The sequence below is a fragment of the Salvelinus alpinus genome, chromosome 3 (genome assembly GCF_045679555.1).
Source record: "Salvelinus alpinus chromosome 3, SLU_Salpinus.1, whole genome shotgun sequence".
NCBI classification, from domain to species: domain Eukaryota; kingdom Metazoa; phylum Chordata; class Actinopteri; order Salmoniformes; family Salmonidae; genus Salvelinus; species Salvelinus alpinus.
The window spans coordinates 27,876,382-27,937,329 of record NC_092088.1 but is presented as its reverse complement, the minus strand read 5'-3'; the positions used below and the strand labels follow the sequence as shown (position 1 = coordinate 27,937,329).

The window sequence follows — 60,948 nt, the reverse complement described above, 5'->3', positions numbered from 1 at the left end:
CTGTCTGCGTTGCTCCGCCACATGGAAGTGTGTGACCCCCACCTCCATGGGTTCAGGCTCTGATCGAGTGTTCACTGAGGGAGGGAGAGAAGCGAGGAGAGTACTGACGCTCCTGAAGTAGGTTATCCAGACGGATGGCCATCACAATGAGTGCGTCCAAGGAGAGGTTCTCGACCTCTTCTGAATAGCATATGAAGTGCCGGCTCGTTCCATCCGCTGGATACTGCAGGGCTCTACAGTGCAAGTATTTCACTCGCATTTGCCCCTAAAAATTGATCTGTGCGAACCGGAAAAATTATTTACGAGCACAGTGTGCGATTTAAAGATTACAACCTACCGTAATCTATTTTTCCCCCGCTGCTAATTGTTTAAAAACTACAAGTCCCACATTCCACAAGCGGCATGTGCCAACCACAGTAGAGTTTTCTGTGATGACGCAGTCCAGTCAGAGAGAGAAAGGTGAACAACACTGGAAAATAGTATCGGTATAGGCTATAAGTTAACGTGCAGACATCGCTAAAAATGAAGCCCATTCAATTTTATTTTAAGCGAAAAAGAGACGAGGAGAAAGAGGAATCCGGCAAGGGGGATTCGCAAGGTTCAACTAATGAAGCCTCTTCACAAGGTTTACCTGAGGTTGCTAACGTTGACATGGCGGCTAACGTTAGGGATGCTGAGAACAACATTAGCGACGCTACCGTGACCCCCGCTGTCACTTCAACGTCCACTGTAGCCGGTGGAGGGAGAACATATAAATTCAATGCGAATTGGCTCAAAATGTTCCCATAGCTAGAGTTCGAAAACAACGTCATGTTCTGCAAATGTTGTAGAGGGCAGAAACAGGCGGACAACTCGTCCTTCGTGCCAGGAAACCCGCATCTGAAAAGAGATAGCGTAGCGAAACATAACATCTCGCGGCGGCATATCCAGTGCAGAGATCTGTACCTGTTGAGACAGGAGAAACCATCAGGCACGGTGTCAGCAGCCTTGAGGAGGCAAGTGCTGCTGTCTGAGGAGGAGAAGAGGAGGCAGCTGAAAATAAAGATAAACATTGCATACTTCATTGCATACTTCCTTGCGATTCCTTGCGAATCATAAAATTTGGGCCGCTTATCAGACTCCACCACAAAAACGGAGTTGACATTAATCCCACATACGACAATGATGTAAGATGTACAGAGATGATCGGTCACATTGCTGACATAATGAGAGAGAGCCTGTCAGCGAAGCTGAAAGCCGCAAAGTATATTGCCGTTCTAATAGACGGAGACACTGATATATCCAACACCGAATGCGAGATTGTCTACGTACGCTTGTTGGAGGATGGGAAGCCAGTCAATCTCCTGGTCGGACAACAGACCTTTGACCACTCTCATGCCATTGGTAAATTGTTCCTCTTTATTGTAACGGCAGTCTTCCCTCTCTTCACGAGAAGAGAGAGTGTAGCAGGGATCGGACCAACACGCAGCGTAGCCAGTGCTCAACATGTTTAATTACGACAAATAAACGTGAACACTTACAAAACAAAATAACAAATGTGGCAAACTGATACAGTCCTTTCTGGTGCAGACAAAACACAAAGACAGGAAACAACCACCCACAAATCCCCAACACAAAACAAGCCACCTATATATGATTCTCAATCAGGGACAACGATTGACAGCTGCCTCTGATTGAGAACCATATTAGGCCGAACACAGAAACAGACAAACTAGACACACAACATAGAATGCCCACCCAGCTCACGTCCTGACCAACACTAAAACAAGCAAAACACACAAGAACTATGGTCAAAACGTGACAGTACCCCCCTCCTGAGGTGCGGACTCCGAAAACTCAAGGGGAGGGTCTGGGTGGGCATCTGTCCGCGGTGGCGGCTCCGGCGCAGGACGAGGCCACCACTCCACCATTGTCTTTGTCCCCCTCCTTAGCGTCCTTTGAGTGGCGACCCTCGCCCCCGACCTTGGCCTAGGAATCCTCACCAAGGTCCCCACTAAATTGAGGAGACAGCTCAGGACAGAGAGGTAGCTCAGGACAGAGAGGTAGCTCAGGACAGAGAGGTAGCTCAGGACAGAGAGGTAGCTCAAGACAGAGAGGTAGCTCCGGACTGAAGGGCAGCTCCGGACTGAAGGGCAGCTCCGGACTGAAGGGCAGCTCCGGACAGAGAGGCAGCTCATGACTGGAGGGCAGCTCATGACTGGAGGGCGGCTCATGACTGGAGGGCGGCTCATGACTGGAAGGCGGCTCATGACTGGAGGGCGGCTCATGACTGGAGGGCGGCTCATGTCTGGAGGGCGGCTCATGTCTGGAGGGCGGCTCATGACTGGAGGGCGGCTCATGACTGGAGTGCGGCTCATGACTGGAGGGCGGCTCATGACTGGAGGGCGGCTCATGACTGGAGGGCGGCTCATGACTGGAGGGCGGCTCATGACTGGCGGGCGGCTCATGACTGGCTGGCGGCTCTGGCAGCTCCTGACTGGCTGGCGGCCCCTGACTGGCTGACGGCTCTGGCGGCTCCTGACTGGCTGGCGGCTCTGGCGGCTCCTGACTGGCTGGCGGCTCTGGCGGCTCCTGACTGGCTGGCGGCTCTGGCGGCTCCTGACTGGCTGGCGGCTCCTGACAGACGGACGGCTCTGGCGGCTCCTGACTGACGGACGGCTCTGGCGGCTCCTGACTGACGGACGGCTCTGGCGGCTCCTGACTGACGGACGGCTCTGGCGGCTCCTGACTGACGGACGGCTCTGGCGGCTCCTGACTGACGGACGGCTCTGGCGGCTCCTGACTGACGGGGGGCTCTAGCGGCTCCTGACTGACGGGCGGCTCTAACGGCTCGGGACAGACGGGCGGCTCAGATGGCGCTGGGCAGACGGATGGCTTTGACGGCGCTGGGCAGACGGCGCTGGGCAGGCAGGCAGCTCAGACGGCGCTGGGCAGGCAGGCAGCTCAGACGGCGCTGGGCAGGCAGGCAGCTCAGACGGCGCTGGGCAGGCAGGCAGCTCAGACGGCGCTGGGCAGGCAGGCAGCTCAGACGGCGCTGGGCAGGCAGGCAGCTCAGACGGCGCTGGGCAGGCAGGCAGCTCAGACGGCGCTGGGCAGGCAGGCAGCTCAGACGGCGCTGGGCAGGCAGGCAACTCTGGCCTGCTGAGGCGCACAGTAGGCCTGGTGCGTGGTAGGCACTGGTGGTACTGGGCTGGGGCGGGAAGGTGGCGCCGGATATACCGGACCGTGAAGGCGTACAGGAGCTCTTAAGCACCGAGCCTGCCCAACCTTACCTGGTTTAATGCTCCCCGTAGCCAGGCCAGTCCGGCGAGGTGGAATAGCCCGCACTGGGCTGTGCTGGCGAACCGGGGACACCATACGTAAGGCTGGTGCCATGTACACCGGCCCGAGGAGACGCACTGGAGACCAGATGTGTTGAGCTGGCTTCATTGCACCTGGCTCGATGCCCACTCTAGCCCGGCCGATACGTGGAGCTGGAATGTACCGCACTAAGCACACGTACAGGAGACTCCGCGCGCTCTTCCGCACAACACGGTGTCTGCCAGTACTCTCGCTCTCCACGGTAAGCCCGGGAAGTTGGGGCAGGTCTCCTACCTGACTTCGCCACACTCCCCTCTAGCCCCCCCTCCAAGAAATTTTTGGGAGAGCCTCTCGGGCTTCCAGCCGCTCTGCCTTGCTAGCGCCTCATAATGCCGCCTCTCCGCTTTTGCTGCCTCCAGCTCCGCTTTGGGGCGGCGACACTCCTCTGGCTCTGCCCAGGGTCCTTTACCGTCCAGAATTTCCTCCCATGTCCATTCCTCCTGGTACCGCTGCTGCTGTCGCTGCTGCCCGTTGCTACGCTGCTTGGTCCGAATTTGGTGGGTGGTTCTGTAACGGCAGCCTTCCCTCTCTTCACGAGAAGAGAGAGTGTAGCAGGGATCGGACCAACACGCAGCGTAGCCAGTGCTCAACATGTTTAATTACGACAAATAAACGTGAACACTTACAAAACAAAATAACACATTTGGCAAACCGATACAGTCCTTTCTGGTGCAGACAAAACACAAAGACAGGAAACAACCACCCACAAATCCCCAACACAAAACAAGCCACCTATATATGATTCTCAATCAGGGACAACGATTGACAGCTGCCTCTGATTGAGAACCATATTAGGCCGAACACAGAAACAGACAAACTAGACACACAACATAGAATGCCCACCCAGCTCACGTCCTGACCAATACTAAAACAAGCAAAACACACAAGAACTATGGTCAGAACGTGACATTTATAGGCTTTATTCTTGTGTAAAGTTGAATCATTATTCATAATGGAGATAATTTAGTTTGTCAGAAATACTTTTGTATAATAGTTTTTTTGTGTTGTCATTCGAGGTGTTTTGGATGCCACCAAGGCCGCATTTCGTGCTGTTTGCCCAGAGGAGGATGGAGGGTCATGGATGAAGAAGTGCATCTCCTTCGGGGCAGATGGTGCCTCCATAAACATGGGCCACCGTGGGGTAATGATTGCCCACCTGCAGAGAGAGTCAGGGGGACATATAATCCCAATCCACAGTATGCCACATAGGTTTGTAACCAGAAAATTCTCTATGATTTAGTTTTATTTGCTAGCAGAGAAGTTTAAACAATACTGTGTGTGTGTGTCTGTGTGCGAGCACTAAGTGCTGGAATGATAAATACCACAGAATTATTGTTTTCTGTTGGCACAAGAGACAGGGGGGGAAGGAGACAGTGAATTGTTTGGAAGATTCTGTTCTGACTTTCACAGACTAGAGCTGGCAATACTGACCATCCAGAAGAAAGAGCCAAAGGCGTCTGTCGTGTACGATCTTCTGAATCTGATATGGAAGACGTATCACTTCAGCGGAAAATCCAAACGAGAGCTCTATGTTCTCGGACAAGAGCTCGGTGTGGATATTTGAACACCGTCTAGCGTCAAGAGAACTCGGTGGATCCCCATGTCCACAGAGCCCTCAAAGTGTTCCTACGGCATGGACAAGACAAGGACCTTGCCACTGACGAAGGCCAGTACTCCGTTGTTCTGCAGCACATGGAGCATCTGGCCGTAGCATCAACAACAGTGGAAGTTCAAGGGCGGGCAAAGAAGGTCAGTTTTACACAGGAAATGTAATACCACACTAGTTTTAAAAAATAGGTTAAAGACTCAAATTAACTTTAAGAATCAAGTAATTGACAGATGACCGTTTATTTACTCACTACTTTACAGGTAAAGCTGGAAATGGAGAATGCACTCTTTTGTGTATTCTGCCATTTTCTTTCAGACATGTTTAAAGAGCTATCCTCACTTAGCCTCACCCTGCAAAGGAATGACCTGATCCTCCCCTAAGCCACATCAGAGTTGAGGAAGACAGTGACCAGACTGGACGCACTAAAGCTTAGGGCAAAGGCAGGAGGCATGCTGGAAAAGATCCAGACCATGCTTGCTCAGCAGCAGGGTGATGAAAGGAGATTCCAGGTGTGTTAGGATGAGAGCTTGTTAGGATGTAAGATTAATCAATGATTAAAATCGATGATTAAGACAGATTCTCAGTGTGAGAATCAATGTATTCCTTGCCCAATAGAACGATTTGAGGATAAGGAGGGAAATGCAGTGGAGAAGTCTTTACATTTTTTTTATGGGAGACAGACAAATGGCCAGACATTTCATTGTGTGTTGGTGTGTGTGTCTCTGTGTGTGTGTGTTATTTCTGTTAAAGGTAATAACACTGAAGGGGGATCTGAAAGGCTTCATGGACCTGACCAATCCCCAGCTGAAGCAGCACATTGAGGCGGCCATCAACATCGGCGTGGATGATTTCAAAGCCAGGTTTGGTGGTTTGCTGAAGGATGAGGGTGTCCAGATCCCAGTGGAGTCTTTCAGAGTGCTAAACCCTGACACATGGCCAGAAGACCAGGCCAGCCTTCTCACCTTTGGCGATGATGGTGTGGCAGACCTGATGAGGCATTTCAAGGAGCCTCTAGAGAGCTAAGAATGTATTTGACACTGCATTGCCATATGAGACAATGTTATGTTTGCATATTTGCAAACTCACTTGCTCTGTTCAATCCTGCAGATCGGGGTGCAACACAGCTGTAATCCAGGATGAGTGGCAGGGGCTGAAAATCCTGGTCAGCCTTAATTTCAAGGACCTACAGTGGCTTGTTGGAGACCATGTTGACAACGGACCCCTACAGGCACGATTACAAGGTAGACTAACAGTCCTGAGTGGTTATGTATGGTATCCTATGGTTGGTTTTGATAAGTTAATGGTAATTCGACAAGAAGCTGCCTTGGGGTCTCCACCACCGAAGTCCTGATGAGGATCAGCCTGGAGGGGCCTTCTGTCGAGGAGTTCGATCCCACTCCTGCTGTGGATCGCTGGCTGACCTCTAACCGTGCCAGACGGCCAACATACAAAAGCAGCTGGACAACTGATATACACGCACACACACACGCACACACGCACACACTCACACCCGCAGTATAAATATGTATGTAATAAATTGTTTGTTCATAATTTTGGTTCAATTTTTCACTGTGCTCCTAAATTTCTTTGTGTGCTCCTACATTTTTTCATTTAGGAGCACATGTACTCCTTGGGAAAAAAGTTAGCGTAGAGCCCTGTGCTGCTACTGTCCGGAAGGTGAGCGCGTACTCAGCGGCCGTCTGGTTCCCCTGCAGTAATTGGAGTAGGCGCTCACCCCCCTCTCTGCCCTACGGGTGATCAAAGATGCATTTGAACAGAGCCATGAACCCCTCATATGAATCTAGCTCCTCTCCCCTCTCTGCCCTACGGGTGATCAAAGATGCATTTGAACAGAGCCATGAACCCCTCATATGAATCTAGCTCCTCTCCCAGACAGCAGTGGCCCATTCCAACACCCGCCCAATCAGCAGAGAAATAACCGTGGGAAACTTGGACCTCTCGGTAGTGGGGGCTCCCATCTGGTGCGTGAAGTAGAGGGAGCACTGAAGTAGGAAGCTACGGCATTTAGATGGGGTTCCGTAATATTTATCCGGGAGGCAACAAACCACTTCCATAGCCATCCCCAGTTGTGCCAGCTTGTCATGGTGATGACGAGCAGGGGCTCGTCGACCATCTGGGAGATATTTTGTTTTCCTGCTGCCTCCATTGTTGGAGTCCGTATTCTGTAACGGGAAACAACAGCTGGAAAATGAGTCGGAAGCACAGTAGCATTTTAATAATGCATCCAATAATGTTACAGCACAGTGTAGAATTTGCCAAGACAAAATCTCATATAAAGCCGGTTCTAAGCACAACCTACACCGGCATATACAAACTGTGCACCCAACTGTGAAGCTAGCTGTAGCGGAGCTTCGAGAAACTAGCGGGCCTGCTAGTGATAGTGGTGGAGCCAGCACCTCCACACGTGGCAGATGTATCCACTCAATCAAGTAGGCCTACTCCGCGACCCACAGCAACGCAGTCTTCTATGGACCAGTTTATGCCAAAGTCTATGTCTGTAGCAAAACAAGGCCAAATTGATATTGCATTGGCTAAAATGATTGCCACCGATTTCCAGCCATTTTCGATCGTAGAGTACAGAGATTTTAGAAATTATAGCAATAGTCTAAATCCAATGTACACAATTCCAAGCAGGAAAACACTTTCAAAATCACTTATTCCACAACTGTACGAGAGCTCACAGGCTTCAGTGCGGTAAAGAGTCCAAAAAGCTACTGCAGTTTGCCTTACCACTGACTGCTGGACATCAAGGGTAACCACTTCTTACATATCGGTTACATGTCACTTTATTGAAGATTTTTTGATGTCTAGCTGTCTTCTGAACTGCTTTTAGTTCAGTGACAGACACACCTCAGAGAACTTGGCAGAGGAACTGTTGAGAGTGGCCAGAGAATGGCAAGTAGGTGGAAAAGTGGTCTGTTGTGTTAGCGACAATGCAGCTAACATAACCAAAGCCATGAAAATGTTAAAATGGACCCATCATCCATGTCTTGCCCACACAATCAACCTGATTATAAGAGATGCTCTGAAGGCAATGAAGCCCACTGTGGACAAAGTGAAAGCAGCTGTGCAATACTTCCACAGGAGCACAGTAGGTGCTGAAAAATTAAAGTCTACACAACGCCAGATGGGGATGCCTGAGCTGAGGCCTAAACAAAACTGCACTACAAGGTGGAATTCTAAATTTTATATGTTGAAGCGGTTTCTTGAGTCAAAGGATGCCATCATCTCTACCCTGGCCATTGTCAATGCACCTGTTGATGCTCTGACCCAAGAGGAATGGGAGGTGGTGGAGGAGGTGTGCAGTCCTGGAACGCTTCGAGCAGGTCACTGTGGAGATCAGTGGAGAGAGGTACAGTAAGCAGTTATTACTACATCATTATTTAATCCAGTATTATATATGTATATGAGCAGTAGATGAGAATGTAGTATCAGTAGACAAAACATGAACCTGAACTAATAAGTTACTGTTCTCTCTTTTCAGCTATGTGACAGCCTTAAAAATGATACTCCTGTGTAAGGGTCTGCAGCGAATCACAGCCAGCCGCCAGAGAGAAGCAAATGTAACCACAGGACATGTGACAGAGTTGATGGACACCCTATGTTCATCAATGGACAGAAAGTTCCACAGAATGGAATATAATCACGTGCTATCAGAAACCGCTGCACTTGACCCCAGGTTTAAGAAGTTAGCCTTCAGTGATGCCAGAGCGATTGATGAGGCTCTTCAAATAATAACCTCAGCAGCAGGGAGGGACAGCCCCAGCAGTCAGCTGGCTCAGGTACCAGGGCAACAGGAAGAAGAGGGAGGGACAGCCCCAGCAGTCAGCTGGCTCAGGCACCAGGGCAACAGGAAAAAGAGGGAGGGACAGCCCCAGCAGTCAGCTGGCTCAGGCACCAGGGCAACAGGAAGAAGAGGGATCAGATGGAGCAGAAGCACCAGCAGTAGTGCCACAAACGTCTGCTGTTTGAATGCTGTTTGAAGAGAGAGCAACTGGGGATGCAGCACAAAGGAATCCCTCAGCAGATGCCATAATGGAGGTCCGATCCTATTTGGAGGAGCCCCTACTCCAAAGATCTGCAGATCCTCTGAGCTGGTGGAAGAACAAGGCCTCTGTTTACCCACGGCATATTAAAGTCATAACAGGGAGACTCTGCATAGTGGCCACATCCATTCCATCAATGAGGGTCTTCTCGAAAATGGGACAAATAATTGCTGAGAGAAGAAACCGCATCAGCCCCTCGAAAGTGAGGCAGCTTGCATTTCTGAATGCAAATCTCTCATAAAAGCAAAATATGGTCAGCATTGCTGTGTGCTGCTGATTATAACATGGCAATAAAGAAGAGAGAAAAGAGGGACCAGTTTAAAGTGGGATGCCGCAGTTTTGCATCATTGTTTATTTTTTTTCTTTGATATGGTGCAATATTGTATTATTATGTTGTTCAGATTGTATTCGTTTTAAATTGTTACATTTATATGCACTTTATATACATTTATATACCTACGTTTATATACATTAAAAAAGTTATACTTTAAATGCAAATGTGTAATAGCATCCTTATTTTTTACATTTATTTCAATTTGTGGGATGCGTGTAACGTTCGTCGTCTGGAGGAGAAGAAGAGGACCAAGATGCAGCGTGGTATGTGTCCATAATGTTTTAATAATAAAACTGAACACTGAAACAAAAGAATAAACCGACAAACGAACAGTCCTGAAAGGTGAAACACAAAAACACTAAACAGGAAATAACCACCCACAAAACACAACAGAAAACAGGCTACCTAAATATGGTTCCCAATCAGGGACAATGACTAACACCTGCCTCTGATTGAGAACCATATCAGGCCAAACGAGAAACCCAACATAGAAACACAAAACATAGATAACCCACCCAACTCACGTCCTGACCAACTAAAACAAAGAAATAACACAAGAACTAGGGTCAGAACGTGACAATGCGTCAGTTTTGCAAATTGTTATTTATTTTTCTTTGATATGGTGCAATATTCTATTATGCTTTTCAGATTGCATTTGTTTTGAATTTTCTTCTTCGCTATGATCAGCTTGTCAAAAACTGACGGGTACAAACTTGAAACCACTAATCATGACAATGGGGTGACAACAGTTGTGATTGTCCATTCCATATTGTCCATTTTACTTTGACCTGTCCTGTTTTTAGGATATGTTGTTAACATAACAATGCATTTTTTATTTGATTGGTCGCAATTTAGGTTAGGCTATTTGATTGGAGAAACCTGCATGATTTAAAAAGTATCCGTCTCATTACTGTCACACCCTGATCTGTTTCACCTGTCCTTGTGATTGTCTCCACCCCCTCCAGGTGTCACTTATTTTCCCCAATGTATTTATCCCTGTGTTTCCTGTCTCTCTGTGCAAGTTTGTCCTGTATGTTTGTCAAGTCAACCAGCGTGTTTTTTCCTGTACTCCTTTTTCCTCTTCTCTTTACTAGTCCTCCCGGTTTTGACCCTTGCCTGTTTTCTGGACTCCATTCCCGCCTGCCCTGACCTCGAGCCTGCCTGCCCTTCGGTACCTACTGGACTCTGAACTGGTTTTGACCTTTTGCCTGTACATGACCATTCTCTTGCCTATCCCTTTTTGGATTAATAAACATCTAAGACTCCTAACTATCTGCCCCCTGTGTCTGCATCTGGCTCTCGCCTTGTGCCCTTATACATTACATTGTCATACATTTTATCTCCAGCCTGTAGGCTACAGAAAAGGTCACATACTCTTTCTACCATATCCTCTATCTGCTACATGAATTACGTTAGATCATTTTTTTGACAGAACGTTGGTGGAGCGCCGCAGAGATGCGTTTCTCTGACAGCACCCTGGAGAGGCGCCCCTGCCTTTGACAAAGTGGGCACTGCTTATCACCGGGCGGCATCAACACTCACCTAACTAAAAATCCCCTATGCCTCTGGTTGAGAGAAATTGCCATTGATTTAAGGCAGAATTGAGAGGTTTTACATGTTGTTGGAGGTGCACGTTGGGTCAGTTTAGCTCAGGAAAGGCCGCCCTCGTCAATCTGCCGCCACAGACGGCCGCCTAATCCTGCCTAATCAGCGGGCCTGACTCTCATATAATTTGTTTTGATAATCTGATATCAAAACCTAAAACTCAATCAGGCCTGCCCTGCCAAACCAACTACAGCAAGTTGGGGTATACAGTACCTTCAGGCTATGGACAGCCTCTCCACATAGCTCACATACATGAGCTAGAGGATAACTAAAGAACACTGTTGAAACAGGTACATATATACAGATGACCATACCCCATGGAGCTCTATTCACCCAAATGTACATATCCCGGCTAAGTAGACATTTTAAACATTCCTGGCTCAATCTCAAAACAGGAACACTTAATAAAGGAATATACGCTTCATAATAGCTCTGTAGGTCAACAGGCTGAAAAATGTAGGCGTATTACTAATGAGCCGCGCACCTGCGCACGCTCCCATTACACACGAATGACATACATGGGACTACAAATAAAGGTGAAATATATTTCTCATCGGTGTAGCGAGTGTCCATTTGCACCTGCACATCACATGGACTTGGAGGATTGCAAATGGGTAGACCTAAATTACCGCATTCAAATATGAAACTGAAATGGCCAAAATGTGACTTGACCAAACATTAAAGTGGCAAAATGTTTTCGGGCAAGCTGACCAAATTCACATTGAAATGTGTGTTATAGATCTGTAATTCTCATTTAACATCTAAAAATTGTTAGATCTCTTCTATGGGCAGTATTTCTATGCTCCCTGTTCTTTAATTTAGTTTTGGCTTTTACTTTAGGTTTTGTACACCAGCTTCAAAAAGCTGAAAATAAAATATTTTTGGCTATGTAAAAGATATTTCAGAGCGGTTTTGATTGTACAATGATTCTCTACACTATACCTGCTTGTTTTGTCACATAAACTAAATATAAAATATGAACGCTCCAAACCATTTATAAGGGGAAGTAAAAAATGTGCCTTCCAATGGTGAGAGTGGCGAGTCAGCTTCTTCACACAGTCCTTTACATATGCATGAGAGAAGATGGGCCTAGCAATGGCCCCAGCTAGCAGGCAGAGAGACATTCTGTACTACAACTGTGAACCAGCGTTGCCAGATACTATTGACACTTTCCTGCCCAATGCACAAAAAAGTTACACTTTTACCAGCCCAATGACAAAACAAATGCTTGTAAAACTTCCCAGTTGTTTGTAAAACCGCCCAATCTGGCGAAACTGCTGTAAACCCTGGAACCATGGAACACACCTTGAATGACAGACACAACAAGACACTCTCAGAAACAGCAAGCCTGCATGGGATTTCCAAAAGCAAGTGAACATATTCAAGTGAACGTATATCACCTATACCTCAATTCTATCCACAACATTCTATCTCTGTGAGAAATCCCTAACTGTAAGATTCATTCAGCTAGATTGGAGATTATTATTTGTAGTGTGGTTTGACACAGTGGGTTAGACAAATATAAAAGCTGTCCTACTTGCTCTCCTAGATTCCTGTGATGTCATTAGTGGCGTAGAGATTGCCAAACAAACATGCCACAGAGGAGAACGACGAGGCTGTTTTTTGTTTGTGGTGTGTGTTCTGTGTGTATGTGATTTATTGTGACAGTTAGCTAGGTGTGCTTAGCAGAGGCGTTTGGTGACTGTGTTTGGTGAAGGACATAACCAAGTAGGTGAACTCTCTCTGTTCATTTCTCTCCATGTCTCTCTTTCTCTATATCTCTCTTTGTTTTTGTTGTGTGTGTGTGTGTGAGAGTATGTTCTCTCTCTGTCTGTTGTGTTGTGGGAGGGGGAGGCGGGCCACTGGCCAGCCATATAATTGAACCTGATAAATATAGTGGTTTCCTGTGGTGGGATAGAGAGCTAGCTAGTGGCTGTAGCCAGTGTGAAAGCAATGCCAGATGAGGTGTGAATTGTGAACCAAAGGGAACATATGAGAGTTTGACACATCGCTTTGCAGAGAGATGGAAAGTGAAAGAGATAAGAGTGTGAGAGAGAAAGAAATCAAGAAGAAATAAAAGGAGACAGCCAATAAAAGGAGAGGGCGAAAAAGGGGTCGTTGACAGACAGCGAATCGGAAACCTTGTCGTGTCTGCTTAACATTGAATGGTTGCCTCTTCAGATGTGGCCATTTTCACCTGGCAAAGATGGACAAGGCCAGCATGGGCCCCAAGAAGACTTTCGTGTCCACTTTTCGGATGAATTTTAAGCCTGCCGCCCCTCAGTTTGTGTTGAAGGGGATCAAGAATGAGCTGGAGGACAGGGACACTGCTCAGGGGGGTAGCAGCAAGCAGATAACCATATCAACAGGTAAGGACTCAGTTTGAACTATTTTAAATAGTTTACTGTTGACATCAATCAAATATTTCTGGCTCTTGAAGAACGGGACTCAGACCTTCTTGAAAAATAGCATAGTGCTTTATCGTAGCAATGGTAGTAATTATTTTAGTCATCATTTTGTAGTTCTGTGGACGTTTTGGGGACTATGTGAATCTCAGTGATTGAACTCTTGAAGAACAAGCAACTGACCCTCACTGATCATCCGAAACCTAATTAGCATATGATTCAGAGGTGTTTGCCTGACTCTCGAGGTAAGCAAGCCCCTAGACTAGTTCTGGATGTTTGTTGTTATTATCCTACCTTGCTGTATGGCCAGAAGGCTCTTTTTTGTTTTGTTGATTTGACAATATCAACATGTTCAAAGGCATTTGTGTATCTATACAACTGAACCACTTATAACATTTTCTAATAATTCCAGTTATAATTATTACATGTTGAATGCATGAGCCTATTGCCAAAATATTGGTGACGTAAAATAAATAACACCTCTTCAGAGGTTCAAGCCAGCAAAGCTGCCTTATATTTAAATCTTCAGCCGCGTTCAAAATGACTGGAAACTCGGAACTGGGAAATCTCTGACTTCAGTGTTCAAGACAACTGGGAACTCGGGGGAAAAAAACAAGCTCCGACAAGCTCCGACAGTACAAAAAAATGTCTTGTATGCTGCTGCATAAATTATGTAATATGCCAGGGAGATATGTATACTGCAGCTAAGAAAGTAATACTAAGTGTATGTTGTGTAGTAAGCAGTTAGTAGCCAAATTAGTCACCCTAATAATTTGGTCCCTTTTCCCCTCATAACTTAGCCTACTGTTCTGACCATTGGTCATGTGAGTACCTACAGTATGCGGTGTCTCAGCCTGTGCTGCGTCTTTTGTGCATTGTGTATTATGGGTCTCCTCCCGTGTCGTTCTACGAGGTTTACCCGCGCTCTTTTGTTTGGGTACATCCCAGTGTTTTGTATATGTGTTTGTTTTGGGTTTATTAAAAACCCAAGATGATGTATTCCTGCGCCTGTCTCCAAATCCTTTATACCAGCGTGACAGGTATATTTTCACCTCTTAATTTCACCTACTGTTCCGACTTGGTGGTGCACATTTAGCCTATAGCTTATTTTAGAGAAATGTCATCATCAAATATTTTAAAAGCTTTCATTGTCTGCTTATATGCCCCCTTTATTTATCCTACGGTTCTGACTTGGTGTACAGGGAGAATACTGTAAGAACGGCCCACGTTCAGAATTCTGTCGTTGTACATTTAAAAAGTGCTGAACAAATAGTTACATTGACCATGTCTGTCCTAGCTCGCTCATTAATGTCTTAATCAAAATTACGGATTGCCTCTTATCCACTCGTCGTCCCCTTAAGCCATAGTTTGTACATCTCAATTATCAGTAAAAAACATATTTGTTTAAGCAAGTCAGCCATATCAGCTATGTTTTTTTAAAGGCAGTAAATGAGGCTGAATGAATTGTTTCGCTGCCAGACAAGGCTCAGCTGATAGCCAGGTGTAGCAGTGGTAAGGTGTTGAGACTGCTGTTGGGACTTTATGTAGGCCCTAACAGTTTGTGGGCACCATTTGTCACCTTGATAGTGCAATTAATGTATTGTTTACTGTTGTGTAGTGGCTTTGATGGCATTCATCACAATTTTTGGGGTGAGTTGGCCCCATCAAAATGGACATGCTAAAATCGCCACTGGATAGATCCCAAATTAATACAATCACTAGCATCAAAAAACCTTTTAAGCAATGAGACTGAGGCAACAGATAAGAATGTTAAGCTTAAAATGTTGATAAACTATTAGGCAATTTTTTTACATTATAAGCACAGCAACGCACACAGGGCAGTAGGCTATAAGCGCAAATGTTCCATTTGCAGGTAAACACCATTCTCAAAAGTGACCACAAATGTGATTATGCATGTAATGATTTTATTATAAAGGTGCATTTTTATGGTGAAAATGATCTTCCCCAAACTTGAAATTCATGCGTTGTGTATGTATGGCAGTTAGGCTCTACACCCGTTGTAAAACGGATTAATGTCCTTCATTTTAAGAAGTTGATTAGCCACTTTAGATTTGATACGGGCCAGCAGGTAGCCTAGTGGTTAGACTTGGACTTGTAACCGAAAGGTTGCAAGATCGAATCCCGAATCCCCGAGCTGACAAGGTAAACATCTGTCGTTCTGCCCCTGAACAAGGCAGTTAACCCACTGTTCCTAGGCTGTCACTGAAAATAAGAATTTGTTCTTAACTGACGTGGTAAAGGTAAAATTAAAATAAATAACAAATACAAACTTTATCAAAAAATATAGGCCTACGGGCTAGGCTACATGAGTGTGTGAAAAATTTGGGATAAAAAGCATGCGCTGTTTCGTGCTTTAAGCTGAGCACTAAGACGGCACTCAACGAGCTGTATAAGGCCATAAGCAAACAAGAAAATGCTCATCCAGAGGTGGCGCTCCTAGTGGCCGCGGACTTTAATGCAGGGAAACTTAAATCTGTTTGACCTAATTTCTACCAGCATGTTAAATGTGCAACCAGAGGGGAAAAAAACTCTAGACCACCTTTACTCCACATACAGAGACGCGTACAAAGCTCTCCCTCGCTCTCCATTTGGCAAATCTGACCATGACTCTATCCTCCTGATTCCTGCTTACAAGCAAAAACTAAAGCAGGAAGTACCAGTGACTCACTCAATAAGGAAGTGGTCAGATGACGTAGATGCTACAGGATTGTTTTGCTAGCACAGACTGGAATATGTTCTGGGAATCTTCCGATAGCATTGAGGCGTACACCACATCAGTCACTGGCATATCCCAACATATCCCAACCAGAAGCCATGGAAAACAGGCAACATCCGCACTGAGCTAAAGGCTAGAGCTGCCGCTTTCAAGGAGCGGGACACTAATCTGGACGCTTATAAGAAATCCCGCTATGCCCTCAGACGAACCATCAAACAGGCAAAGCGTCAATACAGGGCTAAGATTGAATCGTACTATACCGGCTCCAACGCTCGTCGGATATGGCAGGGTTTGCAAACTTTTATGGACTACAATGGTAAGCACAGCCGCGAGCTGCCCAGTGACACGAGCCTACCAGACGAGCTAAATAACTTCTATGCTCGCTTCGAAGCAAGCAACACTGAAGCATGCATGAGAGCATCAGCTGTTCCAGACGACTGTGTGATCACGCTCTCTGTAGCCGATGTAAGACCTTCAAACAGGTCAACATTCACAAGGCCGCAGGGCCAGACGGATTACCAGGATGTGTGCTCTGAGCATGCGCTGACCAACTGGCAGGTGTCTTCACTGACATTTTCAACCTGTCCCTGACCAAGTCTGTAATACCAACATGTTTCGAGCAGACCACCATAGTCCCTGTGCCCAAGAACGCCAATGTAACCTGCCTAAATGACTACCGACACGTAGCACTCACGTCTGTAGCCTTGAAGTGCTTTGAAAGGCTGGTCACGGCTCACATAAACACCATTATCCCAGAAACTCTAGATCCACTCCAATTTGCATACCGCCCCAACAGATCCACAGATGATGCAATCTCTATTGCACTCCACACTGCCCTTTCCCACCTGGACAAAAGGATCAACTACTTTTACTTTTTTTTCTTCTTAAAACTGCATTGTTGGTTAAGGGCTTGTAAGTAAGCATTTCACTGTAAGGTTGTATTCGGCGCATGTGACAAATTTGATTTGATTCGCAAGTGATAGGCTAATATTGTCACCCATCAGACTATTCTTGATGTAATCTTGTCTTTACATATACTAAATAATATGTGTGTGAAATTAGTTTTGATTTAGAATGGACCATTATCATGGACCTGTCTCGAAACAGGAGCAGGAGAAACATTTTTACTTCATCGATGCACTTAAATAGTGAATAGAGGACGCTTTTCCCATGGTTCATTTTCATGCCATCCAGGTAGGCTATACTCCTGTTGTAAAGAGAAGCAATGTGCTTAATATTAGGAAAGTTGTGAAATAAATATAGTAGGCCTAGCTTATAAAAATCTGATGGGATCCTCTTTTTAATAGAGGCCCTTCAGTCTGTTTTCTCACACAATTGCATAGCCTATTGAATTGCTGTGCAACGTGTTCGGTGAGATGTTCAATCACATTTGCATTGATGTCAGAGTGATGAGAAGGACAATAGAGTGCTGAGTACCAGGCAGATAGCAAGTTTGGTAGGCTACTAATGACCATCAGTAGCATCGGCGCTTGGAGAAGCCTAGTTACCGTGACTAAACGGTCACGTGGAATTTGACTGCTGTCATGACCACCGGTGTGACAGTAATAAGTCACCGTAACAGCCCTAGATGTGTGCACCTAAAATTTGGATGTGATCCGCCAACCAAATCCCAAAGGAGACGATGAGACAGGAGAGAGGATGCGAGAAGTAGGCAATTGCGATCTTACACCCCCCCCAAAAAAGTTATAATATTAATTGCTATCTTCCCATAGTCAATCACCCATGTAATGTGACACATTTCTTTTCAGATATCACCTCAAAGAGACGAGTCTCCACTGAAAAGGGTGAGTTGATCCATTAACAACTGCTTGTCCTCCACTCAGATTTAGAATAATAAGTATCAAGACAAAGGCCCTCCTATTCGCATGTGTTTCATTGAACACTTAAAGTACCAAGAGCAAGTCAAACTTTACCCAACTTGAAATATGCTTCAAACCGGCAGTTTGCATGCTTTGCAAAAAGAGTTGAGCTCAGTGATGTGATGTTAACCACTCGTTGTCTCTGCCTCTTCCAGGTCCCCTGCTGGAGTTTCTTGACCCCCAAGAGCAGCTGGAGGTGCGGGTGGGACGGCAGGCCAGACTCCACTGTGCCTTCAGGAGCTGCAGTGTTCCTGTGGCTTCCTGCTGGATCTACAACAGAGAGCAGGTCTGGGTTGAATTGGCTTGGGGTCAGAAATAAGGCTGTATGGCTTTATCATATCTATTGTTGGTACTTTAAATAAATGTACAACTTTTCACAGATTAAGTTAAATGTTTTCCTTCTCAAAACATCTGGGACCAGTTTACCGGATTAAGTCTAGTCCTGGATTAAACATCAATCTCAAGTGCATTTTAGTCCAAGAATAGGTTTATTCTGTCTCTTCTCCCTCTATGCAGGTGGTTGCAGGCAGGCCGAGGACTCGTGTAGAAAGCAGTGACACTGACAGCAGTGTGGAGATATCTCAGGCTTGTCCGGACGATGCGGGTACATACACTATATTGGTGCGGAATCGCAGGGGCTTGGCTCAGCACACAGTCACCCTCAGTGTTATCGGTGAGTATCCTGGGGCGTGTTCATGATCACTAAAGTTTCAACCGTTCAATAAACTAGGGTCATATTCACTAGGCACCAAATGAAAGAAAATGTACTGAAACAGAGAGGGACTTGCTGAAATCCAGCTAGTCCCTCTCTGTTTTAGTTTTTTGTTGCAAAACATTTTGCTACAGTGTACACTAATGAATGCGATCCTGCCTTATCCCAATTGACAATTATTGCTGATAGATTGCATTACCACAACATAATACCAATGAGCCTCGATTCTGCTCCTGGAGAGCCACAGAGCAAGACGAGATGGTTACTCGCACGTAACAATTCCAAGAATAGTCCTGCTAGTAAACTCAATGTCAACGAACCCTACGGTTCGGGGAATGTGTCTTCATCTTGAACAGTCTTGTTCAGGGTGAAGCAGGAAAAGTTCACAGCTGCTGACCTCGACTATGTCAAAAGAATTATGCATTTGGTCTCTCGGAGCTCAATTGCTTCCATCTAAAGTTGACCATGGGCCCTATTCCAATAGTTTTAAATGGCTTCCTTCCTTCTTTCCTACATTGAGGTATCATCACTGCTCTAACATGACTGAACTAATGAGTTAAGTTAAGTATTAGGAAACCACATCTAACTTGGGCCCTGTTCCAATTCTATACCACATCTACCTTGGATCCTGTTCCAATGCTTTCAAATGGCATCCTTCCTTAGGAATCCAAATCCACCACACCAGGCATGTCAGATCAGTGCTTTCAAAAGGAAGCAAATGTAATCTCACAGGCTCTGTGTTTGTCTCCCTGTCTTCTCAGACCGGCCTCACCCTCCGGCATCTAGTCCCATGGTCTCCCAGCTCTCCTCCTGCTCCCTGGTCCTGTCATGGTCGGGGCCCAGCTACGACGGGGGCACTGCCGTCACAGGCTACGCGGTAGAGGTGAAACGAGAAGGCACTGAGAAGCCTGAGGACTGGACTGAGGTGACGACCCGTTGCAAGAACACCTCGTACCGGATCCGCTCGGTCCTGGAGCCCCTGGGGGAGTACCGCTTTCGCGTTCGGGCCTACAATTTGGCAGGTGTCAGTGAGCCGAGTGAGGTGTCGGACTGTGTCAAGATGGACACCAGAGGTTGGTGGATATTGATTTTCTCCAAACAGTGACTTTGATGATTACTACAAGTTTAGATCTTAAAACAGTTGTTGATCTGATTGGTTGTCCCTTGTCTATTGGTTTTTCCTTTAAATGTCTCGTATCTACATTCTGTTGAATTCAACTACACATATACTGTACAGTAGTTCTTGTTGACTAATCTTCATTCTGTGCTTTTGAAGGAGAGCCAAAAGAGGAATCCCAATCGTATGTGACTGTCACCATTGACACCACGCACAAAGTCAAGGATCATTACAACGTGCATGAGAAGCTGGGAGTGTAAGCATTAGATGGTCACTCACTCAGTATATTGACTCGTTGCTGAACTGGGTTGTGTTCAGTTGGCATGAAACGGAACAAAACTGTCCGAAACTGAAGTACTATCTGGGTTGTATTAATTTGTGCTCATCATAGCAAACGAAAAGCGACAATGAGTGTTCTCATTGGACAAGTTCAGGTATTCCCTCCCAGTTTTGTTTAGTTTTCTTCTGTTTGGTGTCTTGTGAATATGACCATGAACTTGTCGATTTTCATTTTCTGTGGCGACACATTTTAAGACACTTGAAAACGTTTTTGCTACTGTGTGTCCTAATGAACACAACCCCGCTAACTGCCTATTGGAACCTCAACAGGGGGAAGTTTGGCCAGGTGTTCAGGCTGAGTCACAAGGAGACAGGTCAGGTGTGTGCAGGGAAGTTCTACCGGGCCCATAGCTCCAAGGCGAAGGCTTTGGCGCGCAGGGAGATCGAGCTGATGAACTGTCTCCACCACCCCAAGCTGGTGCAGTGCCTCGGGGCCTATGACACCCGCTCCGAAATCATCATGGTGATGGAGTAGTAAGCACAGCCAGTTCCAATCATTAAGATTATTCCAGGAGTACAATTGCATTGATGTCTTTACTGAGTTTCCATTACAATATAATGTGTGCATGTCAATATGTGTGCATGTTTATAGTGTGTTTCTCTTCTCTTCTGCACTTTCCTGGAGATAGGATTGAGGGCCACTGCTTGTAGCCTGGTACCTAGATCTCCTATGGTTGTTGTCATTGCCAAGTTTGGACTTGGCAAAACCACACAAACAGATCTTGGACCAGGCTGCACGGCTGTTGAGAGATCTACATTGTTTACATTGAACGTGCATATGCAAGGGATCAGTCTAATAACGGGCTTGTATCATTGAGGCCTATGCAATCCTCTAGAGCTACAGGATCTATGGATTGGTTTGACATGAGGACCTTGGTCTTCCTTATACATCTCTAGCATTGCCGGCGGGGAACTGTTTGAGCGCATCGTGGACGACAACTTTGAGCACACGGAGCCTACCAGCGCACGCTACATGCAACAGCTCCTGGAGGGCATGCAGTACATCCACCGGCAGAACATTGTCCACTTGGACCTCAAGCCAGAAAACATTGTGTGTGTGGACACCACGGGCACGCGGATTAAGATCATCGACTTTGGCCTGGCAGCCAAGCTGGGTGAGTGGGTTTGGAGTAGAGACTAATGGTGTTTTCAAACTATCGTGCTGACCCGAACATTATTTTGCTACTTTCCTGGCTCAGATATTTTGTTTGCACAGTACAGCTTGGCTGAGCTCAACCCAGTAGTGTAAAAAGGGTCGTCATAGTGTCCTGCAGATACAAGGGCCATGTGCAGTAGGGCACAATGTTGTGGGCACAACGTTGTGGAACGTTCAGAATCAGGTCAAAATAAATATTGCGTAGAACAGACCTACAGTGCCTTCAGGAAGTATCACACCCCTTGACTTTTTCCATATTTTGTTGTCTTACAGTCTGAATTTAAAATGGATTACATGGTGTTTTTTTGTCACTGGCCTACATACAATACCCCATAATGTCAAAGTGGAATTATGTTTAAAAAAATGACACTAAACCAAAATATAAACATCACATGTACAGTGTTGGCCCCATGTTTCATGAGCTGAAATAAAACTTCCCAGAAAGGTTCCATATGCACAAAAAGCTTATTTCTTTTTTTGTGCACAATTTGTTAACATCCCTGTTAGTGAGAATTTCTCCTTTGCCAAGATATTCCACCCACCTGACAGGTGTGGCATATCACGAAGTTGATTAAACAACATAATCATTACACAGGTGCACCTTGCAGTGAGGACAATAAAAGGTCACTCTAAAATGTGCAGTTTTGCCACACAACACAATGCCACAGATGTATCAAGATTTGAGGGAGCGTTCAACTGGCATGCTAACTGAAGGAATGTCCACTAGAGCTGTTGCCAGAGAATTGAATGTTTGTTTCTCTACCATAAGCCGCTTCCAACGTTGTTTTAGAGAATTTGGCAGTACGTCTAACCGGCCTCATAACCGCAGACCACATGTAACCATACCAGCCCAGGAACTCCACATCCGGCTTCTTCATCAGCGGGATCATCTGAGACCAGCCACCCGGACAGCTGATGAAACTTTGGGTTTGCACAACTGAAGAATTTCTGCACAAGCTGTCAGAAACAGCCTCAGGGAAGCTCATCTGCGTGCTCGTTGTCCTCACTAGGGTCTTGACCTGACTGCAGTTCGGCATCATAACTGACTTGAGTGGGCAAATGCTCACCTTCAATGTCCACTGGCACGCTGGAGAAGTGTGCTCTTTCAACTGTACCGGGCAGATGGCAGACGTGTGGGCGAGCGGTTTGCTGATGTCAACATTGTGAAAAGAGTGCCCCATGGTGGCGGTGGGGTTATGGCATGGGCAGGCATAAACTACGGACAACGAACACAATTACATTTTATAAATGTCAATTTGAATGCACAGAGATGCCGTGACGAGATCCTGAGGCCAATTGTTGTGCCATTCATCCATCACCTCATGTTTCAGCATGATAATGCACAGCCCCATGCCGCAAAGATCTGTCGCATGCTGAAAATGTCATAGTTCTTCCATGGCCTGCATACTTACCAGACATATCACCAATTGAGCATGTTTGGGATGCTCTGGATCAACATGTACGACAGCGTGTTCCAGTTCGTGCCAATATCCAGCAACTTCACACAGCCATTGAAGAGGAGTGGGACAACATTCCACAGGCCACACCAGATACTGACTGGTTTTCTGATCCACGCCCCTACATTTTTAACATATTTGTGACCATCAGATGCATATCTATATTCCCAGTCATGTGAAATCCATAGATTAGGGCCTAATAAATGTATTTCAATTGACTGATTTCCTTATATGAACTGTAACTCAGTAAAATCTTTAAAATTGTTCCATGTTGCATTTATATTTGTTCAGTGTCATTAAAAATGAAAAGCTGAAATCTCTTGAGTCAATATGTATTCAACCCCTTTCTAATGGCAAGCCTAAGTAAGTGCAGAAGTAAAAATTTGGTCCCTCAGTCGAGCAGTGAATTTCAACCACAGATTTAACCAGGTTTTCCAATGCCTCGCAAAGAAGGGCACTTATTGGTAGATGGGTAAAAAATACAAAATATGACATTGACTATCCCTTTGAGCATGATGAAGTTATTAATTACACTTTGGATGGTGTGTCAATACACCCAGTCACTACAAACATACAGGCATCCTTCCTAACTCAGTTGCCAGAGAGGAAGGAAACTGCACAGAGAAGAGTCTTGGTGGTTCTAAACTTATTCCATTTAAGAATGGAGGCCACTCTGTTCTTGGGGACCGTCAACGTTGCAGACATTTTTTGGTACCCTTCCCCAGATCTGTGCAGCAACACAATCCTGTCTCGGAGCTCTACGGTCAATTCCTTCGATCTCGTGACTTGGTTTTTGCTCTGACACGCACTGTCAACTGTGGGACCTTTACATAGACAGGTGTGTGCCTCTCCAAATCATGTCCAATCAATTAAATTTACCACAGATGGATTTGTAGAAACAGCTCAAGGATGATCAATGGAAACAGGATGCACCTGAGCTCAATTTCGAGACTCATAGCAAAGGGTCTGAGTACTTATGTAAATGAAGTTTTTCTGTTTTTATTTGTAATATATTTGCAAACATTCTCCAAAACCTGTTTTCAGTTTGCTCTCACTCTGTTTTCATTATGGGGTATTGTGTGTGGATTGAGGAACATTTGTTTTATTTAAACCATTATAGAATAAGGCTGTAATGTAACAAAATGTGGAAAAAAGTGAAGGGGTCTGAATGCTTTCCGAATGCATTGTATCTAGATTTGTAAAATAGCTGGCCAGCAATTTTTTGACAACAGCTTGCCCATGAAATGGACACACGCAGAGGAGGCTGGTGGGAGGAGCTATATGACAGACGCATTGTAATGTCTGGAATGGAATGAATGGAAATGCGTCAAATGTGGTTTCCATAAGTTTGTGTTCGATACACTCCATTTATTCCATTCCAGCCATTACAATGAGCCCGTCCTTCTATAGCTCCTTCCATCAGCCTCCACTGGGCACCAGAGCATGTGAGCAGAGTTGAGCGGTTGGAAATCCCTATCCTCGCTCATGGAGCGGTGCTTGCACACCACTTTGGCGCTGACATTTAATCCTAGTAAAAATGTCCTGTCTTAGGTCAGTTAGGATCACCACTTCATTTTAAGAATGTGAAATGTCAGAATAATAGCAGAGAGAATGATTTATTTCAGCTTTTCTTTCTTTCATCACATTCCCAGTGGGTCAGAACTTAACATACACTCAATTAGTATTTGCTAGCATTGCCTTTAAATTGTTTAACTTGGGTCAAACGTGTTGGGTAGCCTTCCACAAGCTTCCCACAATAAGTTAGTTGAATTTTGTCCCATTCCTCCTGACAGAGCTGGTGTAACTGAGTTAGGTTTGTAGGCCTCCTTGCTCGCACACGCTTTTTCAATTCTGCCCACAAATTTTCTATGGGATTGAGGTCAGGGCTTTGTGATGGCCACTCCAATACCTTGACTTTGTTGTCCTTAAGCCATTATGCCACAACTTTGGAAGTATGCTTGGGGTCATTGATCATTTGGAAGACCCATTTGCGACTGATTGATGTCTTGAGATGTTGCTTCAATATATCCACATCATTTTCCCAGCTCATGATGCCATCTATTTTGTGAAGTGCACCAGTCCCTCCTGCAGCAAAGCACCCCCACAACATGATGCTGCCACCCCCATTCTTCACGGTTGGAATGGTGTTCTTCAGCTTGCAAGCATCCCCCTTTTCCCTCCAAACATAACGATGGTCATTATGGCCAAACAGTTCTATTTTTGTTTCATCAGACCAGAGGATATTTCTCCAAAAAGTACGATCTTTGTCCCCATGTGCAGTTGCAAACCGTAGTCTGGCTTTTTATGGAGGTTTTGGAGCAGTGGCTTCTTCCTTGCTGAGCGGCCTTTCAGGTTATGTCGATATAGGACTCGTTTTACTGTGGATATAGACAGTCTTGTACCTGTTTCCTCCAGCATCTTCACAAGGTCCTTTGCTGTTGTTCTGGGATTGTTTTGCACTTTTCGCACCAAAGTACGTTCATCTCTAGGAGACAGAAGCCGTCTCCTTCCTGAGCGGTATGACGGCTACGTGGTTCCATGGTGTTTATACTTGCGTTTATAAGGTAGGCCTTGAAATACATCCACAGGTACACCTCCAACTGACTCAAATGATGTCAATTAGCCTATCAGAAGCTTCTAAAGCCATGAAATAATTTTCTGGAATTTTCCAAGCTGTTAAAAGGCACAGTCAACTTAGTGTATATAAACTTCTGACCCACTGGAATTGTGATACAGTGAATTATAAGTGAAATAATTTGTCTGTAAACAATTGTTGGAAAAATGATTTGTGTCATGCACAAAGTAGATGTTAACAAAACTATAGTTTTGGCAAGTCGGTTAGGACAAGAAATTTGTGGAGTGGTTGAAAAATTAGTTTTAATGACTCCAACCTAAGTGTATGTAAACTTCCGACTGCAACTGTCGGTATTTGTAGTTGTCCACATATTCTAAGACAGAACCGTCCAAAGTAGTGATGCTAGTCGGGCGGGCAGGTGCAGGCAACGATCGGTTGAAGAGCATGCATTTAGTTTTACTAGCATTTAAGAGAAGTTGGAGGCCGCGGAAGGAGTGTTGTATGGCATTGAAGCTCGTTTGGAGGTTTGTTAACACAGCGTCCAAATAAGGGCCAGATGTATACAGAATGGTGTCGTCTGCGTAGAGGTGGATTAGAGAATCACCAGCAGCAAGAGGGACATCATTGATGTATACAGAGAAAAGAGTCGGCCCGAGAATTGAACACTGTGGCACCCCCATAGAGACTGCCAGAGATCTGGACAACAGGCACTCCGATTTGAAACACTGAACTCTGAGAAGTAGTTGGTGAACCAGGTGAGGCAGTCATTTGAGAAACCAAGGCTATTGAGTCTGCCGATAAGAATGCGGTGACTGACAGAGTCGAAAGCCTTGGCCAGGTTGATGAAGACGGCTACACAGTAATGTCTTTTATCGATGGCGGTTATATCATTTAGGACCTTGAGCGTGGATGAGGTGCACCCATCCCACGAGATTGCATAGCGGAGAAGGTACGGTGGGATTTGAAATGGTCGGTGATCTGTTTGTAAACTTGGCTTTTGAAGACTTTAGAAAGCGAGGGCAGGATGGATATAGGTGTGTAACAGTTTGGGTCTAGAGTGTCTCCCCCTTTGAAGAGGGGGATGATGGCAGCTTTCCAATCTTTAGGGATCTCAGACGATACGAAAGAGAGGTTGAACAGGCTAGTAATAGGGGTTGCAACAATTGCGGCGGATATTTTTAGAAAGAGAGGGTCCAGATTGTCTAGCCCAGCTGATTTGTAGGGGTCCAGATTTTGCAGCTCTTTCAGAACATCAGCTATCTGGATTTGGTTGGAGAAGCGGGGGGGGGGCTTGAGCAAGTTGCTGCAGGGGGTGCAGAGCTGTTGGCTGGGGTAGGGGTAGCCAGGGGTGGCCGGGCGTTGAAAAATGCTTATTGAAATTCTCGATTATCATAGATTTATCGGTGGTGACAGTGTTTCCTAGCCTCAGTGCAGTGGGTAGCTGGGAGGGGATGCTCTTATTCTCCATGGACTTTACAGTGTCCCAAAACCTTTTGGAATTAGTGCTACAGGATGCAAATTTCTGTTTGAAATTGTTAGCCTTTGCTTTCCAAACTGACTGTGTATATTGGTTCCTGACTTCCCTGAAAAGTGGCATATTGCGGGGGCTATTCGATGCTAATGCAGTACGCCACAGGATGTTTTTGTGCTGGTCAAGAGCAGTCAGGTCAGGAGTGAACCAGGGACTATATCTGTTCTTAGTTTTAAAATTTTTGAATGGGGCATGCTTATTTAAGATGGAGAGGAAAGCACTTTTAAAGAACAACCTGGCGTCCTCTACTGACGGGATGAGGTCAATATCCTTCCAGGATACCCGGGCCAGGTCGAATAGAAAGGCCTGTTCGCAGAAGTATTTTAGGGAGCGGTTGACAGTGATGAGGGGTGGCCGTTTGACCGCGGACCCATTACGGACGCAGGCAATGAGGCAGTGATCTCTGAGATCCTGGTTGAAGACAGCAGAGGTGTATTTGGAGGGCAAGTTGGTCAGGATGATATCTATGAGGGTGCCCATGTTTACGGATTTAGGGTTGCACCTGGTAGGTTCCTTGATAATTTGTGTGAGATTGAAGGCATCTATCTTAGATTGTAGGACGGTCGGGGTGTTAAGCATATCCCAGTTTAGGTTACCTAACAGTAGAAACTCTAAAGATAGATGGGGGAAATCAATTCACATAAGGTGTCCAGGGCACAGCTGGGGGCTGAGGGGGGTCTATAACGAGCGGCAACAGTGAGAGACTTATTTCTGGAAAGGTGGATGTTTAAAAGTAGAAGCTGGAACTGTTTGGGCACAGACCCGCACCGCACTCACTCTCTTGCTCTTGGTCCTCATCTTAGTAAGTCACCTTGATTTAGCATCTGTGTGTTTTGATCAATTTCTTTATGAAACTCCATGACAGTAGCTAAAGCAAGCGGCTATTAGCAGCACACAAGTAGACTACAAATGCATGCTGGGGCGGGCATGCCCTGAGCTCAGTTGTGAAGTGAGGCTACTGGAGCGGGAAAGAAGGCCTATGCACCAGCCTTTGGTCATCTTGCTCCACGCTCCGCTCCTCGCTCACATACTCTGCTGGGCACACACTATCAGCAGGGAGACAGAGGTTAGTAAACAGGAAAGGGTAGTCCACATATCTTGCAGCTGCACTGGCTAGCATCGCTTGTCAGCAGATGCATGCATGGACCCTACACTACCTGCTATCCAGTACCAACTACCCTTTTTCGTTTTTCCATTCTGATATCCACTACCCATTTTTATTTTTGTATTTGACTACTGGACATTGAGAGAGCATAACTCTTGAGACGCTTGCTGCCATCCTTTTATGTATTATTGTCTATGTATTTTATTGTGTTACTGTAAAGTATACTGTATTTAGATGTGAAATTCACTTTGAGTTTGTTCCATTGTGATTTGATCCGCTCTGTACAGAGATGGATGAAAAATCTTGAACACAATGGGCACGTTATAGGTCATTTTTATTGCAGGCTTGCTGCGCAATTGACCAGATTTCACAATACCACATTAACATGACACAGCAGTCTCCTGAGACTGCAATAAAGAGAACCTGGAATGTGGCCGGTATCAATATAATAACCTTGACCGGCATGTTTTTCAACTGTTTTCCTCTCCAATACAGAGCCTGGTACCCCACTGTTGGTGATGCATGGGACGCCTGATTTTGTGGCCCCTGAGGTGATCAGCTACGAGCCGGTAGGGTTGGCCACTGACATGTGGAGCATCGGAGTCATCTGTTTCATCTTGTGAGTTATGAACAGGCCCACCGACTTGCTTCTATTCAAGTACACCAGGGTCCGGTGTTCAGTAGGGCGCACTGTAGAAAAAAATGTCTGGGTTGCGTTCACACTGGTGCAACATGCTAAACGTTTCAGATAGAAATACCATGAATAGAGCAGTTTTTTGTTGTTGCTGACTCTACATGTCATAGAGACATGCATGGCTGTTGTACACCATATATTTCTATCAGACAGTTTGCAACATTGTGCCTCATTGAACATGGTCAAGCATAAGTTATCTTGTGGCAATGGGTGTAAAGCTTGCCTTTACTGCCATCTGCTGGCTATAGAAATATAACGGTGCCCCATAGGAACTGTCGAATGGTTCGATAAACACAAACAATGGGCAATGTAACCCTGCTTCTCTGCTGCCTCCCAGACTGAGCGGTGAGTTGCCCTTCCAAGGTAACAATGACGCAGAGACCCTGAGCCTGGTGACGGCCGCCTGCTATGAGTTTGACCAGGAAAGCTTCGAGGACATCTCGGACCAGGCTAAAGACTTCATCACCTCTCTGCTCAAGAAGGACACAAGGTTTGTGTGTCCTACTGTCAAGATGTTGGTTGACTGGATGGCTGCTTGCTGGCATCCATATTGTCTTATGCACTTGGGACACGTGTACATGCGTGCCTGCATGTTTAGTCTGTCAGGCTAGATTTAAACTCCACCAAAATGTTCTCCTTAGCGAAACATTACTGACACTTGCTTAGTTACAACCTCTGACATGCACCCAAATTCTGTGTGGAGACCTGCGGCGTGTGGTGAAGTCACAGATAAATAGTCACCTCTATTTAGTAAATCTAGTGGAGTATAAATCCAAAGAAATGGCTAACAATATACTACTGGAGTTGGAGCAGGTTATTCTGTGTTGTGCTTGCAACTGAGTGTGAAACCAAGCAAGAAATGGTATAATGGTGTGCTCTTGCCCCTCCCCAAACCCTGACCCCGTCTTCAGGTGTAGGCTGTTGTGTGACGAGGCCCTGGCCCACCCCTGGATGGCCTCTTTTACTCTTCTGGTCCGCCGGCCCACCAAGGTCCTCAAGAAGGACAAGATTCGACGTTTCTTGGCCAAGCGCAGATGGAAGGTATATTACATTACACAAATTAATTCTACATCACATTCCATTTCAAACGTTTTCTGCCCTAATGAACACATCCCTGGCCCCATTACGGTATGTGCTGAAGCCAACTCTTCAATCGTTATCACGTCCAGCCATACAAACATCTTTGGCACGACTATGAACAGAGAGGAGTGAGCTAAAGCACAGACTGGGCCAGCAGGCGAACTCAGTGAATGAACCAACAAGGGGTCCGTTAATAGCATCTCATTGATTCAAATGGCAGATGCCTGGTTCTCAGTGATGTACAGTGGGGCAAAAAAGTATTTAGTCAGCCACCAATTGTGCAAGTTCTCCCACTTAAAAAGATGAGAGAGGCCTGTAATTTTCATCATAGGTACACTTCAACTATGACAGACAAAATGAGGAAAAGAAATCCAGAAAATCACATTGTAGGATTTTTAAGAATTTATTTGCAAATTATGGTGGAAAATAAGTATTTGGTCTCCTACAAACAAGCAAGATTTCTGGCTCTCACAGACGTGTAACTTCTTCTTTAAGAGGCTCCTCTGTCCTCCACTCGTTACCTGTATTAATGGCACCTGTTTGAACTTGTTATCAGTATAAAAGACACCTGTCCACAACCTCAAACAGTCACACTCCAAACTCCACTATGGCCAAGACCAAAGAGCTGTCAAAGGACACCAGAAACAAAATTGTAGACCTGCACCAGGCTGGGAAGACTGAATCTGCAATAGGTAAGCAGCTTGGTTTGAAGAAATCAACTGTGGGAGAAATTATTAGGAAATGGAAGACATACAAGACCACTGATAATCTCCCTCGATCTGGGGCTCCACGCAAGATCTCACCCCGTGGGGTCAAAATGATCACAAGAACGGTGAGCAAAAATCCCAGAATCACACGGGGGGACCTAGTGAATGACCTGCAGAGAGCTGGGACCAAAGTAACAAAGCCTACCATCAGTAACACACTACGCCGCCAGGGACTCAAATCCTGCAGTGCCAGACGTGTCCCCCTGCTTAAGCCAGTACATGTCCAGGCCCGTCTGAAGTTTGCTAGAGAGCATTTGGATGATCCAGAAGAAGATTGGGAGAACGTCATATGGTCAGATGAAACCAAAATAGAACTTTTTGGTAAAAACTCAACTCGTCGTGTTTGGAGGACAAAGAATGCTGAGTTGCATCCAAAGAACAACATACCTACTGTGAAGCATGGGGGTGGAAACATCATGCTTTGGGGCTGTTTTTCTGCAAAGGGACCAGGACGACTGATCCGTGTAAAGGAAAGAATGAATGGGGCCATGTATCGTGAGATTGAGTGAAAACCTCCTTCCATCAGCAAGGGCATTGAAGATGAAACGTGGCTGGGTCTTTCAGCATGACAATGATCCCAAACACACCGCCCGGGCAACGAAGGAGTGGCTTCGTAAGAAGCATTTCAAGGTCCTGGAGAGGCCTAGCCAGTCTCCAGATCTCAACCCCATAGAAAATCTTTGGAGGGAGTTGAAAGTCCGTGTTGCCCAGCAACAGCCCCAAAACATCACTGCTCTAGAGGAGATCTGCATGGAGGAATGGGCCAAAATACCAGCAACAGTGTGTGAAAACCTTGTGAAGACTTACAGAAAACGTTTGACCTCTGTCATTGCCAACAAAGGGTATATAACAAAGTATTGAGATAAACTTTTGTTATTGACCAAATACTTATTTTCCACCATAATTTGCAAATAAATTCATAAAAAATCCTCCAATGTGATTTTCTGGAATTTTTCTCTCTCATTTTGTCTGTCATAGTTGACGTGTACCTATGATGAAAATTACAGGCCTCTCTCATCTTTTTAAGTGGGAGAACTTGCACAATTGGTGGCTGACTAAATACTTTTTTGCCCCACTGTATGTGGTGTTTTATATCCCTCTCCATAACTATAGAAAACAGGCAAGGCTGTCCTGGCACTGCAGAGGATGGCAAACCTTACCAACGGATCTGACTCTCCTGGCAGCCCTGGGGAGGGTAAGAGACATATCCATTGACCATCCAGGGCTCAATGTCAGTGTTTTGCCTTTTTAATGTTAAATCAACTTCTGAAAAGTGGTAGGCTCCTGTTTATTAACCTTTGTTGGAAGATGACAGTATTATTTTCCCTCTCTCCTCCCCCCACCCAGAGGCTAGCTGGAGCCCGGCGGCAGAGCAGGCCATCCAAACCCTGGATCAGGAGCTGCAGAGCGAACCCCGCTTCCAGCAGGTCCTAAGGGACGCCAGCCAGCCCCGTGGATCTACCGCCCGCCTGGCCTGCCGTGTCCAGGGTACGATTGGTTGGAAGCTTAATCAAGAGCAGTGGTTGGGGCCAATTCAAATTGAAGTCAATTCAGGAAGTAAACATTCAATAATTGAAAAAAATGTCAATTTCCAATGACTTCTCAATAAATGGAAAAGGAGAAGCTATTTTCAAGTGTTTCCATTTTGGAATTTTCAATTCAAATCATTCCAATTAGAGCGACTTCAATTAGATTTGACCTCAACCCTGCTCAAAACCCATTTGCTACACACGATCAATGAGAGCACTCTGTCGCCAGTGAAGCAGTCTTCCCATTGGCGTGCTCAGGGTGACCCTTGTGAACTTCAACAGTTTAATTTTAACCCTGGTCTCATGTTGCTTGTTATTGTAACCTTAGTTTTCCGTCGCTCGTCATTTGAACCCGTCACTCACCATTTTAACCCTATCCCCGTCACTTGCCCTTTGAACCATTGTCTCGCCCTGTGGCTTGTCATTTCAACCCTTCTCGCCCTTTCACTCATCATTTTAACCCTGGTCTCTCCCCGTCACAGGCTACCCTGAGCCGGAGGTGGTGTGGTTTAAGGATGAGGAGCCTGTGGAATCGTCGTCGAGGGTCACCGTGGAGTACGACGGCATGTGTGAGCTGGTCCTGACTGACCTGGGACCTGCCGACTCTGGGGTTTACAAGTGCAGAGCCACCAATGGCCTAGGGGAGGCGCTGTGCTCGGCCAAACTTACCGTGGAACTGTAGCCTGAAAACACAAAACATCTGGATCCCTAATCTCCACCTATTTCCCCAAAGTGTGCACTTTACGTTATGGATTTAACAATGGCGGAAACTCCCTAGTAGCCGATGATAACACCAATCCAATGTTTTGAATCCATAACGGGAAGTGTGGAAGTGCACACTTTGGGAGAAGGGTGCGGAATCGGGATGTAGCCTACAATCAATGTTGGGGAAGCTACTCTGAAAAGATAGTTTACCAAACTATCAATTACTTCACACTGGAAGAAGTTACGCTACAAATTTCAAGAACTGATCACTCGTGTTAATAGAATGTTTTTGTGCTTAATAGGACAAATTACACAATGTGTCAAGTGAGAATTGGACAGGTCTGATGTCGAAAAGGAAATTGCCTACTTCACCCATATTTTAGCTAAATAAATAGTGTGTAGTAGTTAGCTAAATGGCAAAAAAAGTAATTAACTGCTGAAACCACTATCAAGATTTTAATTTAGCTTAACTACTACCAAGCTACTGCAAAATATAGTTTAATTAGCAATTGAACTACAACGCAATCTAGAAGGTGACCTTGGTCTAAAATGTATAATCGTTGTGAACTGCTCTGAGGTGGAAGAACTGAACCAGTGAAAGCAAATGCAAGGGTGTTCATTAGGACACTGTACAGAGAGAGACCTGTTTTCATGCCATTTCTTTGTTGTTGCTTTTTCAGTTTTTTGACCCTGGGATAGATTGACCCCTCAAATAAAATCTAATTTATTTATATAGCCCTTCGTACATCAGCTGATCTACAGTGCTGTACTCAAAGTGCTGTACAGAAACCCAGCCTAAAACCCCAAACAGCAAGCAATGCAGGTGTAGAAGCACGGTCGGTCATGTTTCCTTCCCATCTCCTATGACTTCCGGTTATTGCAAAATGTAGGAGATGAGAAGGCCACTTTAGACTTGAGATACGGTCATTGTTAAAATGTCCATGGATGTCAAGGGTGGCTCAAAAACAATAGAATACACAATGGGCTGAACTGAGGTCTAAAAATTTAACAGTAAGGCTAAATGTATAGCAAGGGCAAACTAAGAAATGACAAGTACACAAGGATGGGTAAATTCACTATTGCATGTTGATTTGTGTCATGACTTCCAGACAGTAAACTGTTCCTCAATGGTGCCTCTCACAACTAGAAGCACAAGGAGGGTGTAGAAAGTTCAAAACACACCACTTTCCATTCACTTTGATTCAGTTGTGACACTTCATTTGATACACTAACTTTTAATACCAGCAAAGTACAATGCTTTACCAAACCCCTTCACTTTTTCCACATTTTGTTACAGCCCGAATTTAAAATGTATTAAATGTTGATTTCTTTGTCACTCGCCTACACACAATACCCCATAATGTCAGTGGAATGATGTTTTTATAAATGTTAACAAATGAATGAAAAGCTGAAATGTCTTAAGTATTCAACCCCTTTGTTATAGCAAGCCTAAATAAGTTCAGGAATAAAACTTTGCTTAACAAGTCACATAAGTTTTATGGACTCTCACTGTGTGCAATTATAGTGTTTAACATGATTTTTGAATGACTACCTTATCTTTGTACGGTTCCTCAGTCAAGCAGTGTATTTCAAACAGATTCAACCAAAGATCAGGAAGGTTTTCCAATGCCTGGCAAATGACACCTATCGGTAGATGGGTTAAAAAGAAAAGCAGACATTGAATATCCCTTCGGATGGTGTATCAATACACCCAGTCACTACAAAGATACAGCTGTCCTTCCTAACTAAGTTGCCGGAGAGGAAGGAAACCACTCAGGGATTTCACCACGAGGCCAATAGTTTAAAAACAGTTACAAAATAATGGCTGCGATAAGATAGAAAACTGAGGATGGATCAACAACATTGTAGTTACTCCAAAATACTAACCTAATTGACAATGAAAAAAAGGAAGCCTGTACAGAATAAAAATATTCAACAAGTTACTAAAGTAATACTGCAAAAAAAAAACACGGCAATGCAATTCACTTTTTGTGCTGAATAGAAAGTGTTCGTAGTATTGGATTTGCCCAACATATGAGTACCACTTTCCATATTTTCAAGCATTGTGTTGGCTGCATCATGTTATGGGTATGCTTGTAATAATTAAAAACTGGGGAGTTTTTCAGGATAAAAAAAGAAACTGAATGGGGATAAGCAGGCAAAATCCTAGAGTAAAACCTGGTTCAGTCTGCTTTCCACTATACACTGGGAGATTAATTCACCTTTCAGCAGTAATAATCTAAAACGTAAGGCCAAATCTATACTGGAGTGGGTTACCAAGAAGAAAGTGAATGTTCCCGAGTGGCCAAGTTACAGTTTTGACTTATATCTGCTTGAAAATCTGTGGCATGACATGAAAATGGTTGTCTAGCAATGATCAACAACCAATTTGACACAGCTTGAAGAATTTTTTTAATGCGGGGAAATGTTGGACAATCCAGGTGTGAAAAGCACTTAGAGACTTACCCAGAACAACTCACAGCTGTAATCTCTGCCAAAGGTGATTCTAACATGTATTGACTCAGTGGTGTTAATACTTACAGTAACAGTCAAAAGTTTGGACACCTACTCATTCAAGGTTTTTTTTCTCTTTTTTTTCTTTCTACATTGTAGAATAATAGTGAAGACATCACAACTATGAAATTATTTTTTTTTGGTTACTACATGATTCCATATGGGTTAAACAAATCAAGATATTTTTTATATTTGAGATTCTTCAAAGTAGCAACACTTTGCCTTGACAGCTTTGCACACTCTAGGCATTCTCTCAACCAGCTAACACAAGATCTGGAATAAGTCGAGGGGTATGAATACTTTGAAGGCACTGTATCTACGCACTCCTAAACTGGTCCCAGATCTGTTTGTCCTGTATAGCCAACAAGAGTGTCATGTTGTTAAATCTGTATCATGTTTCATCTATATTTTCTCAATCTACAAACCGCACAAAATTACTCCTACATTTTTATTCCACAACTCTTTATAAACATCCCAAACATTATTTTTCACTATACTCTTCACTTTTTTTTTCTTTTTTTTTTTACTTAAAGCTATATTAACAAATACTTGATTGACCCTAAGCCCTACAAAAGAAAGCTAGTCAAAATGCCCACCACTATTTGACTCGATTTATGCATTCTCGTGTCTGAAACATTCGTATTTACAGTACAGTTTGGTCTTTAGAGTATATTATACCAAGGATTGTCTGATGTCCGATTTAAACATCCATATAAAACCAGGTCGTGAGGGACTTTTATTTGTTCGTTAATATCTAAAAACAGCAAATCTTCACAAACTTATTCACTAAGTAGCAACATTAAGAGCTCGATTCAATCCATATCACGGAAGATCTGCGGTATAGCGCAATTCAAATTTAAAGGCAATGTTTTTTCCTGCGTTCGCAGAGACTGCATTCACGGTAAACGCTGCATATGTCGGCACAATCGGAAATGACCTTTAAGTTGCGTTATACCACAGATCTTCTGCGATACGGATTGAAATCGAGTCCTAATTCTCTGGCCATGTTTCGTCTCCCACTATATCCACCCAATTAACAAATAAACAACTATTTTTAAACGAGTGTGAAAAGTCGATCAGACAGACACACAGAGGCCATACTTACGAACATTAGAAACAGATTCTCCGCATCAAAATTTACATCAGCCAATTAAAATGGTAGATGACAGAACATTACAGTGTAGCTGGTCGCATCAGATAACCTGGTACACCAGATGACAGTATTTATTTCCTGGAACAAATTCTGCATCAGCCAATTGCAAATGTTTACCTAGATGGATGTGAACGAATACTTTTCCATAAGAGCGTCCTTAACAAAGTCCCTCGTTATCATCCTACAGATGGCAGTATTGCGGCAATGTTATTTTCAAGATGTATCGCGAGTACGGACTCGAACTCACGTTCGCAAGCATCCACACTAGAGGAAAGGTTAATTGTTTATCGTTCTACAGCACAACTGTCAATCGTCTGATCAACACATCCTACTGCACGCTGTAGACATATTAATAAGGTCATAAGACAATTCGGTGCTTTCAGAGTGTGTTTAATGTCATAGCGACAACCGCAAATAATACTTCATTGTACATGCATTGAAAAATATAAAAAAGTGTATTTAGAAATGTACCAATTCAACAGCAAACACCGTTTAGCCTGCATATCCTTTACAGCATGTCATTGCTTGCCTCGTTGCTCAAAGCTCCCCTAACGATTCTACCCATGCTACAACACAAAGCAATGATGAATGTATTATTGTTATCAAGTGAGTAAACAACTGTGGTCTATAGATCAAATGTCCTGTTTAGTTTTAGCCGAAATAACTGCATACGACCTAGGCCTGTTCATACCTTGCAGTCTCTGGGCTTACAGCCTTAGAGGATCACACCACCAAATAGTCATAGCATCTTTACTTTTTGTTTTTTCTTCTTTTTTTTAACGATATATGAATATAAACGTACATGTTGTATAATCCTCCTACATCTTTACTGTTGTGAAAGCACATGAATGTGTTTGAAATGGACAGGCCAAATTTGGGATTTAGTCATATGTGAAAACGTGAACATTTTGTCTAACGTTAGTACAAGTAGCCTAGTCAAGGATGCATCATTGCAATATTGGCACACAACATTGTTACAGACCAACGGGAACAAAAGTAAACCTTAAATTTGTAGGTTTAAAATATCCCTTTAGTGACCTGGGTTGACCTATTTTAAGAAATGCCAAAGACGGGTTATCTTACGTCACGAAAACAACGCACACACACTTCAATGGGGCAGAAGTCGGTGTTGTTGTGATTCTGGATGGCCAGATATCTAGCAACAATGACAAGAAGCTGCCATGTGGGGAATAGTAGGTGGCTCGTTTCATCTAGTTTTATCTTGTTCTTGATACAATGTCTTGTTTTGAGGTGGTGACTGATGTCACGTCTATGCTAATATGGATCAAAGTTGTGCAAATGTATTAATGTCTTCAATAAATATTGGAGACAAAATTAGTTTACATGTTGTCAACAATCTAAGTTCTGCCCCGTACTTGTCGGTTTTGTTGCTAAACAACCAATATGTCTATTGATTGGTGGAAATAAAGTCTAAAGATCTTTGATTGGCTGATGATGGATTTTGTTCCAGGAAATAATCACTGTCATCTGGTGAGGTTAGCATAGGGCTAAGGTGCTCCAGGTTATCTGATGGGACCAGTTACAATGTAGCGTTCTATTCATTTTAATTGGCTGATGCGCATTGAGACGGAGAAACTGTTTAAATTTAAACTGTTTCTAATGTTCACAAGTATGGCTCCAGCGTCTTTTGCAGGCACACCAAAGCAACCGCTGTGGCGCTCTTTTTAAGGCAGACGCGTCCCTAACATGATTGCACCCTGGCAGTTTTGGAGCCACCCTCATCCCTTGCAGGGCTTACAGTCGGTATGTGTGCAGTTCACTGTTGTTGTTGTGGTGTGTATCCGTGTGTGTGTGCGCGCGCGGAGGTCTGACTCAGGACGGTGGCTTGGCTCCTTCCCGACTCTGTTGGATCCGCTTCTGAAGAAGATCCCAGGCCTTCCGTACCTGGGATTTAAATGCAGAGGAAGACGTGACAAAGGGTTTGTTTATGCAATGCATTGACTGGTATCTATATCCTCCCGGAAAGCCATATCATGAAAATACTTGGTTGTTAAACGTTAATGTGTAAGCTGCGTCCAGATTCTTCACTTTTCCCAAAGTGTGCACTTCCACACTTCCTGTCATGGATTTAACAATGGTGGAAACTAGGGGTGTGCTGATCTTGCCATACTCTTATTTGTATCCGTTAATTCACATGGATGATACTCGTAATTGGAAAAACTGTTTTGAAAAGCCTAAATAGAGGTTTGCAATACCTAATAGTCTCCCTGCACCTTCATATAAACCAAGGAAGCTGCAGATCAGGAGCAGCGAACTTGCGTGTGTTCTCAAACTTGCAGCGGGTAGATGCGTTTGCTGTCACTCAGTCAGAACGCAGGGGTTAAAGCAAAACAATAATTTAAAAAAACACATATTAAAATGTCCCATCTCGATCTCAGATCGATTGTCTGCAGGGCCAAGTTAACCTCCCATGTAAAAATGTCATGACCATAATGCTTTTAAGGAAAGAGGATAATTTTGTACCTTAAACTGCAAGTTTGACCAATTCCAATCTTTTTCAATAATGTAAAACACAAAATCATTGACAGAAATCTGTCGCAGTGACGGATAACTTTAACCCCTGAGAACGTGCGTCAGCCTTTCATCTTTTTCCAACCCTCCCTCCGCTTGTTAGATATTATCCACATTGATAGCTTGCTAATTTATCATAGTAGCAGCAGTCAGTAGCAATCTAAGTGATCGGAGCATAATATGGAAGAGCGACCAGTAAAATTATCAAGCGAATGGAGATACAGCTTTGTTCTATCCAATCGTAGAAGCAGGAACAACCTAGACAGACAATTTCTTTACAGATAGCAGAACTAAACAGTTCTTAAGAGTACACAGTACTTTGCACTGAGTGAAATGAGAGCGATGCATGCTGGCAGCTAAAAAAAAAATACTCTGTTTCTCCCAATCATGGAAAACAACAAAAAATACATCCGTTACGATACTCGTTTTGTCCGAGTACTCACCCCCTAAAGGCGTCCGCATACTAGGTTCGGTTTTCTCCAAGCAGAACTCGGCTACGCGAAGCGAGCATCAGTGCCTCGCATCCTGCCTTAAAAAGACATTTGCTTGAAAAACAAGAAAAGAGCGGCAGAATTACAGTTTTTCCCCTCGAGACGCCGTAGCAACAACATACAGTAACACTTCCTCAAAATAGTCCGAATCAATCTAAAGATAAATCAAGAACTCTTGTCATTAATTTTTCTACCGAGGTCTTAGCCGCAATTTTACATCTAAGTGCAGTATTTTTAAGGTCAAAAAATGTGCATGAAAACTAGTTGTCTGTTGTTGAATGACAACTAACACTTAATTGAAGAAACACTACTGTCGACCAATCACCGACGAAGGGATGTAGACTTAGGGTATCGAACTTGGGCTTGCCTCAAGAAATACATTTGTGTGCTCGAACAGCTGGGAAAAAAATAAATAAATGCCGAACACCAAAAAGTCACAGAATTTAGTCATAACTGTTCAAACTGTTTTGACTGGGAGGCATACGGTAAGCTTTAGTGGAAACTCTCTCCAGCCAATGTTTACACCAATCCAATACTTTTTAATCCATGATTGGAAGTGTGCAAGTGGCGTGCCCACTTTAGAAGGGTGGAGAATCTGGACGCAGCCTAAGATATATAAAAATGATTGTTCCTATAAAAATGCAAGAAGCCTTTATGTGTGGATGGTAAAAGTTTCAGGACTTTTCAAATGTGCTTTATCAAGCCATTTTCCCCCATCAGTGTGTCTGGCTTCGCCCTGGGTCATGTTCATTAGGGAATAGCGTAACAAAATGTTTTGCGATGGGAAAATGGACCAGTCCCTCGTTTTCTTCCTTTTGGTTCCTAATGAACAAGAACCTGGTCTCCCTATCCCTTCCTTCCTTACCTGTTTCTGGGTGATCTCGGGCTCCCACAGAGTGCAGAGCACCACGTTGGCCTGCTCCACCTGCTGCGTGTTGGGCCACTGGCTCTGCAGCCGCCGCACAGCATCCTCTTGGCTGACGCCGTCCCTCGCCGTGATCCGAGACACCGCCTGGGGGTTAGGAGCGTCGGGGTGGATAATAAAAAAAATAAAGTGTCTGGATCAGAGTTTTGTCTTTTAGCATTAGATGTTATGCAAGGGTCTACTTACTGTTACTGTGATAAGAGCATATGCTAAATGACTAAAATGTAAAATGATCATGGAATTGAACTACCACTGTTTAAGTACAATTTTGTTTATTATTTTCAATTCAAAATGTTCTGGTATGTTTTCACTTTGACATTGAGGACAAGGTTGTGTTGAGGAGTTAAGAGAAACCCTATGCCTAAATTCCAGGTTGTGTAAGGCATCAAAATGAAAGAGTGCCCTTTGCGCAGTTATCTATGAGGTTATTCTCAGACGTTCAAAGCACAGATGTGGGTTACCTCTTCCTCAGGAATGACGGCGACCCAGACCTCGTGCACGATGTCCGTCCAGCCGGCCTCCAGCAGCACAGCCGCGTCCACCACACACACCTGTTTACCTAGGGGGAATAATAGAATACTAATAATACATGCCATTTAGAAGACACTTTTATTCAAAGCGACTTAGTCATGCGTATATACATTTTATGTTCAGAACCCACTATTCTGGCGTTGCAAGCGCCATGCTCTACCAACTGAGCTACAGGGGAACACAAGCCCACTGTCTGTACACACAGGTGAACGCACACAAACACTGACACACACAACTTTGACACGTATCAAATCAGCAACATACCTTCCTCTCGGGCCTGTTGGATCCTTTCCTTGACGAGTAGAGCTATCTCCGGCCACACAATGTCAGTGAGGGCTTTCAACCTCTCCTGCAACAATAGTAATACTAATTTATTACATTTGTAAAGCACTTTCATTACACAAGTGTAACCTTAATGTGCATAAAATAAAAATATTAAAAAATGTTACAAGACAAAACAAGTACAGATAACATATCATAAAGGCATACAAGCATAGTTTGAGGATATCAGTTGATATAATGATTAACAGAAGCCTATGCCATTAAGTCACAGAGCCAAACTGACAACACATTTTCAGGCCCGATGTTTTGGGAAAGAAGCCCACAAAGTGCCTTTAGAAAGTATGCATACCCCTTGACTTCTTCCGTATGTTGTGTGTTGCAGCCTGAATTCAAAATGGATCAAATACAGTGCATTTGAAAAGTATTTAGACCCCTTGACTTTTTCAACATTTTGTTACGTTACAGCCTTATTCTAAAATAAGTTAAATAAATAAAAATCAATCTACACACAATACCCCATGATGTTAAAGTGAAAACAGGTTTATATTAATGTTTGCTAATTTATTAAACATAAAACACAGAAATACCTTATTTACATAAGTATTCAGATCCTTTACTATGAGACTACGAAATTGAGCTCAGGTGCATTGATCATCCTTGAGATGTTTCTACAACTTGGTTGGAGTCCACCTGTGGTAAATTCTATTGATTGGACATGATTTGGAAAGGCACACACCGGTCCCACAGTTGAAAGTGCATGTGCGTGTCAGAGCAAAAACCAAGCCATGAGGTCGAAGGAATTGTTAGTAGAGGGTACTGGGGAAGGGTACCAAAATATTTCTGCAGCATTGAAGGTCCCCAAGAACAAAGTGGCCTCCATCATTCTTAAATGGAAGAAGTTTGGGGGGGTTAACAAGAACCGGATGGTCACTCTGACAGAGCTCCAGTGTACCTCTTAAGATGGGAGAACCTTCCAGAAGGACAACCATCTCTGCAGCACTCCACCAATCAGGCCTTTATGGTAGAGTGGCCAGACGGAAGCGACTCCTCAGTAAAAGGCACGTGACAGCCGGCTTGGAGTTTCCCAAAAGACTTTCAGACCATGTGAAACAAGATTCTATGGTCTGATGAAACCAAGATTAAACTATTTGGCTTGAATGCCAAGCATCACATTTGGAGGAAACCTGGCACCATCCCTACGGTGAAACATGGTGGTGGCAGCATCATGCTGTGGGGATGTTTTTCCAGAGGCATGGACTGGGAAACTAGTCAGGATCGCGGGAAAGAAAATAAAGTATGCATACCCCTTGACTTCTTCCACATGTTGTGTGTTGCAGCCTGAATTCAAAATGGATCAAATGCAGTGCATTTGAAAAATATTCAGACCCCTTGACTTTTTCAACATTTTGTTACGTTACAGCCTTATTCTAAAATAATATATTTGCTAGCTAAGTACAGAGAAATCCTTCACGAAAACCTGCTCCAGAGCGCTCAGGAACTCAGACTGGGATGAAGGTTCACCTTCCAACAGGAGAACGACCATAAGTACACAGCAAAGACAATGCAGGTGTGGCTTCGGGACAAGTCTCTGAATGTCCTTTAGTGGCCCAGCCGAGCCCGGACTTGAACCCAATCAAACATCTCTGGAGGGACCTGAAAATAGCGGTGTAGTGAGGCTCCCCATCCAACCTGGCAGAGCTTGAGAGGATCTGCAGAGAATGGGAGAAAGTCCCCAAACACAGGTGTGCCAAGCTTGTGGCGTCATATCCAAGAAGACTCAAGGCTGTAATTGCTGCCGAAGGGTCTGAATACTTATGTAAATGTAAAATGTAAGTTTAAAAACAAAAAATATATAAAAACCTGTTTTTGCTTTGTCATTATGGGGTATTGTGTGTAGATTGATGAGGGGGGAAAACGATTTAATACATTTTAAAATAAGGCTGTAATGTAACAAAATGTGGAAAAAGTCAAGGTGTCTGAATACTTCCCTAATGCACTGTAGTTCACATCACTCAAATCTCCAGGTGACCAATACTGAGAGATATTGTGAGGCTACCCTCACATATCTGAAATTACATCACTTGATGTTTACTGATCATGAAAGCAGTTACTTGCTGTTTAACCGATGACAGTGCTAAATTGTGCGCAATTGTTTTGCATGGAATAATCAGAAATATTAAGTTCTGACTATGCTCTTCAAGAGGTTATGACAGTACAACCAAATAGTTAACATTTATTTACAATCCCATGAAAATGGCAGGCAGTTGTCAATGTTTTTAGCGGAGGTAAAGCGAATAACTCTGCACCTTATTGTGACGTTTTACTGATAAACTACTGAAGGGAAAGCTGTCCCCCTGGAACTTTACAAAGGACTTAACGGTACAGTAGGTAGCTACATCTGGTAAATCAATAACAACTAAAACGGATGAAGACAGAGTTTGGTTTCTTATTTGGTAGCTGACGTTAGCAAAGATCAAGGTGTCTTATAGTTATAGAAATAGGACAATTCGAGGAAATATGTGTTTAGCTAGCAAGCCTAAGTTACTTCTTTGTTTATTTGTTAGCTAGTTAATTGCAGCCAACTCGCATTTTACATTTACATTTAAGTCATTTAGCAGACGCTCTTATCCAGAGCGACTTACAAATTGGTGCATTCACCTTATGATATCCAGTGGAACAACCACTTTACAATAGTGCATCTAACTCTTTTAAGGGGGGGGGGGTTAGAAGGATTACTTTATCCTATCCTAGGTATTCCTTAAAGAGGTGGGGTTTCAGGTGTCTCCGGAAGGTGGTGATTGACTCCGCTGACCTGGCGTCGTGAGGGAGTTTGTTCCACCATTGGGGTGCTAGAGCAGCGAACAGTTTTGACTGGGCTGAGCGGGAACTGTACTTCCTCAGAGGTAGGGAGGCGAGCAGGCCAGAGGTGGATGAACGCAGTGCCCTTGTTTGGGTGTAGGGCCTGATCAGAGCCTGAAGGTACGGAGGTGCCGTTCCCCTCACAGCTCCGTAGGCAAGCACCATGGTCTTGTAGCGGATGCGAGCTTCAACTGGAAGCCAGTGGAGAGAGCGGAGGAGCGGGGTGACGTGAGAGAACTTGGGAAAGTTGAACACCAGACGGGCTGCGGCGTTCTGGATGAGTTGTAGGGGTTTAATGGCACAGGCAGGGAGCCCAGCCAACAGCGAGTTGCAGTAATCCAGACGGGAGATGACAAGTGCCTGGATTAGGACCTGCGCCGCTTCCTGCGTGAGGCAGGGTCGTACTCTGCGAATGTTGTAGAGCATGAACCTACAGGAACGGGTCACCGCCTTGATGTTAGTTGAGAACGACAGGGTGTTGTCCAGGATCACGCCAAGGTTCTTAGCACTCTGGGAGGAGGACACAATGGAGTTGTCAACCGTGATGGCGAGATCATGGAACGGGCAGTCCTTCCCCGGGAGGAAGAGCAGCTCCGTCTTGCCGAGGTTCAGCTTGAGGTGGTGATCCGTCATCCACACTGATATGTCTGCCAGACATGCAGAGATGCGATTCACCACCTGGTTATCAGAGGGGGGAAAGGAGAAGATTAATTGTGTGTCGTCTGCATAGCAATGATAGGAGAGACCATGTGAGGATATGACAGAGCCAAGTGACTTGGTGTATAGCGAGAATAGGAGAGGGCCTAGAACAGAGCCCTGGGGGACACCAGTGGTGAGAGCACGTGGTGCGGAGACAGATTCTCGCCACGCCACCTGGTAGGAGCGACCTGTCAGGTAGGACGCAATCCAAGCGTGGGCCGCGCCGGAGATGCCCAGCTCGGAGAGGGTGGAGAGGAGGATCTGATGGTTCACAGTATCAAAGGCAGCCGATAGGTCTAGAAGGATGAGAGCAGAGGAGAGAGAGTTAGCTTTAGCAGTGCGGAGCGCCTCCGTGACACAGAGAAGAGCAGTCTCAGTTGAATGACTAGTCTTGAAACCTGACTGATTTGGATCAAGAAGGTCATTCTGAGAGAGATAGCAGGAGAGCTGGCCAAGGACGGCACGTTCAAGAGTTTTGGAGAGAAAAGAAAGAAGGGATACTGGTCTGTAGTTGTTGACATCGGAGGGATCGAGTGTAGGTTTTTTCAGAAGGGGTGCAACTCTCGCTCTCTTGAAGACGGAAGGGACGTAGCCAGCGGTCAAGGATGAGTTGATGAGCGAGGTGAGGTAAGGGAGAAGGTCTCCGGAAATGGTCTGGAGAAGAGAGGAGGGGATAGGGTCAAGCGGGCAGGTTGTTGGGCGGCCGGCCGTCACAAGACGCGAGATTTCATCTGGAGAGAGAGGGGAGAAAGAGGTCAAAGCACAGGGTAGGGCAGTGTGAGCAGAACCAGCGGTGTCGTTTGACTTAGCAAACGAGGATCGGATGTCGTCGACCTTCTTTTCAAAATGGTTGACGAAGTCATCAGCAGAGAGGGAGGAGGGGGGAGGAGGGGGAGGAGGATTCAGGAGGGAGGAGAAGGTGGCAAAGAGCTTCCTAGGGTTAGAGGCAGATGCTTGGAATTTAGAGTGGTAGAAATTGGCTTTAGCAGCAGAGACAGAAGAGGAGAATGTAGAGAGGAGGGAGTGAAAGGATGCCAGGTCCGCAGGGAGGCGAGTTTTCCTCCATTTCCGCTCGGCTGCCCGGAGCCCTGTTCTGTGAGCTCGCAATGAGTCGTCGAGCCACGGAGCAGGAGGGGAGGACCGAGCCGGCCTGGAGGATAGGGGACATAGAGAGTCAAAGGATGCAGAAAGGGAGGAGAGGAGGGTTGAGGAGGCAGAATCAGGAGATAGGTTGGAGAAGGTTTGAGCAGAGGGAAGAGATGATAGGATGGAAGAGGAGAGAGTAGCGGGGGAGAGAGAGCGAAGGTTGGGACGGCGCGATACCATCCGAGTAGGGGCAGTGTGGGAAGTGTTGGATGAGAGCGAGAGGGAAAAGGATACAAGGTAGTGGTCGGAGACTTGGAGGGGAGTTGCAATGAGATTAGTGGAAGAACAGCATCTAGTAAAGATGAGGTCAAGCGTATTGCCTGCCTTGTGAGTAGGGGGGGAAGGTGAGAGGGTGAGGTCAAAAGAGGAGAGGAGTGGAAAGAAGGAGGCAGAGAGGAATGAGTCAAAGGTAGACGTGGGGAGGTTAAAGTCACCCAGAACTGTGAGAGGTGAGCCATCCTCAGGAAAGGAACTTATCGCACCGGTAGATGTTTCATTTCTCTCATGTCGTCATGGCTGAAGCCAGCGCAAAGTCCTACTATTTATGTGTCCAGGTTAAACGTGGGACATCCCTCAATACAAACAAATAGTCGGTTAAATGAATGGTTATTGCATCATTTCCAGATCTATTAGAAGCGTTGAATAGACAAAACAATGCAATTTAACCAATTGACTGGCCAGAGAGCAGGGCATTCATCAGCAAAGACGCAGTGCAAGCTGATAGTATTTTGGACAACCAAAGTTTTGTCAAAATTATCGATGAATTCGAGGTGTCAGCTCTATGGTGATTTGCGATTCATAACTTACATTTTACCGGTACTACCAGTAGTAGAAGGCCAACCGATACCACGACGGAATGCGTTTGAAGTGATGATGCGCCGCCGAGAACAGCTGGCATGTTTAGCAAAGTACATCGCCAGTGGCACGCACACAGCCAGGAGAGACAATCGAATGAGGATGCGGTGAGCAAAGTTACTGGGCTCGAAATTAGTCACGCTTGCTCTATATAGCTTGATGCTTCTAATTGTGCATGTAAAAAAAAAAAAAAGGATTAAAGGTTACACTTTATGGCTGGATTTATGTATTTTTTTCCAATGCTAAATTAATTTGGCAGACCTAACTTGATTGACCCTCTTTCTACAAGACCTCTAGTCTATGACAGGCCTAATCATATTTGTATGAATATTTTGTTGACGCATTCAGGTAATGAACTCATTATTATACATTTGATTACAATTATTTATTGTTAATCATTCTTGAATTTGTTAGGCTATACAATTAAGTAGATTAATAAACTGATAATACATTCATAACCTTTCAATAATTTTTGAACATGATAGGATGTATAATAAATCGAATGCAATATTCTATGTGAATAATGTTCATTAATGTTAATTTCTGTATTAATGATAATACATTTGAAAATCAGTCAATTGGAATATTTTGCCAATTGTTAATGTCCATATAGCCTAGGACAATGTGGTACTGTTATTCCTTATCCACCTAATAATTTTCACCCCCCCTCCCTCGCTCGCCTCACTTTTCTGAGGGAAAATCCGTTAACCTTTTCTCAATACAGGGGGTGCTGTTTCCACTTTGGAAAATATCGTCTCCAAATTAAACTGCCTCATACTCAATTCTTGCTCGTACAATATGCATATTATTATTACTATTGGATAGAAAACAATCTCTAGTTTCTAAAACCGTTTGAATTATGTCTGTGGGTGAACCAGAACTCTTTCTACAGCGAAAATTATGACAGGACATGCGAAGCTCTGAAAAATAGTCTCTGATCTCGGATCAGTTTTAAGCTCTGTGTATGCCCTATGGATCGAAATGAACTGCACCCGCCTTCCCCTGGATGTCAGTAACCAATGAGAAGTGGAATGGCGTCTCTACGTGTTTCTCAGAGTTTATAAAAGGCAATGGAGTGAGATGTCCCTTCTTTTCGACGCTCGCCAGGACGCAAGGGAGGACTTCAGAATGGCATGCTCAAAAGCTCTCGTTATTGACCAAAGATCTATCCGTCTGTGATTTAATTCGATATAGGTGTTAGAAACATCATAACGAAGTTATTTGAAACCGATTTATATCAGTTTATGCGAGTATATTGCTATTTTTCGGAATTTCCTTAGTATTGCGTTTGAGGATTTGGACATGTGTGTGCCGTGTAGCTATCGTTAGCTGCTAGTTCCGAAGTTGAAGAGGTCGTTTTACAACAAAGCAACGATTATTTTGGACAAAGGACACATTGCCCAAGATACTGATGGAAGCTCGTCCAAAAGTAAGAGTTATTTATGATTTTATTCCGTATTTATGTGGAAAAATGTAAACGCAGTTGTCGGCCATTTTTTGCGGCACTAGTCTGGCTGTAACTCACAATGTATGTCTTGTAACGTTAATTTTAAAAATCTAAATCAGCGGTTGCATTAATAACCAATGCATCTTTCATTAGCTGTCCAACCTGTATTTTTTTTGTCAATCTAATCGATAAATAATCGTAAACATAGGTGCCTTTCCAAGATGGCGCCGGCCAGAATGCATGCCATGTTTTGACAGATTACATTGCATAACCACGATTTGTGATGCTAAATATGCACATTTTCAAACAAACTCTATATGCATTGTGTAATATGATGTTATAGGACTGTCATCTGAAGAATTCTGAGAAGGTTAGTGAAAAAATTAATATATTTTGGTGGCGATAACGTTATCGCCCCTTTTGCATTGATTCAATGCTGGGGTGATGTTAGCTCATGTGGTATGCTAATATAACGATATATTGTGTTTTCGCTGTAAAACACTTAGAAAATCTGAAATATTGTCTGGATTCACAAGATCTGTGTCTTTCGATTGCTGTATGCTGTGTATTTTTCAGAAATGTTTTAGGATGAGTATTTTGGTAATTGACGTCGGTCTCTGTAATTATTCCGGCTGCTTCCAACGCTATTTCAGATTGCAGCTGCAATGTAGAACTGTGATTTATACCTGAAATATGCACATTTTTCAAAAAAAACATATGCTATACCATAAATATGTTATCAGACTGTCATCTTATGAAGTTGTTTCTTGGTTAGTGGCTATATATATCTTTATTTAGTCGAATTAGTGATAGCTACTGATGGAGTAAGAAACTGGTGGAGTAAAAAAAGTGGTGTCTTTTGCTAACGTGGTTAGCTAATAGATTTACATATTGTGTCTTCCCTGTAAAACATTTTAAAAATCAGAAATGATGGCTGGATTCACAAGATCTGTATCTTTCATCTGGTGTCTTGGACTTGTGATTTAATGATATTTAGATACTAGTGTTTACTTGTGACGCTATGCTAGGCTATGCTAGTCAGCTTTTTTACTGTGGGGGGTGCTCCCGGATCCGGGATGGGTACCAAGTAAAAGTTAAACTGAATCAATTTTGTCTGGCCTAACGTTAGCTAGTTAGCTATGATAAATCACAACATTTGCAACACCCCGGATAGCCAACAAGTACAGGTCAACTCCGCGTTGATGTGGAGTTGAGTTTTACTTGGCTAACGACGTACACCCCGGAGTAGTCAGAAGACTACACATTGAAATGACTACCATAACATACACAAACCATAGCTATCATTGAAGTTTTTCCCTAGCTGACAAAACAACTGGGCACCGAGCAAGCTAGCTAACTAGCAAGGTAGGTTGCTGTAAGCTAGCTAGCACGGACACTAGCGTTCGTGAGTGGAAATAACAAACACGAAGAGTGACAATAGCTAGCTACTTTACCTTGTACAAATACTGTCACTTAACTGACGTTACCTTGCTAATCTCATCTGTAGCTGGGTACTCCCAATGGCTAACTACATTATTGTAGTACCACTGTGCTATATTGTTATTATTCTTTCGATAAAGACACCTAAATGGCTAGCAGTTGGACATGGACAACATTATTTTGGTTGAGAAATTTATTTGGGGACAATATTTGCACATTATTCTTTTAAATTCTTCAAGCTCTGTCAAGTTGGTTGTTGATCATTGCTAGAGAGACATTTTCAAGTGTTGCCATTTAATTCAAAACTAACTAGGCCACTCAGGAACATTCAATATCATCTTGGTAAGCAACTCCAGTGTATATTTGGCCTTGTGGTTTAGGATATTGTCCTGCTGAAAGGTGAATGTCTCCCAGTGTCTGTTGAAAAGCAGACAACCAGGTTTTCCTCTAGAATTTTGCCTGTGCTTAGCTTCATTCCATTTCTTTTTCCTTTACCCAGTTCTCTCCCCAATTTCGTGGTATCAAATTGGTAGTTAGTCTTGTCTCAACGCTGCAACTCCTGTACGAACTCGGGAGAGGCGAAGGTCGAGAGCCGTGCTTCCTTCGAAACACAACCCAACCAAGCCACACTGCTTCTTGACACAATGCCCACTTAACCCGGACGCCAGCCGCACCAATGTGTCGGAGGAAACACTGTGCACCTGGCGACCGCGTCAGCATGTACTGCACCCGGCCCGCCACAAGAGTCACTAGTGCGCGATGGGACAAGGACATGCCTGCCGGCCAAACCCTCCCCTAGCCCGGACGACGCTGGGCAAAATGTGTCTCCCGGGTCGCGGCCAGCTGCGACAGAGCCTGGACTCAAACCCAGAATCTCTAGTGGCACAGCTAGCACTGGCACTGCGGTGCCTTAGACCCCTGCACCACTCGGGAGGCCTATTCCATTTCTTTTTAATCATAAAAAAAACTCCCTAGTTCTTGCCGATGACAAGCATACCCATAACACGATGCAGCCACCACCAAGCCTGAAAATATAGTACTCAGTTATGTGTTGGATTTGCCCCAGTTCATTTCTTTGCAACATTTTTTGCAGTTTTACTTTAGTGCCTTATTTCAAACAGGATGAATGTTTTGGAATATTTGTATTCTGTACAGACTTCCTTCTTTTCACTCGGTCATTTAGGCTAGTATTGTGTACTAACTAGAATGTAATTAAACATCCTAAATTTTCTCCTATCATAGCCATTAATCTAACTGTTTTAGTTTTTTGTGGTTGAATCAGTGTTTGAAATTCACTGCTTGACTGAGGGACCTTACAGAGATTAGGTAGTCAGTCAAAAATCATGTTAAACACTTATTGCACAGAGTGTGAGTCCATGCAACTTTTGTGACCTGTTAAGCAAATGTTTGCTCCTGAACTTATTTAGGCTTGCCATAAAGCGGTGGAATACTTATTGACTCAAGACATTTCAGCTTTTCATCTTTAATTAATTTATAAAAATGTATAAAAACATAATTTCACTTTGACATAATGGGGTGGTCTTGGCAAGTGACACAAAGTTAAGCTTTGACACGTCAAGGGGTGTGAATAATTTCTGAAGGCACTATATCTCTGCTGATATAGTCCATTCCATTGATATTTGAAAAGAAAATGCTAAATACAACTAAATAAACCCTTTTTATTTTTTTTATTTTTTACATCCCTTGCCATTTGTATAAAATATAAAATATTATGTTCTCAAATATTATTGGGCTGTATTTCACACATGCCATACACAAACATTACCTTGTTTCCAAAAACTTTCCTGCCTAGTGCGCGTCTGTTGATAGTTTTGTCCTCGTTAATAAGATCTGCAAATGATAAGAGTCATTCATTGAAACAGATGCTTTGGTTAAAGCCTTACATCATATCTGTTAAATCAATTCTCCACTATACAGAATATGATGACAGCTTCTGTCAGCTATGTGGACGGAAGACCCACCCGCACCTGATCCAAACTCCTCCAGCACCCTGTTGTAGGCAACTTCCCCCGGCTGGTAGGTCTCGTGGCCCAGCTGGTCGCTGTCGATGCGGACCGCACCCATGGCCTCCAACTGCTGGGCAATGGAGCTCTTCCCGCTGCCACTGCTCCCGGTCAGGCCAATCACATAGGGCACCAGGGGGAGATGGGACTTGTTCTGCTTCACAGGGGATAGGCAAGAGGGGTAAAGGTGAACGGGGCATCAAAATGCATTGGCAGTCATATGGGGGCTTGTGTGTAAGTGGTAAATAATCACACTAAATGTCTGACAATGTCTGACACCAACTAAATTAAGCCGCTGGTCGATTTTTTTCTTGAGTGGATGATCGGGGGGCTGGAACATGATTACAGATAATTATTAAACTGAAAATAGACCGCAAGCAGCACAAACAGATATTTGACTAAAACAATAATTTCAAATCTTGCTTACATTTGTCCACGATGACATGTCTCTCTATTATGCATGGAAATACATGGGAACAGACTTCCAAAATTAAAATCACTTAGAGGCTGATTTCCTGGTCTTTTATGTCCAAAAATGAAAATTGGGGGGCCAAATAAAACCACCTGAGGGTGAAATTCATCCCGCCAGTTGGGTAGCCCTGAAATGGGGAATAAGGTGCCACTTGGGGAATAAGATGCCATTTGGGACACAGTCCCTGTTATTTGCATAGAGATCAAAAATACTGAAATTAGCCCCCATCTTTTGCCGGTGTCAGCGACTGAAACTACTTAGGGGTACACAAAATCTCTTTCTGTCTCAAATAATAAGTAGAAATTAGTATGCTATGTGTGACACCCATGAGCAGGCTGGAAGGGAAGAGGGGTAATGTGTGTACTTTTGGGTCTGTGAGGAGGGTCCCCAGGAGGCGTGAGCGGAGGCTGGAGGAGCTGATCTTCTCCTCCTCCATCTCAGTGTGGTGGGCATCCTTCAGCAGCTGGATCTCGTGCAGTACCAGTCCTGGAAGACCCTAATAGGGCAGACAGTTGATGACAAGACACCAGACAAAACAAAGACAATATATAGGCTATGTTCAGCCAGACGTAACACAAACAATACATAGCCAGCCATCCCTCAGCCTGTGCTGTATCAAGAGGCCCACTCACTGTATGTTTCTAAACCCAGACACGCAACATCACGAGACTTCCGGGAACGCCTACGAAACAGACCAGGCCTGAATTTGGGGTTTGAGAAGTCAATGAGAGAAGTGAAGAATTCTTCCTTAGTAGTTTGTTAATTGTCTCGAAATCTAAAGTCACAACCTGGATGTGAACCAATATCTTTAGTTCAAATATCTTTAGTTGTTATTACTCCAACCTGTGAAAGTGACAAACTAAAATGTTTTAAATTATATCGAAGGAGTGCTTTTAATTTGACAGCCTGCACATGCGCAGTTTGGCAAGAGAAGACCATTTAAACCCAACGCACTTACGTTTTCGAGGCGCTTCTTGTTCACAGCCTCGCCTCCCCTGCGGGTCTCCTCGCTAACCACAATGCATTGCAGCTGGGGATCAATAACGGAGGGTCCAAAGGGGTCCGAAAGGGGCACGATCTCGTACTGCAGCGAGGGCTTGACGTCCTGCAGGAACTCATGGAGCCGCTGCACCCGCAGGGCATATGGTTCGATTAGCTCCTTGAGCACCTTCTCTGAGGACAGGCAGAGAAAGATAAGAAAAAGAGGGTGGAGAAAAAAAAAGAAGGTGGAGAAAGAGGAAGAAGAGAACAAAGAATAAGAGGCAAGGAAAATGGCAGGTTATGGGACATCAAACGTTTTATTCCGCTATTGTGCAAACGTATCCGTAAATCCACACTCTTCAATGTCAAGGTTGAGTGCAGGGAATTTTCTGCCATTGTAATCCTTGGGCAGGCCGCCTAAGCATTTTTTTCGGGTCTCCTAAATCCAAACAGTGTAAAAAAATATATATAATAAAAAAAACTTTATACATTTGTGATGGGAAAACGCTTTCAGTGTTAACTTAAAATGACTAAAAACAGATAAAATATTTAGAAAAGATAATGGATCTCTATGTTTTTCAATAATATCATCTATGAGAATGAACAATCCCCAAAATAAAAACTAGACAACCGGGGAGAATTTAAAATACCAAAAAACAATGAATTTAGCAGTATTGATTTTGTTATTATGTTTGAGCAAAACACAGAATTAGCCATGGCAAAATGCATAGGAAATTAACTTTAAAACGGCACTATTTTCTCTCAGCTCCAAGAATTTGAATAACAGGAAATTGCCTTAAATATTCAAAAATGTCTCTACATTGTCAAGATGGGGGACCTCAAATGTTGCACCACCGACGGTCTGCGCACCCTGCCCACCACCTGAAACCCTTTTTGATCCAGAAAAAAAACCCTGGAGCACAGTGAATTCCAAAGTCCTTTTAAAAATGCCAATCCAGATCAGATTATATAGCCCATTATGGGGTAAGGAACACAATACCTTGTGTATGGATAGAAGACAAGGAGACCTAATAATGCCCAAAGAAACTTGGTTACACAGCACCATTGTTCTTTCTCATCATTCCACTTACTTTTTAGAAGTTCTTGGTCACACACCCCGATAAGGAACCGCTTGTTCGCCAAGAGGCAAGAGATGTTCAGCAGCGTCTTGTGCGCCCCGTGGAGGCGGTCGAACGTTCCCCCTACAACCACCTCACTGTAAGTCTCCATGCGCTCCGACCTACTATCCCAGTCGTCCTTTTGGCCCTCCTTCTCTACCTCTTCCTCCAGCTTCTGCAGCTGCGGGTGGAGCAGCACCGAGGCCAAGCCGGGCGTGCAGACGTAACAGTAGCCCGTGTACCTCTGCAGACACTGGGCCACCAGCGGGGACTGGCCTGGGTCCTGCAGGGCGAAGTCTGTTAGCACCACCTCAGGGGAGTGGGAGAGGGGCTGTGGGGAAGGGAAGGGGTTACATGCTACCCCTGTCCCACCTGTCTCTGGGCTGGAGGCATTGTTGGGCTGGGCGCGGACGTTGGTGAGGAGCACTCGTACGTCCAGGTGGCCGCACACATTGGCAGCATTGCTGTAGAGCCCGGTGATAAGGCTGGACAGATCCACCACGGGCGGGATGAAGACGGGCCTGGGCTGGCCCCCGCCAACACCCAGGTTCAGGCCTGGATGGAGATGGACGTAGAGGGTGCGCTCCACCACCTGGGCAGCCGAGCTGAGTACAGGGGCAATGCGCAGGGGGAGGGTGTGGAGGGGAGAGGTGAGCACCAGGATGCCCGTGCTGAACATGGACATGTTGGCCAGATGTGTCACAGGAGCAGGGACACACGCTTGGCACAATGTCTGGGGTAGAGCAAAAGGCAGGGTCACACCATTACAAAAAACATTGAGAAAACTAATTAATAGGTATAGGTTACCTAAGCTAAAGGTCGTTATCAATAAAAAGTCACAAAACCGTGCAGAGCTTTCGATTTGGCTGCTGGGGAGCAAGGAGACCCCCAGCGCCGCTGAAATTTGTATTTATTTAACCTTTATTTTATCAAGGAGTTATTTTTTTATCTATCCAGATATCTGTAAGCAGGGCTGGACACCTTTCAAAGTATATGTTGGTACTAATATGGACACCTTTCAAAGTACATATACTTAAATCAGAGTTATTTTTATGCACTCTTGAGAACATATACAACATATACTTAGAATCGACCCCTGTGGGACACCTTTCGTAATATTCAGGAAACCTGATTTAACACCATCAGTAGATACACATTGAGTTCTATCTGTCAAGTAATTTTTAAACCAGTTACATGCAGCCTGGTCGAGGCCAATTGAGAAAAGCCTCTGAATTAGCAGGGAGTGATCAACAGTATAGAAAGCCCTTGACAGGTCAATGAAGAGTTGACAACTACATGCCGTTTTCAAGGGTTTGCTAAACAACATCTATTTGGCTTTAATATCATCACCTCTTGAAGAGCATAGTCAGAACTACACATTTCCTATTATTACACATTTAACTATATCATCAGCGTTATACAGCAAGAAACTGCATGCTTTTCATGATCAGTAAACATCAATTGATCATCTATTTTCAGATTGGATAGGCTACCCTTACCTATTGGCATGTACTGTACCTAGCTAGCTAAGCAAACATGTGTCATTTAGCTTGCTTCAGAGATTAAGCTTTTGGAAAGAGCTTTACATGGGTAAATCCTCCTCCTGGTAAAGTTGTAAATCGGACTACTGTCTTGAGCACTATAGATGGCGAGCAAATATAGCCATCTAATTTATCCCCTGAAAGATAACGTCTATATAACAAGCTATCCCTTATATGCTGCTAGAAAATTTGACACATATCCTATCATGTCTGTCAGCTGCAATCTTGATTAAACACTTAAAAACAATGAAAAGGTGATCATGTTGGGTAACTAAGCTGGGTAGGCTTAAAGTTACGTTGGAGGAAAAAAGTACTTTAGGTCTACTTCAATATGTTCAACCAACTGTGAAAAGTTTCTATCGGTAGAAATTGCAAAGTAGTTTCTACTTTGCAATTATATCTACTGGTAGAAACTTCGCACAATTGGTTAAACATATTGGTAAGTAGACCTAATGTATTTTTTAAATAAAGGATGGGAAATTAACCTAAACCACTCATACCTGTCAGGTATAGTTCACTTTTATATCACTCAAATATCCAATTAATTGTGGCCAATATTGAGAGATAGTGTGAGGCGTTTTATTGATAACGACCTATTTAAGGGAAAGCTGTCACCCTGGCCTTTTACCAAGGAGTAAACCGTAGGTAGCTACGTCTGGTAAATCAATAACGACTAAACAAACAGATGAAGACGAATGATTTCTTATTACTATAGCTAGCTAAGTTAACTATAAGACACATTGACCTTCGCTAATGAAATAGGAACATTCGAGGAAATGTGTTTAGTTAGCTTTGCTACTTAACTTTACTTGTTTTTGTTAGTTAGTTTCTGTTACTTGCAGCTAGCTGGATAGCCAAGTAGCTAACGTGAACTAGCTAGCTACGTTCACGTTAGTTGGTTATGATCAAGACATTTGCAACACTCCGGAGAGCCAACAAGTCATCCTCAACTCCGCGTTGTGAAGTAGCTAGCTAGTTGCCATTAGAGTGGAGTTTTACTTGGCAACGACGTACACCCCGGAATATTGTCAGAAGACTACACATTGAATTTACTACCATGACACACAACCCATAGCTATCATTGAAGTATGTCTCTAACGTTAGCTGACTAATACCGAGCAAGCTAGCTACTGCGTTCGTGCGTAGAAATAACAACATGAAGAGTGACAATAGTTACTTTACCTTGTGCAAATGCTGTAGCAAGGTAACGTGAGTTAAGTTTAAATCTCGTCTGTAACTGGCTATTCCCAATGGCTAACTACGTTGTTGTACCACTGTCCAATATTGTTATTATTCTTTCGATAGAGACATGCCCATTTGACCTAGCCAGCTACCGGTTGCACATGGACAACATTCATTGGTTGATTAATGGATTTGGGGACATCTGGGTAATGTAGTCAGCGAAAATATCTAGCTATTCATTTCCATTTCATAATCAGCCGACAGAGGTCACTATTGATATGTTGGTGCTATTTGTGAAATACGAACTTAAATCAACATTTCTGCTATTGATAGAATAAATCTGGTTCCATTTTATTATATAATTTATATTATACCATTATTTTTTTTAACTTGTAGGCTACCTATTTTATTGCATCACACAGGAGTGTCATTTAACCAGGCAAGTCAGTCAAAGAACAAATTCTTATTTACAATGACGGACTACCCCGGACAAACCCTAACCTGGACGACGCTGGGCCAATTGTGCGCCGCCCTATGGGACTCCCAATCATGGCTGGTTGTGATACAGCCTGCAATCGAACCAGGGTCTGTAGTGACACCTCTAGCACTGAGATGCAGTGCCTTATACCGCTGCACCACTCTGGAGATAGAAAGAATACAATCACAGACAGGAAATGCACAGTAGGCCGACCACCTGTAAAACCTGCTTGGCATCTCAGCAATGCACTTTGTAATGAACCTCAAACCCAGTCATGTTGCGATTCCCACCATCATAGACTATAATGTTTCCTTTAAAACAGATCAGTGTCCAAACTTCAGTTCAACATTTATAAGTTGCACCAGGCCCGTAATCACAAAGCATCTACGAGTAGGAGTGCAGATCTAGGATCAGTTTGACCTTAAGTCATATTGAACAAAGGTAGAACCTGAGCCTAGATCAGCACTACCGCTCTGAGAAGCTTTATACGCACCCATCTCACCTGTCTCAGTCCTTATTTCTGCTGCAGATGAGAAATCATGGCCTTTATCCATTGTACAAAGATAGCAGATCAAATCAAAGTTCATTTGTTACGTTTCACCTTACAGTGAAATGCTTACTAACCATCAGTGCAATTTTTAAGTAAAAAAATTGTTATTAGGTGAACAATAGATAAGTAAGGAAATAAAAAACAGTAAAAAGACAGTAAATAATAACAGTAGCGAGGCTATATACAGTGGCGAGGCTATAACAGTAGCGAGGCTATATACAGGCACTGGGCTATATACAGGCACTGGTTAGTCGGGCTAATTGAGGTAGTATGTACATGAATGTATAGTTAGTGGCTATGCATATATGATAAACAGAGAGTAGCAGCAGTGTAAACGAGGGGGGGGGGGGGGGGCACAATACAAATAGTCCGGGTAGCCATTTGATTACATGTTCAGGAGTCTTATGGCTTGGGGGTAAAAGCTGTTGAGAAGCCTTTTAGTCCTAGACTTGGCACTCCAGTACCGCTTGCCATACGGTAGTAGAGAGAACAGTCTTTGACTGGGGTGGGTGGGGTCTTTGACAATTTTTAGGGCCTTCCTCTGACACCATACACACTACCCTCTGTAGTGCCTTGCGGTCGGAGGCCGAGCAGTTGCCATACCAGGCAGTGATGCAACCAGTCAGGATGCTCTCGATGTTGCAGCTGTAGAAACTTTTGAAGATCTGAGGACCCATGACAAATCTGTTTAGTTTCCTGAGGGGGAATAGGCTTTGTCGTCCCCTCTTCACGACTGTGTTGGTGTGTTTGGACCATGTTAGTTTGTTGGTGATGTGGACACAAGGAACTTGAAGTTCTCAACCTGCTCCACTACAGCCCCGTCGATGAGAATGGGGGCGTGCTCGGTCCTCCTTTTCCTGTAGTCCACAATCATCTCCTTAGTATTGGTTACGTTGAGGGATATGTTGTTATTCTGGCACCACCTGGCCAGGTCTCCGACCTCCTCCCTATATGCTGTCTTGTCATTGTCGGTGATCAGGCCTACCACTGTTGTGTCGTCTGCAAACTTAATAATGGTGTTGGAGTCATACCTGGCCATGCAGTCGTGGGTGAAGAGGGAGTACAGGAGGGGACTGAGCACGCACCCCTGAGGGGCTCCAGTGTTGAGGATCAGCGTGGCAGATGTGTTGCTACCTACCCTCACCACCTGGGCGCGGCCCATCAGGAAGTCCAGTATCCAATTGCAGAGGGAGGTGTTTAGTCCCAGGATCCTTAGCTTAGTGATGAGCATTGAGGGTACTATGGTGTTGAACGCTGAGCTGTAGTCAATGAATAGCATTCTCACGTAGGTGTTCCTTTTGTCCAGGTGGGAAAGGGCAGTGTGTAGTGCAATAGAGATTGCATCATCTGTGGATCTGTTTGGGTGGTATGCAAATTGGAGTGGGTCTAGGGTTTCTGGGATAATGGTGTTGTGAGCCATTACCAGCCTTTCAAAGCACTTCATGGCTATGGACATGAGTGCTACAGGTTTGTAGTCATTTAGGCAGGTAGCCTTAGTGTTCTTGGGCACAGGGACTATGGTGGTCTGCTTGAAATATGTTGGTATTACAGACTCAGACAGTGACATGCTGAAAATGTCAGTGAATACACCTGCCAGTTGGTCAACACATGCCCGGCGCACACGTCCTGGTAATCCGTCTGGCCCCGCGGCCTTGTGAATGTGACCTGTTTAAAAAAGTCTTACTCACATCGGCTACGGAGAGCGTGATCACACAGTCGTCCGGAACAGCTGATGCTCTCATGCATGCCTCAGTGTTGCTTGCCTCGAATCGAGCATAAAAGGGATTTAGCCTACCAGACGAGCTTGTGTCACTGGGCAGCTCGTGGCTGTGCTTCCCTTTATAGTCTGTAATAGTTTGCAAGCCCTGCCACATAAGACGAGCGTCAGAGCCGGTGTAGTACGATTCAATCTTAGCCCTGTATTGGTGCTTTGCCCGTTAGGTGGTTTGTCGGAGGGCATAGCAGGATTTTTTATAAACTTCCGGGTTAGAGTCTCGCACCTTGAAAGTGGCAGCTCTACCCTTTAGCTCAGTGCGAATGTTGCCTGTAATCCATGGCTTCCGGTTGGGGTGTGTACGTACAGTCACTGTGGGGACGATGTTCTCGATGCAATTTTTGATAAAGCCAGTGACTTGTGGTGTACTCCTCAATGCAATCGGAAGAATCCCGGAACATATTCCAGTCTGTGCTAGCAAAACAGTCCTATAGCTTAGCATCTGCTTCATCTGACCACTTTTTTATAGACTGAGTCACTGGTGTTTCCTGCTTTAATTTTTGCTTGTAAGCAGGAATCAGGAGGATAGAATTGTGGTCAGATTTACCAAATGGAGGGTGAGGGAGAGCTTTGTACGCGTCTCTGTGTGTGGAGTACAGGTGATCTAGATTTTGTTTTACCTCTGGTTGCGCATTTAACATGTTGATAGAAATGAGGTAAAACTGTTTTAAGATTCCCTGCATTGAAGTCTCCAGCCACTAGGAGCGCCGCCTCTGGTTGAGCAGTTTCCTGTTTTCTTATTTCCTTATTACAGTTGACTGAGTGTGGTCTTAGTGCCAGCGTCCATCTGTGGTGGTAAATAAACAGCCATGAAAAGTATAGATAAACTCTCTTGGCAAATAGTGTGCTCTGCAGTTTATCATAAGATACTCTCTACTTACTATACTCTAAAATCTAGAGACTTCTTTAGATTTCGTGCTCAAGCTGTTTACAAATATGCACAGACCGCCCCCCCTCGTCTTACCGGAGTGTGCTGTTCTATGTAGCCAGTGCAGCGTATATCCTGCTAGCTGAATATTCATGTCATCATTCAGCCACGATTCCGTGAAACATAAGATGTTACAGTTTTTTATGTCACATTGGTAGGATATTCGTGATCGTACCTCATTTAATTTATTGTCCAATGACTGTAAATTGGCGAGTAATATTGACGGTAATGGCAGCTTTCCCTCTCGCCTTCTCCGGATTCT

The 60,948-nt window shown here is 44.2% G+C and overlaps 2 protein-coding genes across 11 annotated transcripts; one reads left to right on the top strand and one right to left on the bottom strand.

The window, feature by feature from the left end:
* The first annotated feature begins 12,576 nt into the window (after positions 1-12,576).
* On the top strand, positions 12,577-34,252 carry LOC139570492 (myosin light chain kinase, smooth muscle-like). The gene is made up of 15 exons (XM_071392396.1): positions 12,577-12,703; positions 13,157-13,344; positions 17,887-17,922; positions 18,153-18,283; positions 18,514-18,670; positions 19,471-19,782; positions 19,986-20,082; positions 20,436-20,639; positions 21,063-21,280; positions 28,485-28,608; positions 29,021-29,173; positions 29,595-29,724; positions 31,644-31,725; positions 31,878-32,018; positions 32,542-34,252. Exons 2-15 carry the CDS (start codon positions 13,182-13,184, stop codon positions 32,739-32,741), a joined length of 2,148 nt encoding a protein of 715 aa, XP_071248497.1. The 5' UTR covers positions 12,577-12,703; positions 13,157-13,181; the 3' UTR covers positions 32,742-34,252.
* Positions 34,253-37,185: 2,933 nt separating this feature from the next.
* coasy (CoA synthase) lies at positions 37,186-57,096 on the bottom strand. 10 transcript variants are annotated; one of them, XM_071392393.1, is made up of 10 exons: positions 56,957-57,096; positions 54,207-54,966; positions 53,093-53,307; positions 52,499-52,630; positions 51,621-51,819; positions 51,425-51,489; positions 41,175-41,259; positions 40,841-40,938; positions 40,320-40,466; positions 37,186-38,336 (listed from the first exon to the last, which is right to left on the bottom strand). In XM_071392393.1, exons 2-10 carry the CDS (start codon positions 54,916-54,918, stop codon positions 38,265-38,267), a joined length of 1,725 nt encoding a protein of 574 aa, XP_071248494.1. In that variant the 5' UTR covers positions 54,919-54,966; positions 56,957-57,096; the 3' UTR covers positions 37,186-38,264. The 10 variants fall into 10 exon arrangements, 8 of the variants coding, with proteins under 8 accessions (XP_071248494.1, XP_071248495.1, XP_071248496.1 ...); XM_071392394.1 differs by having other exon boundaries at positions 51,627-51,819; XM_071392395.1 differs by having other exon boundaries at positions 51,627-51,816.
* Positions 57,097-60,948: the final 3,852 nt, after the last annotated feature.

Excerpts from the sequence above, each read along its gene's own strand:
- coasy (XM_071392387.1), bottom strand. The coding sequence starts at position 54,918 with ATGTCCATGTTCAGCACGGGCATCCTGGTGCTCACCTCTCCCCTCCAC. Across the intron at positions 53,308-54,206 it reads TGACCAAGAACTTCTAAAAA|AGAAGGTGCTCAAGGAGCTA; the intron begins GTAAGTGGAATG and ends GCCTGTCCTCAG. Across the intron at positions 51,820-52,498 it reads CCCTCCTCACAGACCCAAAA|CAGAACAAGTCCCATCTCCC; the intron begins GTACACACATTA and ends TCCCCTGTGAAG.
- LOC139570492 (XM_071392396.1), top strand. The coding sequence starts at position 13,182 with ATGGACAAGGCCAGCATGGGCCCCAAGAAGACTTTCGTGTCCACTTTT. Across the intron at positions 20,640-21,062 it reads ATCATCATGGTGATGGAGTA|CATTGCCGGCGGGGAACTGT; the intron begins GTAAGCACAGCC and ends ATACATCTCTAG. Across the intron at positions 32,019-32,541 it reads CCTGGCCTGCCGTGTCCAGG|GCTACCCTGAGCCGGAGGTG; the intron begins GTACGATTGGTT and ends TCCCCGTCACAG.